We start from the raw sequence: 72,089 nt of genomic DNA on the forward strand, positions 1-72,089 counted from the left end.
CTGACCCTTATATGCATGGAAAGGTATTTCTATGTACTACAACTTTCATTAAGGAACATTTTCCAAATTCCCAATGAATCAACGTGTTATGGTTGCCCGAAGTAGGCCCCTCAGCCACTTTTGCAAAACGTTCAAACCTTCAAATTTCCTCTGAAACTCTAACGATATGAGTCTAACCTTTATTTTAAGATACGGGGTGTTACAAAACATTTGTATTCGTTCGGACTCAATGAAACAAGACTGTTGGGCCTTTGGCCCAACACTGGTTTATGTAGCACGGCCCAAGGGGCTCGGCTGTGTTGTGTCATGCAAAGGGGGAGGGGAAAAGAAAAAATACGGTTAGAGAGTACCTAGACTTAATAATTCTCCTAATATGAACTAAAGGATATGCATACAATATAATCACTCATACATGCATATATATATATTTATTATTGTACATTTCAGTCCACACACATGCACATACAATCAGTTAAGGCAAAAAGGGCAAAGGCCCAGCTGTGTAAGAAAATGAAAACTGGAACAAACAAGCCCAATCCAAAACAAAAACAAAAATAAAAAAACCAACGCAGACAATAGGCCCAAAAACAAATAAATACCAATCATAAGGGTAAGCCAAAACTATCCACTAAAACAGCTTTGGGAACTAGGCCCAATTTTAACACATAATCGCTTCAAAATGTGATATATAGGAATACACCTGATATACAATCTAATATATACCAAGGTATATAAAAACTGTGTATATCTGGTATACCCATGTATATATTCTATTTACAGTAGTTCCACAAGACAAGAATATCAAAGGCAGAATCAACTTTGAAGCAATATATAAGGTACAGATAGACATGACAACTATCCAACTCTAAACTCAACATGCTCATTTTGTACTCAAAATACTTAAACAACATCTCCAGATTCAATTAACACAAGTGGTTCAAGTTCATTCACTACTGGTGTTGACAAGAGAGGGAGAAACAAGCAAGACTCAATATGCTTGGATCAGGAACAAACCATAAGATGAGGCAGAAGGAAAAGGAATCCACTACCCAATTGTTTCATGCTATACATATAAAGTAAGATGAGTGGGTTCAAGAATTAACCATACATAGAAATTTAGATGAACAAACAAGTTTCAGTCCAGGCAAAGATCCATATTCAATTTATTAAGCCATTTCAATGATCTTATCTACCACTTAATAGTGCTATGGATATGACCGGGGGGGGGGCAAAGGGAAAGGGAATCATGCAGAGATAACCAGATAATCCCAGACAAAACTTCAAGTTCACAAAGACATATAGGTTGTTTACTCAAACAAATGAGAAGGGAGAGAATTGTGCAAAAGACTCAAGCTAGACATAAAGTACCCTATACTAAACAAGTAGCATGCTTCAGATTACCATGATTTAAACCTCAGAGATAGGACTGAACTTCTACTCACACAGATATACATCATTGACACATTCCATGGCAATATTAACATGAAGACTCCAGCCTTATTCATTTTTTTAACCATATTAGCTATTTTCAATCAGAGGAAAGTTTTACATGTTATTCTTTCTCATACAACAAATGAGACTGCAGGATCTCAAACATACCAATACAGGTAAAGGGATTATACAAAAGTAAAAAGGTTTATAGTATGAGAAGACTGATTTCACACCTATCATTAACAAAGTCAAGCCATACCAAAAAACAAGTATACGGCACATGGGGGAAGGTTAAAACAATTTAGAAGGAAAGCTTTTGACATACAGTGAGGCCAAACCAAACTTAAGAAATGCACATCAGACCTCAAAGAGTTCAACAAGATCAAACAAGGTCACCGTTAACTTCAAGACATGCACACAAAATCTCTTCATGTAAGAACAGGGTCAAAACATGTCACTTTCAAACCACAGATTTAATTTTTTCATACAAATAGGATAACTTGAGCACATATGGATACAGGGTGGCACACACAAGCTAATATTAGGCAGGACATAGACACAAAAGGGGAATAAAGGCATAACTAGTCATTTTTACATACAAAGACATCTCTTATACTCAAAACAACTTAGGGAATATCCCAACAAGATGCAAAATAGTTTAAGCAAAAACACACATGAACAATTCAAATATCAAAAGCCATTACTGATGTCTTATAATCACAAGATCTCAAGTTAAACATGAGAAGATGGAATGTTCATTAAAAGGTCAAGGCTTATCAACTTAACATGAAGCAACTCAAGGCAGCTTTTTTGCTAAACTAAGTGAAACAAATGACGATAAGCATATTAAGGTTCTACTACTCTCAGTTTCCCTTTACACACAAATACCTTGTCCCATCCAGTTTACAATTCATTTAGACACCCCTTCAGTCTAAAGTTTTTATGAAAAAACATCAAAAAGGAATGAAAGTTAAGCACTTAGGAAAATCATGACAAATATGCTCTTCACACATGTTAAGGATAGTGTTCAAGCAAACAAGAGGATATGAACACTCCTAAACTGTAACACTAGCATTTTAGACGTCAAATAAGCTTCTTTTTTTTATTAAATCCCCTATATGCATATCTAAACCCCAATTTGAATCTTAAATGTAGCCAGACAAGATAATCTTAAGCTAAGAAGGTCCTATAGGCACATTACCAAAATTACACTAATCTAGATAATCAACACAGAACTAATCTAAACCAAAACATGTATTAACATGATTAAGGAAATACTAAACTAAACACACACACATAGCTAACTAATAAAGACTAAAAACTAACAAACACATATCATATAAACACATATAAAATATAAAGAACTGCTAAGAATAACAAAAGGAGAGAAAATTACATTTGTTGTGTACAGCAAAATATCGAGAATGGACTTGGAGATCTTCTTTCTCCTCACCACACAAACTCAGCCACAAAAATAAAGAAAATTTTAGACTTTTAACTCGAAAAACAAAGATTTAGGTTAAAGTGTCCAATTCTAGTCGGTTACTTTACTTAAAACCCTAGTATCGAGTTTTGTTGTGAATATGTGATATATTTGGTGTATGTGTATTGTGAATTGGGGATCCTTTATATAGAACCCCAAAATTGAAAGAAACCCTAGAATCAATCGATGTGGGACTTTACAAAATTTGGGAATTTTCCCCTTCAAACCGATATCAACGGCTACGATTTCGTCACATCAACGCATGAAAGGTCAGAATAAAAGGTGTTCTTGGTTGATCCAACTAGTTTCGGATGAACCAATGAAAATTCATGATTCAAATAGGTTAAGAAAAATGGGAATTGTCCTAGTTTGACCGTGATTTTGCCGAAAAGTATGAGAGGGTGAGATTTTATCTTTTCCTTAGTTGTTATGCGGTGGTGACGGTGAAAGAGGGCAAGAGCATTAATTGCTCTGGCCCAAAATGGATGAGCAAGACTGCAATTCACAAGCTTGACCCACGCCTTTACCATTTCCAACAACGATAGTGAAGAGAGAGGAAAAAAATCCTCTTGGCTGCTAGGGTTTTTACCTCTTTCAACGAGAAAGAGAAAAAATAAGGGTGTGTTTAGCCATTTTGGCTGAAATAAAGGGCGATGGGTTGGGTCCGGTCAAAATTTGGACTGGGCCTGGTCCTTTAGACGGAGGAGGGAAATGGCCCATATATACATGTGTTATACGCGATATACACACACACATATACATATATATAGATATATATATATATATACACACACACACACACACACACACATATATATATATATATATATATATATATACACACACATATATATATATATATATATATACACAAATATATATATACACACACACACACATATATATATATATACACACACACACACACACACACACACACACACACACACACACACATATATATATATATATATATACACACATATGTATATATATATGTATACATATGTATATATGTATATATTTTGATTAGGGGCTATTATGAAAGATGATTTGGAATGGATTTGATTATATTTTGATATGTAAACATTGATATTGTTGTTGATGTTTGGGTTGAATTGGAATTTGAGGGATTGTTAAGTTTACAGAGGAAATGCTATCCGAAATTCGTTAAGTTCCTTTCGTACTTGGATTGGTTAGTAAGTAATGTAAATGGTCTAATTGTGGCCGATGTTATCTTGATTGTAGACTCACGAGTTCGAGAAGTATATGTTGGACGATTAGATACGCTTCAAGGTATGTTAAGGCTATCCTTTCTTTCATTTTGGCATAATCCTTATGATATGAGCGAACAAACGAATGAACGAGCTTCCATATTACTCTACTCTTAGAAGCATTAGGAGCACCTTAGTCTTTGATGTTCCTATACCTTTTTTTTTATGATTGTTCCCTTATGTTCTTGGGTCTTGAGATCTCGTATATTGACGATGTTAGTTCAAAAGATGTCTATAGGAGGTAGTATGACCTTATGTCACTCCGAGAGCTCTACTTACTCATTTTACTTATGCATTCATTTATACGTATGCACATTGACCCATGACCAAAAGGCGTTACATACGCGTATATTATATGTATATAGGGTATGAAGGAAAGGGATAGGCGTTATATACGCATTACCACCTAATCAGTTGGTGCACAGTGATGATGATATTGATGATGGCCGCAGAGAGGCCGATGGGATATGAGCTATGGATCGGGTTGTACGTTCCTCAGCACTATGACCTATACATACATGATTTTCATAAAGAGTGCATATCATACACCCTCAGAGGAACTTTTAGTTATACAGAGTTATACAGATACTTTTAAATATTCAGACATACAGATGTATTCAGATAGTTGGTTTGGCCTTTGAGTTTCAGATTTCTTTCATGATTCTTATGTATATGTTACTCTTATGCCTTACATACTCGGTACATTATTCGTACTGACTCCCCTATTTCTCGGGGGGCTGCGTTCATGACCGCTAGTTCAGGTAGACAGACAGGCGGTCCAGCTCAGTAGGACTTCCACCTAGCGGTAGTCGGTGCGCTCCACTTGGTTCGGAGCTGCAGTCTATTTTTGGTATGCTACTTTTGATGTGTATATATATATGGGTATGGCGGGGCCCTGTCCCGTCCTTTCTACAGCTTTGTATACGACTAGAGGTTTGTAGACAGTTGTATATAGTTGGGATGTTGTGTAGCCTTGTCGGCTCTTATTCTTTTGATGTACAGTATATGTGGCAGCCTAGCTGGCTTGCATTGTTATTTTCAGCATATATATATATATATATATATATATATATATATATATATATATATATATATATATATATATACAAGTGGATGTGATTTCTTGATGCGGAGTCTATGGTGTTATTTTTACATAAGTCAGTGCAGTTCAGTTCTAAGTCATATAGGGGCCACCCTCTTATTCGGTGATATACAGGTACAAGTATAAGGGTGTCTGGTCAGTAGAGGTCAGGCACTCGTCATGACTCATCAGTTTGGGTCGTGACAATAATATTAATTTTTTTCTATTTTAATATACTTAGTTACAGATATACCTCAATAGGGGTGTAAGACCTCATTTGTTTGCACTTATTGGAGGTCTGAATCTAAATGGTTTAGACCTTAAGTCATTAAGTGCATTTATTTGTCTTAAGATATAAGCACTTATTGGGTCTGAATAGGTCTTAATCATTAAGATCTTGAACCAAGTCTTAATATCATTAAGAGGTATTTTTGTATGGAACCTTTTTATCACCAGCTCCAACCCCAACCCCAACCCTCCACCTCAATGCCACCCCCACCAGTCTCCACTCCAACCCCCCACTCCCCATCATTACCAACCCCAATACCACCCCACACCACCCACCCCCACTCCCCACCACCAACCCCTACCCCATACCACCCACCCTCACTCCTCACTCCCCACTCCCCACTACCCCCACCTCCCACTACCAACCCCACCCCCACTCCCCACTAACCCTACCCCCACTGCCTCCCACCCCTCACCCCTCACCCCTCACCCCAACCACCCACCACCCATTCACCCCTCCACCCCCACTCACCACCTACCATGACTACAAAACATCTCCACCATTACTAGTGAACATAAATATTTCATTTTTTATAATATTTTATTTTATTAAATTTGTATTTATTTTCTACTATTTAGGTACTTTTTAATTTGAATTGTATATTTATTATGTTTAAATAAATACATTATGCACATTCAGATATTGAAAAACAAACAGTTTTAATCATTCAGTGTTCAGACCTAGAGACAACATCTTAATCATTCAGATTCAGACGTCTTAATCTTAATGAAAACAAATGAGGCCAAATGTATGATTACCGTAGCATATAAGTGTCATTATAGAGGCATTTGGTGTAATTAGCGCAAAAAGGTGAGAAATACATCTTTTAATCTAGTACATGGTAGAGAATCCGGTGTAAGTCAATTGGTATCCTTCTGAACCATGGAGAAAACAAATTAAAAATAAAAGACCTAAACTGATTAATAGTATTTTCCACAAAATTGTGCCAAGAAGTACCATACATATCTAACTGGATTTTACATGCGGACTTATTTACAGAAAATCCAAAATAAAAAAAATTTCTTTCACGAATTTTTACCAAAAACATTTTTGCAAATTTTTAGAATTTTTTGCAAGTAATTGCTTACATGCAAAATCAAAATCCGCAAGTAAATATATGAAGATTTTGAAATCCGCATGTTATAATTACCTATAAAGGTTTTTTCATCGGATTTCTTTAATAGGAAAATTCGCAGAAAATTAAATTACCTGCAAATTTCTATGTAGAATCTGTCACACCCTAACTTTCCATAGGGCATGATGGGCACCCGACTCTTACTTAGGGCCAGGCGAACCCGCTGATCCTCATGACACTCATAATCATACTGGGCCCTTAATCATGACATGAATGCATAATGAAAGTTTTTCGAAGAACAACATACTTTTCGTCTTTCTCAAATCAAGTAAAATCTGTAAACATATGAAATCTGTAATATAATGCATAATGATACATCGGCTTACAGAGCCGCTTACAAGACTGACATGTTACACACGTGACTCTGTCTGCAAAGTCTCTAACATAACTCAGATACCATAACATAACTACTCTGACTCGGCAGCATTCCGGAAGGAAATGGAGCTCGCCAATCCAGCTGGAACATCTTCGCTAATGTCTCTCTACTCATCGTATATACACGTGGCATGAAACGCGACCCGAAGAAAGGGGTCGGTACGGAATATACTCGAGCATGTAAAGCATGAAATACGATGGCCCAGAATCATCGAAATAAGGAGTATAGGAAAGTAGAACGGTAACCAGAAACTCATAAGGCTTGCCTTTGAAACATAAATCATGCATGTCAATATCATGTAGTACATATGCATATACATAACGTGTCCCGGCCCTCTAGTGAGGGACTCGGTAGATAAAATCATCATATCATGTATATATAACGTGCCCCGGCCCTCTAGTGAGGGACGCGGTAAATAAAATTATCATATCGTCATGTCATCGTATCATCATGCCATCATATATATATATATATACCATACCTGGTCCTCTAGTGAGGGACTCGGTGAATAGCGTGTCCCGGCCCTCTAATGAGGGACTCGGTAAAGGAGATCCTGTCTCCATCATGTATATCATACTCGGCCCATCCTGTGGGCTGGCGCCATCATCATGTCATATAACGTGCCCCGGCCCTCTAGTGAGGGACACGGTGAATAACATGCCCCAGCCCTCTAGTGAGGGACGCGGTAAATAATGCAGTGGAGTTGCACGAATACATGCCCTGGCCCGGGACGCAGTGAAAGAAGTAATAACAGCTCGCACGAGCAGAGTAGTGAGAAACCATATGCATACAAATCATCAAATCCAGACTCCATAGATAAGTAGTCAAGTCAACGCTCGAGTATCAAACGATAGTCATATCAAATCCGTTCTAAATATCATTAGGGCTGTATTAAAAGGAACGTGAGGGATCGTAGACATGTATCAAGCCAATCCGGGCCCGCCCGTGCAAGTTACGGGAACTATACGTTATAGAATCATTTGCGAACATATCAAAGCAATCCGGTTCCGTCTATGAAAGTTACGGTCATTATTAGACATAGAATCTTTTGCGAACAAAAATTCTTTATGCAACACATAAGACTTAAGGACCAAAATTCGACCATATTAAGGGTGCCAACATCAAGAGGTGAATAAGAATCGTAGACATGCTCGGATCGTAAGAATAGAGTTACCCGAGGCTCGTATCATATCATAGCTTACTTACTTCTAAGACATGCCAAAAGAAAGAAGGGTAAGCTTTACATACCTCGTCCGCTTCCTAAGCTAATCCAACTTAAGTCTTGGCTTCTCAAAATCTACAATATCGTAGTTAGACACCAAGCATTAGTCATAAATACTTAGTAATCCAATTCCAAACTAGCACTTTATCTACAGAAATTTGGGCAGCATTTCCCTTGTAAATTCAACAACCTCGAGAATTCAACTCGGCCAAATCTTCAACAACAACACCAACAACTATATTAACAACATCAACAATCAATTTCAAACGCATTCTAACATTAATAACTCCTTTCTACATAATTCGACGACATTCCATTACATTCAATTCAACTACATACTTTCAAGCTAACATCAACGCTCACAAGTTCAAGTACTAATCCAAGATCATTCAATCAAGTTTCAAGAACATTTCAAACAATCCGCACAATGATCAAAACAACCCAATCAATATACTACTTCAACCGAAACCCTCCATTTCCAATAGAAACAACAACGACACATTTCTTTCTTTCAAATTCATGAACTACACCAACAATCCACACTTTAACAACATTATCCTCATAAATATAAGAAAATACATACAATTCACGTTGGCCTCTAAAACAGCCCACAACAATTATAACTTCAACTTGAATCATTAAACTTTCATTTTCATCATAGATTCCACAACAACAACAACCAACAATACTAAATAAAATTAGTTCTACACTTCTACACAACACACACATACACGGCCAAGTCCAACACACACGGCTCAACTTCCACTTGCAAGATTTCATGATTTCCATCCATCTCTACACCCTACAACATGCACAAACCATCCATAACATATACAAGAGAAGATTAAACCTTACCTTTATCACTTAGTTCTTCAACTTGGCTAGGGTTGGTGCTTGAATTAATACTTGTTCTTTCTACTCCAACGACTACTCCACGTTGTTATGCACCTTCTAAGGAGTTGAAATGCTTGAGAAAAATATTTTTGATCAATTTTTCTTGGCACCTTGTTCGGCTATGGCTTGGCCGAATGGCCTTCATTTTTTTTCTCCAAGTTTCTTGAATTTTCTAAGGGATGAAGATGACTAATTTGTCATCTTTTAGCTACTTATATAATTAATCCATGTGGCCTATGGCCCACACCATATTGGATGGCCACTTGGCCTTTATTTCATGAATTATTATTTCAACTTCTAGCCCCAAATTTTCATGAAATATTTAACTTTCCATAATTCACTTTTAACCCCAAATTCCTTAATATTCCATACCAATAGAATCATAAGCAACTTGTGCCTTAAATCAAAATCGGAAAAAAATAGCCTCGTCCATAACTTGTCGCAACCAACTTAAAATATTCCAACGTACAAAATACGGGATATAACAGAATCCCCATATAATTCACACTTTTCTCGTGTTGTTCACCCCTATTCTTGCGTTGGTTATTGTAGTTATGTGTGTCATTCTTTCTCTCTCTCTCTTTTTTTATTTTTTTTTATTTTGATTAACTCATTCTTTCTCCTTATTTGCTGATGGTATGAGCTTCAACAATTTTTTTATTTTTTTTTTATTTTTTATTTTTGTATTGACCTTACTATTATAGGTTCGAAAAGATTTAAGAACATCTGGTATTTACATTTATCAAATGAATATATATGATTTTTTTTGGTCTCCTAATCGGTGTCAAGTATCTGTATTGGGGCCCGGCTAATCAGGATTTCCGCGGGAAAGTTTCACGTTGGGGGTAAAGCACTCCTTAATAGAGGTGACTTTATACCAAGGCCAAACAGAGGGCCAAGCCACTAAAGCAGGGGCTTTAGACCCCAATATTTTGGGGCCCCATTTTTTTCGTCCGGTGTTCGATACTTATATTGAATTTCCAGTTAGTTCGATTTCGAGATATGCAAGGTTGATTAAAGAGGGAAGCGTACCCTAACAAGATTTTTTTAATTCTGAGGCTTAAACTCAAGACCTCTAGTTAAGGGAGGATGAGACCTAATTTTTACCTATAATAGATTTATAGGTTAATTTTCTTTTAAGAAATATTGGGCAGGAAAATAAAGGCATCCCGTTAAAGTTGACTTTGGGCCACCGATCTTATTGAGCCGCCCCTGCTTCATACCAAAGCTCAAACCCGAAACCTCTCATTAAGAATGAAGGAATACTTACCACTTCACAATTCTTGTTGGTTATGAAATATGTCTCTGCATTTATTATCATCACTTAATTATAATAAACAATGCATATCCTAACCGCATTTCCATTACTTAACTATAGTAAATGTACGTTGTTTGATGTAATCACCGCATGTGGATAATTCAGTCATTGGCGAAGCATAAGAATAGGGTCCTGACGAATCTGGAGCTATAAGTTGGCCCAATTACTCGTTAACATTGTTAGGCCTAAGCTTGGAGCTGAGCCTCATGATGCACAAACACATCCAATTACTTGACATATAGTATGAAATTAGACAAGAATCGTATAGTATGAAATTAAACAAGAATCATCTAGGTGAGTGCATTTGGTCTTCTTGGACCTGTTCCAAGTTTAAATCTGGGGGTTAGGATATCTGCTACCAGCTCAACAATATCGAGAGCCTAAAGTCAAACCTCACAGAGAGACCCTTAATTTTTTTAAAGAAAGGAAATATCGTCAATTATGTTTTTATTTAAAGTCAACTTTCTAGCTTTTTTAGATGTAAAGTCATTAACTACTGTTTATAATCCATTTGTTCTAACAATTCCTTTTCAATTGACAATATAGCTATCAAGGGCTCCTTTTTGGAATTTAATTAATTCTTTTAAAAAAAAAAATCTCTCTTTAGACCTAGAATGTTTACAACAACATATCCAATATAATCCCACAAGTGGGGTTTGGGAAAGATAGTGTGTATGCAGACCTTACCCCTACCTTGAGAGGTAGAAAAGTTGTTTTCCGTACACCCTCAGCGCAAGGGAAAAACATATTAAACGGTATTAAAATATTTAATAATAAAAATAGTAAACGTGGGGAATTAGAATTTAACAATACACATGTATGTGTGTGATATTTTTTTAGGAAGAATGGGGCCTCAAAAAGTTTGGGCACGAAGTCATTGCTTTACTGGCCTTATGGTCGAGCCGGCTCTACCTAAGACCTATGCTTCATTACTGCCTTTAGCCGCTTATTTTATTTGACGATTCATGTGCATATTTGTTATAGTGGTAAATAATTATGATTTATAAGTGAGATAATGACAAGTGTTTCAAGGAATGTGAATTGAAAAGAACATTTTCCCTTTTTCCTTTTTCACTCAGCTTCAATCTTAATCTCCAACTCATTTTGTTGATGAGTTTAACATTTATATACTGACAATGCACACATACTCACACTAATAGGTTAATTAAAAGATAAATGTGAATAACTATCCATTGTAAGTTAAATAATAAATTTTAAAAGCTAGGCCGGGAACCAATTATGATATGTTAAATAACATTAGAAATTATTTATATTGTCAATGCACAAAAGTTAAATCCTTTACTGATCTGAAAATTAAAGACATCGTAGACTCTTCCAGCACCAATAAACCGAAAAGAAGAAAAGAGTTTCTGATGAAAATTCTATATGTTCAGTAATCAATAGAATTAGGCTTATCATAATAGATTCTAAAATTTCACCTTTTGTTTAGTCTAAGCTATTTCCTATTTCCTATTTCCTAGCCTTAAAACTCTGGCACTAAGCATCGTAATTGCTAGGCGGAGGAGAAAACATACAAGAAATGAAACTTTTCTTGATAAGTTTTTATTTTGCCAAAGCAAAATAAACATATAAAGGAACTATATATATGATGTAACGGCAACTGTACATTGATTGATATATCATCCTTTAACAAGCTACTATTAATTCATTCATGCACACGACACACACAAGTAAATTAACGGAATTGAAGGTTCTTTTATTATTACCCCAAATCAAAAGCACCAGGAAAAGACCAGCACTAACATTAAGTAGAACTTGTTTGAATTAATAAGGTTATTAATGGTAATTGTATTAGATTCAATGAACGTATTAACTTTTCTTTAGTTGACTTATCAGTTACACAATGTGAATAAATTTCGAATATAAATAGGAAACGAGGAACAATTTTTTATTTCGTGAATCATAAAACGTAAGAAATTAACTCAAGTGACCAGAAAATGGTCACTTTTGGTTCAATATTATTTGCCCTATTTTTTCTTCCTTTCTTAGTCACCTCTATACACCATCGTCACCTTGAAGATGTCAATGCCAACTTCTATGGTTGCCTCTCCTATGAATCTGGCAATCAACCACACATTTACAACATTGTTCACACTATATGGTCAAAAAGCTACCAATCGATCCTCGAATCATCGATACACAATGCTAGGTTCAACAATTCAAATGTCCCGAAACCATACTACATAATTGTGCCAGAAAATAAAGAACAAGTGCGAGCAACCATGATTTGTTGCAAAAAATCTGGATTTGAAACTAGGATTAGAAGTGGCGGACATGACTATGAAGGCCTTTCTTACATTTCTTACAAACCCTATTGCCTAGTTGACCTGTCGAGCCTCCGAAAGATCGACATCAACGTTCAAGAAAAGACTGCATGGGTAGAAGGTGGAGCGACACTGGGGGAACTTTACTACACCATTGCAAATAGGAGCAAAACTCTAGCTTTCCCAGCTGGAACTTGTCCTTCTGTAGGTGTTGGAGGCCATATTAGTGGTGGCGGACAAGGACCCTTGATGAGAAAACACGGCCTTGCAGCAGATAACGTGCTTGATGCCACGATCCTCAACATTAATGGCACGATTCTCGATAGGAAAGGCATGGGAGAAGACCTATTTTGGGCCATCCGAGGTGGTGGAGCAGCTAGTTTCGGGGTGGTTCTATCTTGGAAGTTACAATTAGTCGAGGTTCCACCCGTGGTCGTTCTCTTCACTGTTGCTCGAACTCACGAGAAAGGTGCTACAAAGCTTGTTCGGAAATGGCAAAAGTTAATAAAGGAATTTCCTGAGGAGCTTTTCCTAAGAATTAATATAAACCCTAAAAAGGACTCTTTAGGGAAACCTTCGATACAAGCTTCATTTAACTCATTATATTTAGGGACGAGGCGCCATCTTCGGAGACTAATGAGAAGGAAATTCCCTGAATTGAACTTAAAGTCTAGAGATTGTCAAGAGATGAGTTGGATTAATTCAACAATAAGGATAGATAGTTATAGAAAAGATTCAACAATCCAAGATTTGTTGGAAAGGAAGGACAAGAGAATGACATTTTACAAAACCAAATCGGACTATGTGACAAAGGCTTTATCAGAAAAAGCATTAGAAGGGTTATGGAATGCGTTCAAAAATACAGGAGATGCACTTGTGATTTTGACCCCTCATGGTGGAAAAATGAGTGAAATAATAGAGGATGCAATTCCATTTCCACATAGAAAAGGAGCTTTATATAACGTACAATATTTTGCATTATGGCATCATCTGTATCAAATAGTAGAGAAGATAAAGTTTGATTGGATCAATGGTATTTATGATTACATGGGGAAGTTTGTTTCTAAGCCAAGAACAGCATATCTAAATACAAGAGATTTGGATTTGGGAAGAACACAAAATGGAAGTGAGAAATACTCAGAAGCAAAGAGTTGGGGTGAAATGTATTTCAAAGGTAATTTTGAGAAATTAGCTAGGGTGAAATATAGTGTTGATCCAGGAAATTACTTCAGGAATGAGCAAAGTATTCCACCTCTTGGTCCCTAATTTTAAATTTGGTGGATAATTAAGGGAGCTAGCTAGCTGAAAAAACTATACATCAAGTTTCTCCTTTGTTTTTCCCTCTAATTTTGTTAACTACATATTGAGATATGAATGAATTTTTATGAGAAAAAGTGTAAATAAATTCAAAAAATATAATTTATTATTAAATCAAGCTAGTTCCTAGCTGAATTAATTTTTAAACCTTGGTAAGGAAACGTCAAATGTCAGATGGATTTTAGCTAATTGATACATAGAGCAAAACTTCCTTTTGGTTTTGGATGAGAAGTTACGCATTTGATTTACATTAATAACTCTTTTACTTTTTTTTGTTTATGCATGTCTCAATCTATATTTTCTAGCCTTCATCACTTCGCCGTTTGAATTTGTAGTTAAGTCATCTGAACATTAGAAAATGCGTATTTTTTGCCATTCGGTTGATTTTTCGACCATATTAAGGTGCAAATGTTGATAATCTTATAAAAAGGAAACAATTTTTGTAAACAAAGAAGCATCAAAAGAGACATAAACATAATCCCTCGACAAAGGTGGTTTAATTGATCTATTATGAAATAAGCTGGTCTATAGATGGATTTGCAGTTTTCCTCTTCAAATTAATATTAAAATACGCTTGTGCGTAGACGAATGCAATATTTCCTATTTGAATTTGGGTTGTGTAACTTCTTGCTTTCAAGTGTTTTCTTTGATAAAATGTTCGTATTTAGGGGAGTTAAAATGGGTGGTTGATCTGAGATTGGGCAGGTTAAAATGAACTTTAATAAATGGCTTGGGCTAAGATTGGTGCAAAAAATATCTGGGTTGAAATGAGTTGGGTCGGAACAGGGTAAAATGGGCTGGGTCATGACCCGCCTAATTTGACCCAGCACTTTTGAAGGGTTTATATTCTGGAAAATATCACGCATGCCCCCTCAAATCAAAATAATTAAAGGCCCATACCCCCATTACTTTCGTACCCCGGCCTCAAAAAAAATTAAAAATATTTACCCAAAATGCCCACCGGTTATGATATCAACATGGTGTATAAATATCTTTGAGATGGTATCATGTAAGATGCTTCAGTACTTCTTAGTCCTCCATGATACCATATATACTCAGATGGTATCACGGAAGATGCTTCAGTCCTTCTCTTTGTCCTCTATGATACCATCATGGTATATAAATATACTGAGATGGTATTGTGGATGATCATGTTCATTTAATCAAAAAGACACACTTTTCTCGGGAAAAAAATCTCTATGATACCATCATCTTATATACATATACCGTGATGGCATCATGAAGGATTGCTTCAATCCTTCAATGAGACACTCCTCAGGATAATGGGTACCATCATGGTATATAGATATACTAAGATGGTATCATGGAGGACTGTTTCAATCCTTCTCTTAGTCCTCCATGTTACCATCGTGGTATATAAATATACTGCGATCGGAGGAAGGAGTTTGGCCGAGGGGTACATCGGGTAAATATTTTCAGCCAGTGGGGGTAGAAGCGAAAATAGTTTGGGAGGGGGCATGGGTGGGTAAATATTTTATATTTTAGGGGTATTCAGTGATGTTTTCCCTTTATTTTCTAGGAAATTTTTTTCCAAACAGACCCCAAAATATAAGATACATGATACAAAAAAAGTGAATACATAAAAGAAATAAAGTAAATCTCAAGCAATAACTTCGTATTAAATTACATCTTAAAAATGGATTAAAATCGGGCTAAATTGAAGATCTCTTTAAAATGAGTTATGTTGGGTTGAACTAAACTTAGTCCAATACAAAATTATTTTGAGTCCAACCATTTTTTTTGCACGGATTGCCCTTCAAAGGCGCTGGTCTATAATTTTTCCCTCAAATTTCTGGTCTTTAATTTTTGTTCTTCGCTTAAAAAGATGACCGAAAATACCCCGAGGTTCTGGGTTCGAACCCCGCTCAGCCAAAAAAAAAAAATCATAAGGCAAGGCTTCGCGAAAAGTCTGCCTTAAGGGCAAAAAAAAAAAAAAAAAAAAAAAAAAAAAAAAAACTTTTGCCTTATGGAAGAGGTTCCTTAAGACAAAAGGAAAAAAATATATATTTTTTTTTTTACTCTGCTGGAACTGTACAAAATTTAGGCCTCAAAGTATTACTTTTGCTCGAATAGGCCTAATTTTGTAGTAAAACTCTGCCTTGCATATTTTTTTAGACTGAGTCAGGGTTCGAACTTAGAACCTCAGGATATTTTAGGCGAAGGGAAAAAATTAAAGACCACCTCCGAGTAAGAACAATTGTGCAAATTGTCCCGTCCAACCCATAACATTTTGGGCGAATTGCACGGGCCATCAACTTTTGAGTTATATTTGTTACCCCTATTCGTATCGTATCGGGAATCCCTCGTTGAAAAACCAGTTTTAAAGAAAGCTAAAGCGACATGATAAGATTTAACCTTTCATTTTTAAACTCTTAAGAGGAATGACCGGACAACAAGTGCAATTCGCATGATTGTCCCTATTTTGAGGTGGTCTTTAATTTTTGTCCCTCAAATTGTTGGTCTTTAATTTTTGACTTTTTCACTTTAAGTAATAAAAAAGTAGCCGAAAATATCCTTGTTCTGGGTTCGAACCCTAGAAAAGTTTTAAAAAAAAAAATTGCAAGACAAGGTTTTATAACAAACTATGTCTATTCCGGTAAAGTTACAAAGAAGCATTGTCGGGCATAGGTCTGTAGAAATTAAGCTATCCTAGATAATTTTGCCTCAACGCATAGGTTTTATATAAAGTAGACAAGACATAGTTCTGTAAAAATTAAGTTATCTTACAGAACCATTCCTTATCCGGGATAGTTATGTAGAAATTAAGCTATCGTACAGAGGCATAGTTTTTAGTTAACTACATAGAAACTGTGACTTAAGGCATAACTTTACCCTAAATAGGCATGTTTTTTATGAAAATATTTCCTTGCGAAAATTTATTTTCTTACTCTGCTGGGGCTCGACCCCAGAATCTCTGGTTTCATAGACCAGCGAGTAAGGGTACTTTGGCCCACAAATTTTCATTAGATGAGAAGTAGAAATTAAAGACTAGCAATTTGAGGGGAAATTAAAGACCAATCCATATGAAGGGTACTCCGCGCAAAAAAATGAGACTGTTAAGTGCAACAACCTTGCTGCAATTTAAGCGTAAAATGTCAATGGGTCATTTGCACGATTTCCCTTCAAAGGTATTGGTCTTTAATTTTTGCCCGTCAAATTGTTGGTTTTTACTTTTGCCCTTTGCCTAATACTCCGAAGGTCTGGGTTCGAACCCCGACTCTGTTAAAAAAATAAAAAAAAAATTCACAAGGCAGAGGTTTGTAGCAAAAATAGGCCTATTCGGGCAAAAATTACCTTAAGGAGGCCTAACTTTTTCTCAAAATTAAGCCTATTTGGGCAAAAGTTAGGCCTTAAGACAAATTTTTAACTTTTGCCCAAACTCTACGTAGAGTTTGAACCCAAAACTCTGCCTTACTAATTTTTTATTTTTTTTTATTTTTGACTGAGTGATGGTTGGAACCTAGAACCCATAAGTTTTAAGGCGAAGGACAAAAATTAAAGACCAACAATTTGATGACAAAAATTAAAGACCAGTGCCTTTGAAGGACATTCCGCGCAAAAAAAAAAAAATAAAGTGAATCATATACGTTCAGGCGTCTCCATAACGGCATCCTCATATGACAGCACATCTCTCTAACAACCATTTTTTTTAAAACTGATTTTTATGCTATATTTTACATCCACAATAGTTTTTACCTATAGCAGCAACAACCATATTTAAAATCATACTCTTTATAAAATTACTTCTCTATAAAAACTATCCTCTTGTTTTGGTAACATATTGATTAATCCTCTTTATAAAAATAGAATTTAAGATTCTCATAATTGATCTAGAAATTTTGACTAAATATTTTGATACTCTAATACGCTATTTGTGACAAAGAATATTATATGGATTTTGCTGACCTACTACATGATGATAGTACGTTAGCATAGTACTCATTTTTTATTTTCCCAAAATAGCCTTAAAGTAGTCCTTCCAGCTCAAAAAGTAGGGACAATTTGGTCTTTTAACTAAATTCCTAATTTCTTTCTCAAACTCTAAGTAGGCGTTTGGCCATGAATTTTGAAATCATGGTTTCAAACCGTGGTTTTGACATACGTTTTTACGCATGGTTTCAAACCCCAAATCATCAAGGTATGATTTGGGGTTTGAAACCATGGTTTCAATTTTTTAAAATATAAAATTTAACCCATAAGTTTATATTTTGTAGAAAAAAACTCATAAGTTGGTAGATATTTTTAACAATTACCCCATCAATCATTTACTAATCTCATTAACTTCCACCAAATTTTATTTATGTCTACCAACCTTTTAATTTTGTAAAAAAAGACCCATAGTTTAATTTTATTTATTGAACTAAAATTTGATCAATTGATGTTGTATTGTCAGAAAGGTCTTCTAGTATTAATTTTGAGCCGGTTGTTATGAATTAGCATATTAATTTTGTTATGAACTATGACTTGATCATTTGGTAAGATTGTTTAAGAATTGAGAATGTTTTGATAGTTTTCACTGTTTAAGAATTGAGAATGTTTTGATAGTTTTAGCTTGCCAAGTTTTATGTCTATAAGAGAAAATCTTTCCTTAAAATATCTGAATTGCGTATCGGAAAACTTGTGGTTTAATAGTAATAAAATAGAACCTAAAACTTCCCCTGTACAGAGATAACAACACTCCACTCATTGTTTTCAACGTCTGCCACCACAATTGCCGCCGCCATAGTCGCTACAAAAATCCCACTGTTTACCATTATAGAATTTATCTTCTTAGCTATCAAAATGGGTTGTTATTTTAGCAGTAACAACTGATTTTACCCTATCAGTTCATTAATTAATATTTAGAGGATGGCAGAAGCAATGAATGATGGTTTGCTTACGGATGGAAATGTGACCTCCCAAGAGAAAGCAACATGACTTGTTCATATTAGACACAAAGAAGACTCTCTCTGTTAATAACATTTGATGACTTAATACTAGAAATGATGGGGAAATTGAAGTTAGTCCATACTTTCCGGTGATTCTATGAGAGATAGCCAACTAATTAGTGGCTTGGATAGTTCAATATAAATTTTAAGGCTTGCAACTAGTTGGTGGCTTTCAGTAAATTTTAAATTGAGAGCATAGCAAAATCATTTAAGAATTGGATAAATTGACAAGACGGGAGTGCTTGCAGGAAGGCAAGGTTTCTTAGTTGCAGACAAAAGCGAGAAATTTCCGCCAAGGGTATGCGCGGACCAGAAATTCTTTGTTAGTTTAAAATGACAACAAAATAGTCCATAAATTATTAATAGGCTAGTTAAGTGATAGGGATATTTTGGGAAAATAAAAAGTGGGTACAATGTTAACCTACTACCTTCACGTAGTAGGTTAATATATTTCTGTTTACCCCAAATTTAGGTAATCAATTGAATTTGTAAGTGAGTATATGATATGTGGATAAATTTTAATCTATTTTTGGTTTATGTGGAATTTATATATGGATTCGTGTGCAATGGTATGTATATATGAGTATATGTGTTAATAACTTGAATAAATACGTAAATATTGATGATTAAGCTAAGAATATATTGAATGAATAAACCCAACTCCACTAGTTCGGACCAGAAAATGAGAAAGAGAGAAAGCTTCAATGTATATATTTTCTATTACAATGTTATAGCCCAGAGGGATGATGAGTTACTACGAGAGTTCGTGAACCATTTCCAAAAGGAACGGATGGAGCTCCCTCCGGTTCCGGAGGAATGGGCTGCACGCGAGCTTTTACCAAAGGGCTTAATCCTCGAAACTCGACGGCCTCATTCAAGCTGAAAGAAAACTTGTTGGAATATGAAGCTGTGACTTGGGCTGATGTTCATAACAGGTATGAATCAAAGATTCGGGTAGAGGATGACCAGCTCGAGCTCCCCTCGGGACCTATAAATATGAGCAAAAGCTCTGAAAGATCGAGAAAAAATTACGAGCCGGAGTCAAGACTCTCGAGGGAAAGGTATTGGCCGTACTCTCATTCAGAAAAGCCAAGCCGAGGTCGGAAAAATCGAGGTTTGGTCCCAATCAATTCTCCGGTCGGGGTGATAAACGGACCGAGCGCCCGTCGAACAGTCGAGGTATGTCATTTAGAAGTGATGCCGGGAGCTCGGCTGCCACAAGACCTCACGGGGATATCGGAGTACAACCACATCAATACCTTAGATCTCATCTCGGCCATAGGTCGTATCGCAAAAGCAAGATGGCCGAGACCATTGAGATCAGATCCCAGTCAACGGGACCCGAACGTGATATGTGAGTACCACGGAACTCATGGGCATAGAACTGAAGACTGTCGCCAATTGAGGGAGGAAGTGGCTCGGTTACTGGAAAATGGCCACCTTCGAGGGTTCCTGAGTGAATGAGCTAAAAGCCATTACAAGGAAAAGGAGTCCCACAAACGGGCTGAACCAGTGGAACCTCAGCATGTAATCAACATGATAATTGGTGGTACGAACGCCCCTGCGGCCGGTGATGAAACGGACAAAGATCTACGGTACGCGAGAAGCGGAGCGAGATTATGTGCCGAAGGTACCCGTCTCTTTTCGGCGGTGAAGATGCGAAGGCATCATTGTTTAATGATGCTTTGGTAATTTACTTTCTTATTTTTAAATCACAAGTCAGCGTATTTTGATTGACCCGGGTAGCCTCGGCCGCATCATCCGGTGGAGAGTGGTCGAGCAGTGAACTACTCGATCGGTTATCCGGTGGCTCGAGTGCTCGGTAGGTTTTTTAATATGGCGAGTGAAACCACGAAGGGGAGATTTCTTTATTGCCGGTCAATATTGAAGGCACCATTCGGCGAGACGGTGTTCTATGTCATTGAAGGAGACATGAAGTATAATGCTTTGCTCGGTAGGCCGTGGATACGTAGCATGAAACATCCCGTTGACGTTACATCGGTACAACGAAATTTCTGTTTCTCGGAGGGTAAAAACCATCGAGGAGAACGACCCGGCCCGCTGCAAGGGAGATGTTCGCGGTTGAGGAAGTGCCACTCATTCCCAAAAAACCGGATCCAAAAGAGGGTGAGTCAACCAGTGGCAAGGACTCTAAATAGCAACTAAAGTATACAAGTTCGACAGCGGAGCAGCAGGGGTCAGACCCGGGGTATGAAGAAGATGATTTCGGTGTACCGGATCATTCGTCTTCTTGGGATGACTCGGATGCGACCAAGTCTGATGGGAGCTGGAGCAAGTCATCTTGTTCGAATATCTACCGGATAGAAAGGTATACTCGGGCACGGGGTTAACCTCGGAGCTCGGAATAAGTTAATTAAATTTCTTGACTAATGTCGATTGTTTCGCATGGTCCCGTATAGATATGACAGGTGTGCCACGGGAAGTAACAACTCACAAGCTCGGCCTCAACGGGAGATTTCCCCCGGTGAGCGAGAAGAGAGGCATGGCGAGAACCAAAGCACGCCCGTAAAAGATGAGGGAACAAAGCTTTTGAAAATAGACTACAGTCGGGAGGTAAAATACCCGGATTGGCTATTTAACGTAAGTGGTAGTGCCGAAAAAAGGTAATAAATTTAGAATGTGCGTTGATTATAAGGATTTAAACAAAGCATGCCGAATGATTCATTTCCAATGCCTCACATCGATAGAATGATCGATGCGCGACGGGCATGAAGATGTTGAGTTTTCTCGATGGTTACTCGGGTATAACCAAATCCGGATGCCGGAGGATCAGAGAAAACATCCTTTATTACAGTGCGGGACTTACTGTTACAATGTCATGCCCTTCGGATTAAAAAATGCCGGTGCAACTTACCAACGCCTAGTTAGTGGGATGTTTGAAGAACAGATAGGAAAAACAATGGAAGTTTATATTGATGACATGGTTGTTAAGTCCCTGGAAACAGAGGACCATTTAAAACATTTGCAGAAAACCTTCGATGTACTCCGTAAATACAACATGAAGCTTAAGCCGAATGTGCCTTCGGTGTCCGGTCGGACAAGTTCTTGGGTTTCGTGGTGTCCAACCGGGAATTGAGATTAACGGACAAGATCAAAGACATCGAGGATATTGAGGTGGTAAATAACGTCAAAGGAGTGCAAAGACTCACCGGAAGAATAGCAGCGCTGAGTCGGTTCATAGCGAGGTCTTCGGATAAAAGTAACCGTTTCTTCTCCTTATTAAGGAAGAAGAATGACTTTGTTTGGACACCGGAATGCCAAAGAGCATTGCAAGAGTTGAAAGGTACTTGTCTAGCCCGTCTACTACGTATATCAGCGGATGACAGTTGTTTTTTCTACCTTGCCGTATCCGAAGTAGCGGTAAGTGGTGCTTTGGTCCGAGAAGAATCAGGTACGCAATTCCCTATATATTATGTGAGTAGAACTTTAGGGGATGCGGAGATCCGTTATCCCCACCTTGAAAAGTTGGCATTGGCATTAGTAAGTGCTTCTAGAAAACTCAAACCCTACTTTCAATGTCATCCGATATGTGTAGTGACTACTTACACTCTAAAGAACATCATGCATAAACCGGAATTGTCGTGTAGACTAACCAAATAGGCCGTAGAGATTAGCGGATATGATATCGAATATAAACCCCGAACGGCCATTAAGTCCCAAGTCTTGGTCGATTTTATAGCGAGATTTTTACCCATTTATGGTCCCGAGGTTGAAAAAACACTAACCTCGGGAAAGGCCAGGTGTTGTTCGTTACACACGGACGGGGCCTCGAACCTCAAGGTTCCGGGCTAGGAATCGTCCTTAAAACTCCCAGGGATGCCATTCAACGGTCGATTAGAACTATTAAGTCGACTAACAATGAAGCCGAGTATGAGGCTATGATTGCAGGTTTGGACTTAGCCCGGAGTATGGGGGGCCGAAATAATTGAAGCAAAATGCGACTCTCTCTTGGTCGTTAATCAAGTGAATAGTGACTTCGAGGTCAAGGATGAGCGAATGCAAAAGTATCTGGAAAAAATCCAAGTGATACTACACCGGTTTAGAGAGTGGACCGTGCAGCATGTACCCCGGGAGCAGAACAGCGAGGCCGACGCATTGGCCAATTTGGGCTCTTCAGTCGAAGGGGAAGAAATCAACCCATGCACTATGGTGCACTTGATGATCTCGGCGATAGAAAACAGGTATGCTGAAATAAACACGATGGGGCTAACTTGGGATTGGCGCAACAAATACATCGACTACTTGCAAGATGGAAAGCTTCCAAGTGACCCAAAAGAATCACGGTCACTAAGGACAAAAGCAGCACGGTTCTGCCTAGTGGACGGCCAATTGTATCGACGGTCTTTCTTCGGGCCCTTGGCCAAGTGTTTGGGTCTTGGAGAAACCGAGTATGTGATGAGAGAAGTCCACGAGGGGACCTACGAAAATCACTCCGGTGCAGAGGCCTTAGTCCGAAAAATTATCAGAGCCGATTATTATTGGAATCGGATGGAGGAGGATTCAAAGAATTTTGTCCAGAAATGTGATGGGTGTCAGAGACATGCCCCAATGATTCACCAACCCGAGGAAATTTGCTACACTCGGTGGTATCGCAGCCGCCATGAAGTGGGGAATGGACATTGTTGGTCAGCTACCGTGGGCACCGAGGTAAGGCCCGTTTTATTTTGTTAATGACTGACTATTTCTCCAAGTGAGTTGAAGCGCAGGCTTTCGAAAAGATTAGAGAAAAGGAGGTTATTGACTTCATATGGGACTACATTATTTGCCGTTTCAGTATCCCAACCGAGATAACTTGTGATAACGGTCCTCAGTTCATTGGCGGCAAAGTCAATGATTTCCTCGAGGGGTTGAAGATCAAGAAAATTGTATCAACTCCGTATCACCCAAGTGCAAACGGACAGGCAGAATCCACGAATAAAACAATAATTCAAAATCTAAGGAAAAGACTTGACCGTGAAGCATCACCGGAGAGAGGTCTTTTGGGAGGTATTGTGGGCTTACAGAACCATATCAAAATCAAGCACGGGAGAAACACCTTTCTCGCTGGTCTACGGGGCCGAAGCCCTCATCCCCGTAGAAGTTGGTGAACCGAGTCTCCGATTCGGATACGCCACCGGTGGGTCAAACGAGGAGGCCATGGCCATAAGACTCGACCTCATGGATGAACTTCGCGAAAACGCGTTAGTCCGACCGCAACCCGAGCGAGAGAATGGAAAGGTACTACAACCGGAGGGCCAATTTTCGACATTTCCAAGTTGGGGACTTGGTGCTTCGGAAAGTTACTTTGAACACTAAAAATCCCAACGACGGAAAGTTGGGGCCAAAATGGAAAGGGTCGTATAAGATAAAGAATAACGGGTAAAAAGTGGTCGGTGGAGGCCATGGACGGACAACGGTTGCGTAACAACTGGAATGTGGCTCATTTGAAGAAATACTACTGCTAAGGTACGGACGACTACCCTCGTTTTTATTTTTATTTTTTTATTAACCTTTTTTTTTTGCAGGAAGTCGAGTACCGGATGAAGTTAGGTGCTAGGTCTAGAAACACGTGTTGCACTCTTTTCCTTAGTACAGTTTTGTCCCGAAACGGGTTTTCCGATAAGGTTTTTAATGAGGCAACAAGTACAGCATGTTACTTGATAGAAACGAGGACAAATGTTCAGAAACTCGGGGGTATACCCTACGAGTGGGGACTTGATAATGCCTACCCGACCATGCAGCTCGGATAAACACTAGGGGACTACTATACCCACATCGAGGCTTATCCTGGTGAATAAAAAATGAAGCAGCTTAACAAAGAAGGAGAACGCCGTTGGGCATTACCCCGAGGAAGTTCTCGTCCAGAATCGGACCTTCTGTATTAGGTTTTGATGTAAGGACCAAACGATCAGAATGAATCGTGTCCATTTAGTATTTGCTACGGCAAAAACAGAAGGAAACGGACAAAGTCCTCATATCATGTACGTGCAAATACTTGCAATAGAAAGATTACTGAAAATTCAGATTATTACATTTCGGATACGTCTTCTTGTTAAACACCCTAGCCTCGGTGATTACCGCCTAAATTTGGCATCATTTTATCCAAATACCGTACACCGGGGACTATAGTCGAAATTCGACAAAGGAAACAAGGCCGCACTGAACCAAGCCAAAATCTTTAAACACCCTCAAATGGCGACTGCTATATCAAAATTCGCTAAGACTGGGATTCAGGTGTCCGAACCTAATCCACGATAAGTGAACTGTCGAAAAATATCGGCCCTAAAATGCCTAATGTGATTCGGAAACGTCTGAATTCACAGAGCATAAATAAGTCCCACGGGCAAACCACTCGATCAAATTCCCGAACAAATTATACCGGATGAAGTGGAAAGCCAATATCGAGGCATAATCTGAAAAAATGGCTCCGACCAAAAGTCATAATAAACACAGATTAAGGAATAAAGAAAATCAGCAAGGAAAATGCACATTCCATATATGTAAGGTTTTTACACCTGAAATTCCTACGAAGTTAAAAAACCAAAAACAAGCCAAAAAGGCAAAGGCAAAATAAAGGCTAAGTACAGGCCCTGATCTATCCGGTGCAGCTAGAATCGGAATGCTCAGATACTGTCCACTCGGAATCCTCGGAATCGATATCGAGGGCTCTCTTGGCTTCTTCCTCGGTCTTTTTGGCTTCAAGTATCAGGGCCGAGATGTCACGACCCAACCCCGTAGGCCGTGACTAGTGCCCGAGCTGGGCACCCGTACGCACCTGCTTACTACATTCGGCATATAAATAATTTGAACATGTACGAAAGTCAGACGTTGTCTCAATCTGTCACATACAAACGTAGATACAGCACAGAAGCCGGCAAGGCTGTCATAATATACATAACATATCAAACATATGCACATGCAGCCGACAAGGCTGCCACGGCGGACAGGACCGCCCAAAACATAATCCACACAGACATAGCCGTACAGTAACCAATCATGACCCACATGTATGTCTACAGACCTCTAAGAGTAACAACGGAAACATATGACGGGACAGGGCCCCACCGTACCCCTGAATAAACATATACATATACAACAAAAGATTCGTACCCACAATATAGGCTCCGAACAAGCTTAGCACTCCAAGACAAGAGAATGAATGTCCTAAAGGCGGCGGACCACCGAAACGATCGTCCGTACCGCGGGTACGAAACGCGCCCACTTCGAAGAAAGGGTCGGCACGGAATATGTACTGAGCATGTAAAGCATGGAATACGGTAAACAGGATCATACTGAAATAAGGAGCATAGAAAATCATGAGACTTGCCTTTGAAACATAAATCATGCGTATTAATATCATATCCGGCTCATTATGGGACTGAGTGACATAAGTAAATAATCATCATGTACATATGCATATAACGTGCCCCGGCCCTCTAGTGAGGGGCGCGGTAAGTAAAACCATCATATCATGTACATATAACGTGCCTCGGCCCTCTAGTGAGAGACGCGGTAAGTAAAATCATCATATCCATATACATGTAACGTGCCCCGGCCCTCTAGTGAGGGACGCGGTGAATGAAGTCATCATGTGCCATCCTGGCCGCCTCCCCCATATCATCATATCATCATCATATCATATAACGTGCCCCGGCCCTCTAGCGAGGGACGCGGTGAATATCCTCATATACATATAACATACCTACAGTGAGGGACGCGGTGAATAATACCGTAGAGTCGTGCACGAATACATGCCCTGGCCGGGACGTAGTGAAGAAGTAATAACGGCCGCACAAGCGGCGAGTAGTGAGAAACCATACGCACATAAAACATTTTCAAAGACTCAATAGGATAAACCAAAACGAATCATCTTTTAAAAGCCAAGACTGTAGTCAAACCAAGTTTCCTCCGAACGTTACTTGGGAACATATCAATAGAACTTTAGAATCCATAGACACGTATCAAACCATATGCATATACATCATCAGTCCAGACTCGACAGATAAATAAGTAATCAACACTCGGGGGTTAAGACAATAGTCATGCAAGTTCTTTTCAAAAAGTCGTTAGAACCAAACACGGAAGAGTCTCGGGGGCCCACGGAGATACCAATCCGAGCCCGCCTATGAAAGTTAAAGACATTATTCGTTATCAAATCTTCCACGAACGTTTCGAAGCGATCCGGTTCCGTCTATGAAAGTTAGGGACATTTTTCAACATAAGATCAAACTCTTTGTACAACTTTTGAAATCCAATCATACAAAAGACATAAAGACCATAGTTCTACTACATTAAGAAAACCAACCTTAAGAGACAATTAAGAATAGTAAACATGCTCGGATCGTAAGAATAGAGTTACCCCGAGGCTCGTTTCATAGCCTACTTACGACTAAGACATGCCAAAAGAAAGAAGGGTTAGGCTTTACATACCTCGTCCGCTTCCTAAGCTAATCCAAACTTAAATCTCGGGTCTTCCAAGATCTACAACAACGTCATTAGGTACTAACATTAGTTATAAGTACTTAGGAATTCATTCCCAAGCCATTACTTTATCTACAGAAATTTGGGCAGCATTTTCCCTATAAATTCAACAACCCCGAGAATTCAACTCGGCCAAAATCATCAACAACAATACCAACAACCACACTAACAACATTAATAATCAATTCAAAACGCATTATAACGCTAATAACTCTTCTCCACATATTTTGACACATTCCAATTATGTTCAATTCAACTACATACATTCAAACCAATATCAACACTTACATGTTCAAGTACTAATCCGAGAGCATTCAAACAAGATTCAAGAACACTTTAAGCAACCCACACAATATTCAAACCAAACCACCATTTCACCCAAACCACCATTTCACCCAAACCACCATTTCACCCGAAATCTCCCAAACCCAAGAGCAACAACAACAACACCTTTCCTTCTTTCAAATTCATGAATTACACCAACAATCCACACGTTAACAACATCATTTTCATAAATATAAAAACTACATTCAAATCACATTAGCTTCTAAAAACAACCCCCAACGATTACCCTTCAACTTGCATCATTAAATCTTCATTTTACATTATAGAATCCACAACAACAACCAAAACACTAAGTAAAATTTGTTCATCTACCAAGAACAGCCCTTACATGGCCACTCCTCAACATACATAAATTTCATGATTTTCATCCATTTCTACACACTACAACAACATCCAAACATGCTAAATACAATTAATTCATCACTCCTACACCATACCACCTACACACGGCCCAACATCCACAAACATAATTTCAAGCGAGTTTCATTCATTTCTATATACTACATCACACACAAACCATCCATAACATATAAAAAGGAAGATTAAACCTTACCTTTTCCACCCAACTTCTCTACTCGGCTAGAGTTGTGTTTCGCAAGAATGAACGTTTTGGTTGCTCCAACAACTACCCCACGTTAAAGAGGACCTTCTAATTGATTGATTTGCTAGAAGAAACTATTTTTGTGATGAAGATTTTTGGTCTTCAATTTTTTGATACCATGGCCGAATGGCCTTCTTCTTTTGTTCTCCAAGTTTCTTGAATTTTCTAAGGGGTGAGGATGAAGAATATGACTAATTAGTCATCTTGCATATGCTTATATTAATCATCCATGTGTACCATGCGGCCCACACACGTGGCTTAGATGAATTAAAATTAGCCAAGCAGCGGGCGGGAGCCCACCATGCCACACGCTCAACATGGCCTTTAATTTCATGAATTCTCAACTTTTCATAATTCACTTTTAGCCCCAAATTTTTCTTAATATTTCATGCCAATAAAATCACAAGCAACTTATGTCTTTAAATAAAATCAAAGGTCGAAAGTCTCAACCTCGTAACCCGGAATAGTCTTGTCCTTACCTTATCATGGTTAACCCGGATTATCCCAATGTACAAAATACAGGATATAACACGAGAGGTCCCCAAAACCTTGTTGAGCTTGCTCGAGGGTGGCCCTTCGGGACTTCCACTGCTCATACTCCACCGCAATCGTGGTATGAGCCTCGGCAGCCTCCACATTCTTAAGGGCTTCTGCCAAGTCGGCCTCAGCCTGGGCCAATTTGTCCACCAATTCGGATCTCTCGACATCGAGGATTCTTTGAACTTGAGTAGCCGACTCGAGCTCGGCCTTCAGGAGGTCATTAGCCTCAGCTGTCTCTTCGAATTTGGTTTTGAGCTCGTCGCATATCCGGGCCCTATCCTCGGCTTTCTGCATGAATACCCTCAACTTGTCCTTGTACTCAGCATTCTCGGATTCAAGCAGCCGATGCCTCTCGGCCATGTTCACGGCATCAGTCTTGACCGAGTCAAGCTCTCTCACGGTTGAGAGATAGTGGCCTCGAGGTTCACCAAGCCTCGAAAAAAACGAGCATTATCTTGGCTAAGCCGACCTCGTCCGTCGGTGAGCCGCTCTTTTCGACCATTTCGGCCAACTCATCCTTTAACCGAAGATTTTCGCCTTCGCTACTTCGAGCTCGGGTTGAAGGTTGGACGGGCGGTACTCGGTTCAATTGATCCTCCTTCACTCGCAAAAGTGCGGAACTTCTCCGCTTCCCGACCTCGGGCATCCGGTCTTGCCCGGTCGTCAACCTCTTGCTGAGCACGGATGAAGGCCTCATTGACGAGCACCACACTCTGTGAAAGAAACGAGAAGTTAAACTTGGATAAACAAGAAGGTAAAATTCACATTGAATTATGGAAGGATAGGCTGATAAGCTTACTCGGTTGCCCGCGTGCATGCCCTCGTTAATGAGACTCTGCCAGTAGACTCCGGTCATCTTCCGCTTATCTGGGTCCGAGATGAGAGGCCTCAGATAGCTTGCAACTCCCACAGGACATGACAAAGAACTGCAGTCCTCGGGGACGGTAACCACGGCCGATCTTATCCTTCTAGTTTCCACACTCGGGGCCGGAAAGATACGCACCAGGCTATCTATTGAACCGCATATCGGTGGCCCAGCTAGCTGCCCTCGTGACTCGATGGATAGGGAGATGGCCGAAACCGGCAGCTTCCCCGGTTACAGGAGGAGTATCCGAGAACATATCATCAAAGTTATCCGACCTCGAAGCTGGAGTTGGGGAAACCGGAACAGCACCAGCAGCCTCGGTAGGAGCAGGTGCCTCGGATGTTGTAGCTGGGTCCCCAGTGGGTAGTGAGTCGAGATTCAAAGAGAGCCTCGGTCTCGGGGGACCGCTCGGCTCTTTGTTCGGCCTCGCGCCGAGTCAAGCCCGATCTTCTAGTCCTTGCGTAGGAGTCTCCTCCGACGAAGCAACGTCCGAAATGTCAACATATTCAATTAACCGAGTGAGTCAAAGAACTTCTTCCCCCACTCGTGTATGCGTAGCGGGAGCCGAAGCGTCCTTCCCCGGCTGAAGGAAATGGTGGAACGGAGGCTTCTTCCTCCGGAACAGACTCGACGGACGGAGCCACACCGACCTTTCGAATAATTAAATCGGGATTTGTTTCATCTCTTGGAGTCCGAACGACGCTCCTTGCCCTTTTTTTTGGTTTCTGCCCTTTGTCCGAGGGCTTTCTCCGCCTTTATTGGCAGCAGCAATGATGCGGGATGTCCCCACTGAATCAAATTCAGGTGCCGGCACAGCTGGCTGGCTGCTGGCTCCGGTCTTGGCTCCACCGAGCCCCTGGGTAAACCTGAGCATCGAAGAGGTTGTTAAAAAAAAAAAAAAAAGGGTAGAAGAGACGATATATTCCAGCTCAAGCGGAGCATTACCGTGGTTTTGAGCAACCCATCGGCCACGTGACAGGTTCCCCCACGTCCGTGCTTCATGGGTGTGTTGGCTGAGGAGTGCCCCGACCCATTCATTCATATTCCGGACGGCTGGAGGTATCCATGCTATGGCTGATATAAAGAAAGCGGAGAAGAAATCGTATTAATTCAAGGGAGCAAGTGTTTGACAAAGCATCAAAGGATAGTTAAAGGAAGAACTGAGGAACTTACGATTATCGTTCCACCTCTCCAGGAAGGGCATATAGTCGGCCGGAATAATGTTCGCGGTCCTCACCCGGACGTAGCGTCTAACCAACCTCGGTCTCTGTATTCGTCCATCTTCGAAAAGACCGGGTGTCGGCCTCGCTTGGCGAGCTTTATCACACCCTCTCGAAACAACCTCGGGGAGTACAAATGGATGAAGTGTGTCATCGAAAATTCCCTATTTATGTTGTTGGCCAACATCCGGAGCGGAGCCACGGTCCTCCGGATTATCGGACCAATTTGGGCCAAGGTCACGTTATATGGCCGCACATATCCAAAATAACGAGGTCAATCGGGGGGGTCGAGCTTCGAGTGTGAAGGCATAGGTGTAAACATACAAGAAGCCTTCCATGATCGGTGATGGACTCGTCAGGACCGGGGGCGAACACTTGCACCGGACGGTTATCCCATCCGCAATCAGCCCGGACCTGGTCGAGTTTATCCTCGGTAATGGACGAAGGATATCGCCTTACATCGAACCCCCTATCCGCAACCAGAGAAGGCTTCTCGACTTCAAATTCTTTGTTGTAGTTGGGTTTGGACGGTACTATGTCCAAGGTAGTAGGCTCAACAACGGTTTTTCCCTTGGGTTGTGAAGTTGGCTCGGCTCCTTTAGAAGAAACCGAGGGAACATCCTCGGAGGTGGTTTCAGTGTTGGCAGACATTTTGAAGATGTGGAAAAAGAGATTTGGTGAATTCGATGGGGGGAAGAAACAAGTTAAAAAATAAGAGAGGGAGAAGAAGCAGTTGAAAAAATTCAAAATGGCAAAGTGAGAAGAAACAAAGCAGCACTTTCAATCGAAAAACAGCAGAGGAAAGGTTGACAAAGTTAGTTTTCTTACAATCAATATAAGCAACAAGTTGAGGATGAAAACGGTTGAAATCGTTTTAAAATATGAGATGAAGATGATCAGAAGTGAAGAAGTGAGGAAGTGAAGAAGTAAAATGGTGAAATGAAGGGGTGCATGGCCTTATATAGGCGTGGTAACTGTAGCGGTTGCAGAGGTTGGCCGACCGGGGGATGCCACGTGTCTAACAATTAATAAGACGTGATTTGAAATGACGTGCGTTATGGCGGTTATCGAAGTTGGCCGTTCGGGATGAGACACGTGGCTGATGGTAGAGGGACGTGACATAACTGTTCCCGCCAAAATGAAAAGATAAGAACGAGCTTATGAAACCGCCGGGTTTGGTACTAAATCCCTTTCCGTTACTCACAGAAACTACGGTTCGGGAAGTGTGGGGTATACGTATACGGGGGGGGGATGTGTCAAGACCCGGTGAGACCGGGGAGGGGATAAGAAGAGACGGGCATAGTACGAGAGTATTTCCTTTGGATCGGTGGAATTGCACCGGTCGGCGGGCCGATCCGAGAAAAGTGAAGCAAATACTTTAGTCCGATATCTCGGGACCAAACTCCGCATCACGACTTGATCGTGTTCTCTCGTGACAAGGTTGATCGTGGCCGTTAGTCCGATTAATCGATTTAAGCATCACGCGTCAAGGCTGATGCATCACGTTGTCGGAAACAACGTGCGGGTGTCGAGCCGGATTTTACCAACCTTATCCTTTTAGGGTTTTTTATTCTAAAAAGGGTTTGTGAGGTTATATCTGTGCGCTCATAAAGCGAAAACTATAAATAGGCATCTCCTCACTTTTTGAAAGGCTGGTTTTTCACGGGCCTTGCATAAAACATAAAGCCCCTTTAGAATAAAAAACCCCTAAAAGGATAAGGAGTTTACGGCTTCGACACCGTCATACTGCTTGCATACAATGTGACGAACGGTCTTCGACGCGCTAGTAATTTTGTAATCGATTAACCTCGGACAAACGCCACGATCAACTCATCATGGAGAACCGACTAACTAGCGCCACGATCAACCTGGTCATGGAGAAACCTGGACCGTGATGCGGAGCTTGGTCCGGAGATACCCTGCAGGGGACTAAACTGCATTTGCTTCACTTTTCTCGGATAAATTGCGGTACCGGCGCAATTCCACAGTCCGAAGGAAATACTCGGCACTCATGCCTGTCTCTTCTTATCCCTTCTTATCCCCGGTCCCCGGTCTCACCGATCTTGCATACATCCGGTTTTTACCGTATACAATTTCTATCATTAAAAACAATTCTTCTTTATACAAAATATGATTAATCTTAGGATTTGACAATTAAAAATGAAAAAATAGATTCTATCCTATTTTCTTGCTTATAACACAATATTATTTAAATGTCAATTATGTTATTATTGTATAACATTCATTCGCTATATCAGCCAAAAAATTTCGGATTCAAAGATGCTGTCATGGAGAGATTTGTATATATGAAAAAATTTTGATGGATAATATTGTTGACATTGCAAAAAATGTTCCGTCAGTTCAATTCAACCATTGTCCGAAATGCTAACACAATTGGGCAATTTGCAAAATTGGCCTTCGCTTGAGGTGATCTTTAATTTTTGTCCTTCGCTAAAAGCCCCTTAATTCTGGATTCAAACTCCCGCTCAGTCAAAAATTTAAAAAAAAAAAAATCGCAAGTCACAAATTGAATTTGCAGGGCATAAATTGGACCCCCACTTATGCCTTAAGGCATAAGTTGAGTTGAATTTCAAACTCTACCTTAAGGCGGAAAAAAAAAAATGCTGGAATTTTGCCACGGTCTTAAAGCCTAATTTTGGATAAAAATTTACCTTTTAAGGCATAAGTTGAAGTCCCCAACTTATGCCTTGAAATCTCAGCCTCTACCCTGCGAATCCCAACTTATGCCTTGCGATTTTTATTTTTTTTTACTTAGCTTGAATTCGAACCTAAGACCTCTGGGTATTAAGCGAAGGGCAAATATTACAGAGCACGGACAAAATTAAAGACCACCCCAAAAGGCGGCCAGAACGCGCAAAAAAAAAAAAAGGAACACAATTGGCACAAGGCCCAACAATCGCCAGTAAAATCCAAAAGCAGAATTGGCAAAGGTCGACCAAAAATAGGAAAAGGACCGCCTTTTCTTTACAACTCCTCGAGTACTGAAAATTATCTACATCAACAAAGACACAAACCGGCAATTTTTCATCTATTGCTCTCCCCCAAAATTTTGTTTGTCAACCCTGCAATTAGTCAAACTGGCAGGATTTACAAGCTTTGAATAATAACCGCTGCTCGCTGCTCAATAAAGCAAACCACTTTCTTAGGCAATCAGTTGGATCACATGGATCTGCAGCTGGTGTAACTTCAGTGTTACTTCCAACAAGTTGCTCAAACCTAAGAGGAATTAGGCCAATTAAAGCAATACCAATGGAGAACTGGAGGTGGAGACCCATTCTTTTGGAGTCGCATTGGCAAAGTAATGCACATAAAGAGCTTCTTAATCTCTGAATCCTAACATCTTCATATCCAAAAGCTTTAACTCCAGACCTGGAAGAGATCATTTATATACAATGCCGGTTAGCATGAAATGAATAAAACAAAAACAAAATTCCAAGTAGAAACGCCACTTTAAAACATAATTACAAACAGAATTAAGAGATACCTATCAAAAAATAAATACAACTAAGAGATAAAACGTTTGAGGTCCATACTATAACTAGCCATCCATCCAAAGGTTCAAATTTATTTCATGGAAGGTCAAGGAAGTTGGTGACGACCAGCATCTACTCATTCACATACCTTACAAAGATGGTACCTAGATCTAAAATAATCATCAGCCAAATAATCAAGCGCCCTTAGAGAAAGTGACTTGTGCTATTCCAATTCTGTTGCCCATCAACTTCAATCCAAAAGCTGGTTGCGGAATCATGCATACACCAGGAAATTCAGATACCCAACTACTACATGAAATTTGATGGTTTCTATTGCTGATAAGAAATTGATAGTCTGTACCAGCTGCAAACGGAATTTGCTTATTTATCTCTATAGGCCTAGAAAACTTTTCCAAACTCCCCCTCAGAATTCCGACTCATTTTAAGCGGCGGCTAAAGCAATAAAAACCTTATTTTCTTGATACATCATATATAACAACATATTCTAAGCAAACTATCAACAGACATATCTTTTTAACTTTATAGTTTCATGTTAATGTCCATATTCATGCTTTAAAGCGTTCTCCATTGGCAACACCTAGACATAGAATAGCCCTAGTTTATGCAGATTCTGTCTACCAAATCAATGAAATAGTGAGTTCAGTGTCGGTCCAAAGGAGATCAGGCCAATAGATATGGCCATTAAAGCTCTTATCTGCAAAGTGTTATAGCATACAGACCACCAATGAGGAAACAGCTGGGAAACAATTTTGAGGCCGTTCGGTTCCCTGAGCAGAAGTACTTCGATCAATCAGAATACATAACTGCCAACATATATGTGCATGGATGGATGAACTGGTCAAAAGCTTTCGGGATGGCCAAACAAAAACTTATAACACAATGCCACTTATATTCTTGAACTAGTGACATTTGGCCAGTGCTAAGCCCGGGCCCAAGCCAATATTAAAAATTATATTTGTAGTTATTTTTTAATTTTCTTCTACTCTTACTCTTTTGTTTGTGTAACATCAATTCAGCATTTCTTAAAGACTTCTAAAATATTAAAATATAAAAAATTATTTGAAAGTTACAGAGGAACATTTTTATTATATTTTAGACTTTTTAAATAAAATTCAAATAACTGCATGCATGAGAGCCCTTTCATTTTCTATTTTACTGAAACTTTTAAAGATTATAATCTCTAATTATACAAATTGAGCTTTATCATATGTAACATTAGTTTCATTTGTTTTTTTAGTTGAACTCATATTAGCTAATCTATTTTTTTTGCAAAAAATAATAATAAATATTATGATATTCAAGTGGTGTCAAAAAAATTTATGCTACAAATATTATTGAAATATGATGAAATCAATTAAGTTAAATATGAAATTTTAAGTTAGATAATTACAAGTTTTGATACTAAAAAAAATTACTTTTTAGCATTCCTTCAAATTAAACAACACAATATATTTTATTTTGAAACTGACAACACAATATTTTTTGAAAAGTTCATGAAAATGATTTTTTTCTTACATTATAAACTTTCTTTTTCCTTCCAACAGAAAGTTAACCATTTTCCCTTAAATTATGTAGAACAATGATTATCCCAACAACAACAACAATAACATTCCCAATATATTCTCACGGGTGAAGTTTGGGAAGGGAGGAGTGTACGCAGACTTTATCCTTGCCTTGCAAGGATAGGGAGATTGTTTTCAAAAGACATTCAGCTCAACGGAAAACATTGATTATCCCATTCCGCAAAAGCATTTCAATATTAAAAAATGTCAAAAGTTTACTTTCTTTTAGACTTTTTTGTATTATTTTCATTTGGAGAGTTAAATGTAATTTTTCTATAACTATAATTTTTTCAAATATTTTCAAAATATATATATGAAACAAATACTTTATAGTTCGTCTTTCAATGTAGTCATTTACTATGTAAAATCTATGTTAAAAGAGTGCACACATAAAATTAGATTAATTAATTTTCGTACTTTGAAATCTTTTCTCAATTGAGACGGAAGGACTAAGATTTACATTTTTGATAACTTTTAAATTTAATAATATTATAAGTTATTTGTGTTTTTTTCAATTGAGAACTTATCCAAGTGAAATCTTTGTTGGTTACATGTGTTTGTGAGCATATGCACATTGCAACATTATTACTAAACACAAAATTCAATCAATTCTAAAAGTATGACATAAAATTATAATTAAAAATATAAAAGTATCTAACTGTACCCCCAGTTCCAAAGTACTTATCACGTTTTGCTTCTCGAGAGAATTTAACTAATCTTCGGAGCCAAATATTTAATTAGATTATATCAATATTTTAAAATTAAATTTAGATACTTTAAAATACGAAAAACACTATAAGTTGTAATTCTTCTCATATAAAAGTGGATTTCTCTTATTTAATAGTAGAGTAAAATTGCTCATAGTTTACATAAACTCCATTTGAGGTAATAAAGCACCAAATCTCCGTTAAAAAAATAAAAAGAATCAATTCATGTGCACAAAAAAAAAAAAAAGTTTGAAAAGTCTTACCACCAAGTATCACATGAATGGCTTAGTGATTTGTCCAATAGTCAAAGGAAAAAATTGTTTGCAACATCAAATAGAACAAAACCTTAAAGTACAAAAACTAAAATACCTAAAACGTCCACGTGACGACTACAAAAATTTGATGTTCTCCCTTATATATAGAGTAGTAATATGGAACTATTGAAGAACATCAGGATAGAGAGAAATATAATAATGGATTAGGATACCCCATAAAAAAGGCAATGACTTAGTTCACAACAATCTTACCTCACAATATGCTGCTTCAAAGATTCCAAAACAAAAATAAACATCTAAATGATCAGAAAATGGCAAAAACACAAGCATGCAGCTCAGGCCATCAAACAACAATCAAAACTGCAAATGGAGCTCCCTTTCAAATTTCCCCATTTATAACTTAAGCACTGTACGCAAGATAAATGCTGAAAATAATTTAACCATGTTTGGATAATTACCTTCCGAGTTGGCCAAGAAGAGTAGTAATAGCAGCAGCATTGTGCTCTGTTGAACAATATTCCAATAGATCCAATAGTGGGCAGGCAATGTTGTCAAACATCCAATCCCAGCTCTGCTTGAGAGTCAAAAGAGAAACAGCAGAATTAGGCAAAAACTTTGGCGGAATGAATTGAAAAGAAAGTAATCGGCTACCCCCCCACCCTCCCTTCCCGCCCACACCTTATTGCCCAATAGGATCCGAGCAATAGAATTATCCCAGATATTAAAAGGGAAAAGATTCTCCAAGAATATCCTCCGTTGAGAAAAGATCCAACAAAAGATGGAGTGAGCACTAAAGAAGATTCAAATAAACAATTTAGGAGTTAAAAAAATTAAGAATTTGGGTGGAGAAGTAGTAGGCATTAAAACTTCAATTTCTCCCATGTCTGCTTGACGAATCACTTAAGAGAATTTCACAACCACCATGCGACCTAGCCATTCATTGCAATATAGAAGTACACCTTGTTAGCCCAAATAAACCGCGACGAACTAAGTACAGAGAATAATTGTGTGAGAACTAACTGAAAGACATTAAAAGGGGAACAAATACTACTCCTATCCAATTAAATGGTGTAATTCCCAATAAGATTGACCTTAATTATTCCTAAATGAAATCCATTTGTATTTTCTTTCGCATTTTCCATCCTTCTGCAAATACAAAGTCCAGGATGTAAATGCACCATGCTAAGTTAATGTATTTGTACTATTTGTATCTCATTTTAGGTTAATAGGAATTAGAGTGGATTAAAACGTTCATGCCAAAAAGTTTTGACCTAAATGAATCAAATAACCTATAACTAATCTATGTAAATTAAATCATAAAAGAGTTAATCATCACCCATTACATGACAAGGCTTCTTTTTTGTTTTGTTGAGACTGTTACCATCCATTACATGACAAGACTAATTCCAAACAATTCTAAAAAAAAATTATAAGGTCTTCCAAACAATTCTAATAAAATCAGCAAAAACTAAAAGCAACAAATATATTGACCAAAGGGAATTATCCGTTCAACAAGTTAGGGGAACACAAGGGAATGGGATTTTTTGGGATTTGAGGTTCAGGAGGAATTACCAAGATTGGGAGGTGACTGAGCTTCAGAGATTGCTAGCTTTACTTCACAAGCAATGCGAGCCAGTCGACAGACACGATGCTTTGAGTTGGGAGTTGGGGAATAATAAAGTGTTCTCTGTCAAGTCCTTCTATGAGAAGCGTCTGGCTAGGGTGGAGGTTAGCTTTCCGTATGATTCGGTATGGATACCTAAGGTACCGAGGAAGGTGTGTTTCTTCTCGTGGCTAGCTACTAGAGGGGTGATTTTGACAGCGGAGAATCTTAGGAAACGCAAGGTTCTTTGCATAAGCTGGTGTTTTCTTTGTAAGGAGGCAGGTGAGGATGTGGATCATATTTTGCAACATTGTAAGGTAGCCATGAGGTTATGGTGGGATATCTTTAGAAGGTTTGACGTTTCCTGGGCTATGCCAAGATCTGTGGAGGAGTTGATGTTGAGCTGGAAGAGTGGAGCTAAGAGAAGAAGGCACAAGGCTCGGAATGTTACTCCTCTTGCTTTAATGTGGGTCATTTGGAAAGACAGAAATAGGAGAGCTTTTAAAGGGTGGAGATGAGCTTAGCTCAATTAAGGAGTAGTCTCCGATCCCTTATTTTCTTTTGGTGCACTCCATGCAGTTCCTGTTAGTTTAGAGGACTGGGTGTCTTTTGGAGAGAACCGTATTTTGTAGGTTCCCCTGTTTTGGTATACTTCTTGTATATGGCCAAGTTGGACTTCTTTTTTTTTTTTTTGATGAAGTAAGTGGTTGTATTGAAAAGCATCAAGTAGATGCAAGAAAGTTACAGAGAAAAACGTAGGTGATAACTCCAGAACACAAAAAAATAAGTAAGATCTGGGAGTTAAAACCTATAGCAAAAATCAAGGCTGTTAAGCCATTGAGAGGGAACTAATGAAATCTAAAAGGGAAATTGCATCATTTACAGGGGAAAGGTTGCTCCAGCTAAAAAGATACAGTAAGCTTTTAGATCTCAGGGAGCAGTTAGGAGTTGAAATCCCTTCATGACACCTGCTGTTTCTTTCCATCCAAATACACCAAAATATACAGGCTGGTACCATTTGCCAGATTTTCTCGATGGATCTATCCACTTTCCATAGGCTCCAACTAGCAACTGCTTCTTTAGGGTGAGTGGTGTTGACCAGCTAATACCAAAAACTGCACAATACATGGACCAAATGTTTGTTGCCACAGGGCAATGTAAGAACAAGTGATTCACTGTCTCATCTGTAAGGTGGCACATGAAGCATCTACTAGCTATCTGAATACCCCTCTTCTTGAGATTATCTTGAGTGAGAGTACCATTTAGAAGAGTTGTCCAAATGAAACATTTGACTTTTGGAGGGAGATTAGTCTTCCAGACCAGTTTCCAAGGCCAATGGTCAGTTAAAGCATTTGTCATGTTAAGTCTGCTGTAGCCTTCCTTGACTGTGTAGGATCCTTTGCTTGAACCATTCCATTTGAGACTGTCTGGGATGTGAGGATTTACTGAGCAACCTTCTAGCAGACTGTACAAATTAGTGAGCTCACCTAACTCCCAATCTTGCAAATTCCTTCTGAAGTTTAAGTCCCAAATGTTGCCTTCTCTATTGTTTGCGACTGTTGCATCCGGATCAGTAGCTATTAAGAAAAGCCTAGGATGAGACTCTTTCAATGGAAGATTGAGCAACCACCTGTCTTTCCAGAATTTAACCTTGTTACCATTCCCAATCCTGAAAGACACATCTAGGAAGAATTCATCCTTCAAATTGTTAATGTGTTTCCAAGGCCCCACTCCATGTGGAGCTCTGGTTTTCTTGGTGCACCAATTATCTTGTCTCCCATATTTGGCACTGACCACCTCTTTCCATAAAGTTGATGTTCCTTGGTTGAATCTCCACCACCATTTCAAAAGTAGACTCTTGCTGTGTTTGCTTAAATCTCTTATGCCCAATCCTCCTTGATCCTTAGGCAGTATCACTTTTTCCCATTTAACTAAATGAAATTTATGCTCCTCACTGTTCCCTTCCCAAAGAAAGTTTCTCCTCAGTTTATCCAGTTTACTCAACACCTCAGAAGGCATTGGTATAAGGGACATCATATATGTAGGGATCTTTGTCTAAAACGCTATTAATGAGTGTTAATCTTCCTCCCATGGATAAGTACTGCATTTTCCAGTTCCCTAGCCTTTTCTCCATCTTTTCTATAACTCCATTCCATACTTCTTCTGCTTTGAATTTTGCTCTAGAGGCAGACCTAGATAAGTTGTTGGAAAGGAGCCTATTTCACACGCCATTATATCTGCCAATTCATCCAGATTAGGCACTGCATTCACCGGATAAATCTTACTCTTCAACATATTGATATGGAGACCCGAGACGATTTCAAATAGCATGATAGTTAAGTTTAGATATTGCACTTGGATCTTTTCTGCCCCACAAAATATTAAAGTGTCATCTGCATAGAGCAGATGAGAGACACTGATAGACTGATTTGGCCTGCTTTCCACCTTGAACCCTTCAATCCAGTGATTGAGAATTGCTTTATCCAACATCTTACTCAGACCTTCCATTGCTAGTAAGAATAAGAAAGGGGAAAGAGGGTCCCCTTGTCTTATTCCTTTCGAGGGAAAAAAAAACCAACTGGTGCCCTGTTAACCAATATAGAGTACTTGACAGTGGTGAGGCTAAATTTAATCCATTTGATCCACCTGCTCCCAAATCCCATTTGACTCAATAAGGACAACAAATAGGACCAGTTAACTTTATCAAATGCCTTCTCCACATCCAGCTTGCACATCACCCCAGGGAGTCCACTTTTGAGCCTTCCATCAAGCAATTCATTGGCCATTAAGGAAGCATCCGTAATCTGTCTATTTTCAAGAAAGCATTTTGTTCCCCTGACACAAGCTTCCAGATCACTGTTTTAAGTCTTTCAGCTAATACTTTAGCCAGTATCTTGTAGACACCGCCGATCAGACTAATGGGCCTGAAGTCTTTGAGATTCGAGCTCCTTTCTTCTTAGGGATTAGAGTGATGAATGAGGCATTGCTGGATTTGACCATGTGACACTGCTGATGAAAATGATTGAGAGCTCCCATAATATCTGCTTTAATGAAATCCCATGTACTATGGTAAAAAGCCATTGTGTAACCATCTGGTCCTGGGCTTTTATCCGGGGCACAAGAAAAGATAGCAGCTTTAACCTCTTCTTCTTCAAAATTCCTCTCTAGCCAAATTTTCTCTGCTTGTGTTAAGAAGTTAAGGCTATCAAATCTTACTTCAGGTCTCCATTGCTCTTCTTCTGTGTACAGATCTTGATAAAACCTTAGAATTTCAGCTTTGATATCATCTTTATTATCACATACTTCATCCCCAATCAGCAGCTTGTCAATATGGTTAATCCTTCTCTGAGAGTTTGCTACTCTTTGAAAGAATTTGGTATTCCTATCCCCTTCTTTAAGCCATAAACATCTGGACTTTTGCCTCCAAGAGATCTCCTCAATTTTAGCTATTTCCTGCAACCTAAGTTTGAGATGAAGTGATCTCTCTTTTTCAACTTGTGTCATGTATCTGCCTTCTACTGATTGCTCTAGGATTGCTAAATCGTCTAGAAGTCTGCCCTTTTGAACTTCAGCATCCCAAAATTTTCTTTGTTCCAGCTAGTAATATCTTTCTTCAGGTTTCTGAGCTTCTGCATAAGAATGAAGTCCGGGCTGCCTCTAATAGAGTAACCTTGCCACCATTCTTTGATCTTCTCCAGAAAGCCTTCAACTTTTAGCCACATGTTCTCAAATTTGAAGTAAGATGGATTTGAGTCCCAATCTCCACACTCCAGAATAATTGGTCTATGATCTGAAAGAACCCTTGGAAGGGCTAACTGCTTTATAGCTCGAAAGTTGTCATTCCATTCAGGGGAAATTAGAAATCTATCTATTCTGGAAGCTTGAAGAGAATCTTCACCTCTGAACCAAGTGTATTTCGCACCTTGTAGAGGTAAGTCTATGATGCCCAAATCTTGTAGAGTGAAATTGAAGGTGTCCATTGCTCTTGATCTCCTTGTGCAATTGAATCTTTCACTTTCAAATCTACATACATTAAGATCACCTCCTATAACCCACTGTTCGTCCCACAAACCTCTTATTGCAGCTAATTCATCCCATAATAATTCCCTTTCAATATTGGAATGGGGACCATACACACCTGTAAAGCACCACCTAAATTCCTCTTGAGTGCTTTCTAGCATGCAAGAAATAGTATAACATCCTCTCTGAACCTCCCTAATTGACCATTGCCTTTTGTCCCACATAACTATAATTCCCCCACTTCTGCCCGAAGATTGTAGTTCAACCCATTCCACCCAATTGTTACCCCAATTTGCCTAATCCAGCTTATCGACCAATCTTCAATTTTTGTTTCTTGAAGACAAACAATATCGGCTTTCCATTTTTGGATTAGAGATTTCACAGTGGTTCTCCTACTTGTCTCGTTGAGACCCCGTACATTCCAACTTAGAACTTTGATCTTCATCTGGAGTTGGACTTGTAGTACCTGTCCCCCTCCTCTGTTCTTTTCCCATCTGAGTTCATGTCCCACTTGAGTCTACCCAATTCCAAGGATTGCCTTGTCTTCCCGGCTTCTTTTTCCCTTTTTCCTGAATCTGTTCTTGCCGTTTCTGATCCATTCGAAGAACCATGCCCAGTAATTCATGTTCAAAACCCACTGCGTTAACCCCAAAGACCTTGCATGCCCTCATTAAAACTCCTTTAGCCCATCTTGAGGTATCAATCACTGCTGGACTGTTGATCTGGAAAGAACCTCCTAATTGTTCGTTGTGCCATGGAAGAGAAAGAGTATCACATGAGGAGAGGTCAATATCTGTGCTACTTACTTGCTCTACTTCAAACTCAGGCAGGTATCTCGGGATTAACATGTGTGGAATTTCTGCTTCATCATCAGCTTCTGAGAAATCGCATGTAGAATCCAAGTGATGGATAATTGTTGCTTCTGAGGCTTCAATTTCCACTGACAGAGGGTCAAAATAGTTCGTATGTTTGAAAAGGCTAATCTTTTGTTGACAAGGATCGATAAGTGGTCCCCTGGCCTCCAATTAGTTTGAGGCTTTTCTTTTCTTTTGTGGCTTGGGCTTAGGGTTTGGGCCTCTTTTGTAATAAGATTGCCCAAGATGTTGGCCCAAATTAGCTGTTGCATTTTTATTCTGAATCTGAGGCCCAACTTTAGGTGGCACGTGCCCTTGCCAGATTTTTGAATTAAAGCTGCCATTGTGACTGGGTTTCTGGTTATTGACCAGCGGATAAACCAGAGTATTCACCGCTTGGCTTGTAGAGGCTTCCTCGATCCCTTTTCCGGCGTTTCCTTCCTTTCTTCTTTCTTCATTCCGGTGGTCGGAGATAATCTGAATGAGATGGTCCTCCAAGATTGAGATTTTGAACCTCAATTTCCCAATCTCCAAACTGACCTCTTTCGGTGTTTCTTGCAGATTATTTTCCACACAAATTCGAGCCCAAAAAAAGTGAGATCTGTCCTTTGTATCCTCATCTATCCCTATGAATCCGCCGCAAGCGTCACCAATAGACTTAAAGGATCTCATAGTCCAGCCGTTTAGAGGAGCCCAAAGGCTTTGATCCATTTTTTACCCGAATCCATCTTCACCGGCTCTAACCCAGATTCCGGAGTCCACCAGTCAAGCTTCAGATGTCTCCCATTCCAGAACCAGTCCCCTGCTTTGATTCTTGCTGCTTCTTGCCTAGATGGAAGCTCAAAGAGGAAGGTGTTGTGTGATATCGGGGAAACTCGAAGACCAGCGGTTACTTGCCATCTCTTGATGAACCAAGTTTGGATTGTGTCAGCTTTGGGACTTCGATTAAAGGGATCGTTGAAACATCCCACCAGGCATTTTGAGAGGAAGAGGCTGCTTTCATCCACTTCTCCAGAGTAGCAAGTTTGCTCTTTTTGTTGCAAAGGCCATGAAGAGATTCGGGCTGAGTTGAGGAAAGATTTTTTATGCATATCAGTGATCACTTTGAATTTCTTATTAGAGGCTTCTCCCAACCAATGTAAAATCTTCCCTGAAATATCTCCCCAGCCCCCATTGTAATAATTCTCTGGAATAATAATGCCTTTTCTTCTTTCCCCTGTGATTGTTTCGACTCTGAGATATCTACCATAGATGTTGAAATTTTGGTAGACCCTGTATACAAAAGTTTGAATCTTTCTTCCCCACCTTCTATAAAGGTTCCCCTGCCCTTTTGAGGCTTGCTGCAGTTGAGTGCATACCCATCTAAGATTTTCCTCATCTATCTTGATCTGACTAGTAAATCTGCGGCCTCGTTCTACCCATACGAACCATCTGTCCGAGCTCCCATAATCTTCATAAATTTCAAAAGATTTATCACCTGAGATGAAGAAGATCTTCTCTCCCATGACTGGAGACAAGATTTAGTTAGAAGAGAAGAGAAAAGTTAATTAAACAGTGGTCACAAAAGGTGAGAGACTGAGTGTTAGAAAGAAAGAGGGTCAAATTCCGACACAGGCACCGGAAAGAGGGCATTCTGCAAACCTAGAAAGTAGGAGAGAGAGTGTTTTGGGTTCCGTGCCTGAGAGCATTATTATCAATGAAACTTTTTACTTGATCAATTAAAAAAAATATTGACCAGAGGCAAACGGCAGGTATGAGACAACAGGTGGCAAAGCATGGAAGATCTTGTAGTGAATGGGCAAGAGGACGGGAAGGGAAGTTAGCGTGTTTGGTTGCGTGAGAGGAGGAAAGAGAGAAGCATGCAAGTAAAAGCAGCCTGTTATCCCCTGAGGGAATGGATAAATTTGAACCAAGAGAAGTTCATAATTCTGATGCCCTTCACTATCCAGTCATATCCTCTCAAAAAGAAAAACAAATATTGGATAAATGCCCGTTTTAATACTCTTGAAAACAAAGCCTCTAAGTTCCTCTCTGACACTCCATTCCTTATCTATATCTTGAGGTCTACCATTTTTATATCCAATTTATCATCTATATTCCTGGATTAAATGCAATAATTTACTGAACCTCAGAGCAGCTCTGGCAAACTACGTATTGAAGGAAAAATAAACACCGTCACAGAACCCTATATACCAATGTCAAACAAGATACAAACTCAAAATTCAATCTAAGGAGACCCCTTCAGCAGAAGATTCAACCGCATTTCGGACCTCATAAGGTTTTGTGGACAAAAAATGCTCGTCAAGGTTTGATCGTGATCTATGAAGCTAAGTCGCAAGTTGTTTGCTAAATACTTCCATATGAAAAAAGTGTAAGAGTAGCTTTAGCTTTTCTACAAATAAAATTTTAAAAACACTCTAAAGCAATTATAAAGAATTTTAAGACACCGTTTGTACAAGAGCTCTCTGCAAAAATTTAAATAACTAGGCTGCAGATTTGAACAAACTTGTACAGAAGATTCATCAAGCACTCATCATTTGAGCTACATACTGTTCATATTGTATATCCAGCAATAACAAATTAAGGCTTCAATGATTAATTTAATTGTTAAGCTACAGCGTTACTCCTTTACCATCTGCAACAATAAGTAACGGTGCGGTAATTACTTTTAAGAAATCAGCATCCACTACTGAATGAACAACGAACAGATTTTGGATCTCCCCTTACAAGTGGGGTTCCTAAATATGGATACTACAAAGAATGCATAAAAAAACATCCTAGTCATTTGAATAACATTTCTGCACACTTCTCCAAGCAATAAAAAGGACAGCACAAAGCAATACTATGTTTTTTCAACTAGATAAGGTAAAATAATTATATTAAAGAATTAACAACACAAAGAAGCCAGTAGTATGCGAGAGTACTTATCACTGCCTTGTGATAAGTTTTTTTTTTTTTCACTAATTATTGATAATGTATTGAGCCGGAACTTTTAAACTTATAAAAGAATGACACTGTGTCCTGCAACAGAGCAGTGTCATTCATTTAAAGAAAAAGAATGATCCGGAAAGAAATAACAGAGAAACAACAAAGAGGATAGAAGTACACAAGATTATAGAGTAAGGAAACAAAAAAAGAAATAATCATACCATGAAAATGATCCGGAAAGAAATAACAGAGAAACAACAAAGAGGATAGAAGTTCACAAGATTATAGAGTAAGGAAACAAAAAAAGAAATAATCATACCATGAAACCTGCAACAAGCTCCACCAGTGCAAGGGTATCAATCAACTGGCATGAATCCCCAGAAGTAACATAGGCCGACTGGACTAAATCTACACCATCTGAGGATTCCTCAGTTATCCTTCCATCAGATCTGATTCCACGTCTTGATGAGTTCAATGATTCCATCAAATCTGACCCCACAGCAGAGCAAGCATAATTCTTAAGACTATCCAAGAGTGAGGATGCAACAACATCCATGGTAGTTGCACCCTCTGAAAATGGGCACTTACAACCTGAACAAATCCTAGACAGAGACTCAAACGAAGATGGAACACAGGAAAGAGGACTAGGAGATGATCTATTCTTGTGAATAAGCATCACCAATGACTTCACGACAGTCATAGCTAAACCATACTCTTTGAAGGTAAAGTATTTAGAACCACATAGATAAGCAAATACATGAAGAATATTTAGAGCATCAGATCTCAGCATCCTTAAAATGTTGCAGGAAGCCTCACAAACAAAACCAACATGGTCAACTGCGGCACATACTGATGCTAGCAAAATGCCTCCAATTAGCAACAACTGAGTAGGAGCTCGTTGCTTGCACAAGCTTATACTACGACCATCCAAAATAAGATTGATTCCTGAATCGGATGCAAGCTTTGAATCAGAACTTACAGCATGCACCAGCAATTTACCATGCAAAAGAAAATCCTCCATAAGAGAAAGTACATCATACAAGTTGCAAGATTCCACAAATATCCTTCTCGTATCTTCAAGTGAGAGTTCTGCAAATATGGAAGATTAGGAATAGCTTAGAATATACAATGTAAAAGTTTCTGGGAAACATCTTACTAATGCAAATAAACAATAAGGCCAGGAACCTTTATATATATGCTGAGAAACAGTATTTATGAAAAGGACCAGGTCTCTCTCCCAATCGTCTCCAAAGGCTCTCGTTACAGTATCAGAAATGTGGAGTAGTAAGAGCGAAAGGAGGACACATGTCTTCTCCCTGAAAAGAGTGGCAAGAAAGAAGGTAAAATGTTAGCTCATGTTTCATTATCAACATGTATTCAAATTTGAAAACATTTGCTATGCTAATGAAGCATAGGAATAACACTTGAGGTAAACAAGGACAAGGACAAGACTAATGCACATAAACTAAGAACGTCATACACGCCTGAGAATGACAATTTGGCTCAAAGCATCTTAACTCATGCATACAGCTTAAAATATGTAAATACTCCAGATTGCAATAAGAAATAAGGCATCTAGAAGAGAAGCCAAACAGAATAGATTAAACGGACCAATCCAGGATAATTTATCAAAAAAATTATATAAACCTCCGTACATCATCATCACAACCTTGAACCTCCTAATTTCATTATTAACGAGTGATTCCCTTTCTATGTTGTAAATCATGTTGTAAGTCATCCTTTCTGATCACAATCAACATGTGCCAAAAGACCAAGTGCTTTTCAATTGTTACAAACAGGCACAGTGAAGGGGATAGCAGCTTGAGATTCACAGTGAGAGGGGCATACATATGGTTAGCTAATGCAGGGGATCAACATGTGTGTTGGCCTTGGAAAGAGACCTGGAAGGTAACTCCTTTCAAAGTGTCATGTCGTGTCTGGCTAGTAGCAAATAAGGCATGTCTCACCCATGAGAATTTACAAAGAAGAGGCTGGCAATTGAGCTCCAGGTGCTTTCTTTGTAAGGAAGCCCAGAAGACAATAGCCATCTGTTTTGCATTGTAGAGTAACTGATCAATTGTGGCAGTTGTTTTTGACCCTGGGGAATGTGAAATGGACAGTGACACAGAATACCTATGACCTGTTGAGATGCTTGAACATCGAAGAAAAGAATGTAAGGAACAAGATATGCTGAAAGGCCATCCCAGCTTGTATCTGGAAAGTTTGGAGAGAAAGGAATGCTAGGTGTTTTGATGGCAAACAAAACTATTTACAGAAGACTAAGCTTGAACATATTGTTTTTTCCATATCTGGTGTAAAGAAACTTTTTTGTAGTAGAATCAGCTATGTTGCTCGGACTCTTCAAAAATATCGATGGTTGTGTGTTGGACACTCCAAAGTTAGTGCATTGTTGGAGAATCCGACATGCGGCAACAGACGTGAAGAGTCCACACAAGTTAGAGAATCAGAGTCAATATTACAGATTTTGGATCCGCTCTAATTAGGATAGGATAGTAGGACTTACTGTTTTCTTTTGTAAATTTGGCTTCCAGCAGCACCAGCACAGATTTTTGTGCTGATGAATATACTGTTACCACTTTCAAGAAAAAGATTGCAGGCCGTCAAGTGGCATATATTTGAATATCTCACTCATGACCATTTGACCTTAGGCTAGATCTTTTTTCTCTTCTTTAATACGCGCAGGCCCTGGGCTAAATCGAACCTTCTAACACTTAGGATGTGTTTGGAAATTACTGTCCAATTACTAGGTTAGTAACAACACAGCTAGTAATTACAAATATTTGTTTGCATAGCGTAATTACAGAGCAATTCCCTGAGTCATGTTTGGTTGCACAAGTGTAATTACATAGTTAGATATTATTTAATTTAGAATAAATCTTTAAATAAAATAAAACTTTTCTAAATTAACAAGTAAATAAATTTTAATGTATGACAATTATGTGTGTACGAAATTACGAAATATTAAATATTATTTATTACTAGGTATTTAAAATACATATTTTTGACAAATATATTTAATAATTATAAACGGGTAACTAATACTATAGTAAGGAGTAACTGATTTCTTCCAGCTCATGTGAATATAATATAAATTGCATTTTTGAAAAAAAAAAGGATAGATATCAATTTAGAATGCGTTTCTCTATAATAAATATTTATATTAATGAATAGAAAACAAAGCTAGTAGAACACGAAATTGTTGTTAATAATTGTTCCTCGTATATTTAATTTGGAAGAGATAGAGGTAAATCCGAAATTGTTCGAATTGTGTAATCATCAAATACTGACATTGGTAAGCGACCCAAGAGTATAAAACGAATAATATATTTGATATGTCACCTTGTAATTACACCATATAATTACCAGCAATTCTGACATCCCTTGAGAATGGAGGAGCGTAATTACTCCCCCAATAAAACCTAATTCCATGCGGAGCAAGTAATTACTTGGCCAGATATATGACCAGCCCAATAATGTGTAACACCCAAACCAATTACAAGGTGGCTTCCCAAACAGGCTCTTATAAACATATGAAAGTAAAAAAGCATTGAGATGATTATGTCATATTGATATATCAAGAACAAAGTATAGATAAACATCCCTGATAAAAAAACATAGTATAGATGGACATGATTTTGCTATGTCCAATGCAAAGTAAGCATGAAACCTAACTAACAAGCATGAAACCTGACTAACAATTGAATAGATAGCTTACTTGTTTGAAATTTCTTCAAGATTCAAAAGAGTCACCAAAATACTCCCAAGAGAAGTATCTGCTGATGCAGAGCATTGAGCAAGACACCTGCTGGTAGCACGGTAAACACTTGAAATGCTATTCTCTTCATTGTCATTTGAAAAGATGACACAATACTTGACAAAACCATCCCATAATGACACCACTCTCCTTTCCAGTGAAATCTGCAAACCCTCACTTGCAGGAGCAGCCAAACCTGATTTGCACAATGCTCCCGATGCATCTGCATAGGAACTGCAAGATAACTTGGAAGCGGCACCAAGGCTTAATCTCTTAGCTGAATCAACATGATCTTTTTTCTCGGGTAATGATGAATTTTTTGGAGGATCAAAGGTACGGTGTTTTAACTGGTTAGAATTAATTTCCACATTGATAACATCAAAATTTCCTGATGAAGCCAGAGTCCCCATTGCATTTGAGAATCCCTCATATAAAGGTGTGTTAATCGATTCAAGTGCCACACTGCTACGGTACTGAATCTCAGGAAGTGTAGGCGATAAAGGCATTTCAATTGCTAGACGATAAGACTCTTCATCATTATCGTTATCCAAATTGAGAAGTTTTATATAATCACCACCGACAAGTTCATCAATATCTCCCAGATCATCATCTTTCCCATCCTTCCAATCCTGGGCAGTTTGTGGAAGGTTATAGAACATTGGAGATGCATGTGCGCAAACATCAGGTATGACACCAGAACTGTTTAAAGGCTGCATGCCTAGTTCACGGGATTTTCTTCTCTTCTTGTGAGATCTTAAATGCTCGCTGCACATATCATGCTGCATGCCGGCTACCAAATGCTTTTCCTCATCATGATGTCCATCTGTTCTACTATTCAACATACCATCATGCAGAGAGGTTTTCTGTGCCAGCTGTCTTTGCCTTTTGTTACCCTCGGAATTTAAGTTTCCATTATATTCAACGTCATCAATAGATCTCCTCATCCTCTTATGATGTGAGGCTCTCCTCTCAGTAGAAATACAACTGATAGGACTCTTGATATTACTTTCAGCAATTGCTACAACATTCTCATTGTACTTTTTTCTTGCATCTCCAGACAAACTGGATATGGTCGGTTCTAAGTCCAATTTTCCTTCAGCTGATAAAGCTGATGTTGTGATGGAAGCACATCTTTCCTGTGAGCCCACCAATAGCCTATCAGAAAAAGATGTCGAACTGGAATTCATGGCAGAACTCTGTAACGCTTTCTTATTGGAACCTCTAAGCAAAGGCTCCAATTTAGAGTTAATACCTGATATTGATCCAGGGTTGTTCCCTCCACATACAGGAAGCGAAGGTACACTACAATTTATCTTTTGCTTGGATGGATCAGACACAACAGCACCTAACTGCACAGGATCATTTCCAAGATGACAGTGCATATCACAAGCTTCAAAACCAGAATAATTGCTTTTCAGGTTGAAGCTGCAAACCTGCACAAGCAGGAACATCACATTATCAACAAGAAACCATTGAACCACAGATTGCATCAATTTAATTAAAGGAATTAAAGGGAAAAGGGAATAAACAAACCAACATAAATTAAATGGATATTTATGTGAAAATGGAGCAGGTATAAACAACTGAGCTCTTTCTGAATATATCATATACTATTTTCAAAATTCTGCGGAACATTCCCCAAGAGTGTGCATGATGCCAAAAATAGTCAAAAGAACAATGTTAATGAAGTTCAACAAATTCTTGAAAATGTTAAGCTTATTGTTTAAACAGTCACAATTTCTGTTCCTACCAACTCCGGTTCTGGTAGAAAATTTCCAAATAAAAGACATACTTCCCCAAGGTTTCTTGAGAAAAACTTGATCAAAAACACCTTCTTACTACGTAAGAGCTTTAACTATACCAAGCACGAGAGAAACAAACCTTTTCCAGGTCATGCCCATCACCTTGAGAGAAGCAACCATCCAATATATTTAGACGTCTTGAGAAGTGAACAAACTCCTGCTTTAAGCTAAGTAGATTTTGCTGTAGTATATAATTACGGGTATTTTCAAACTTGGCTACTTCTTTGGCATGCTTTACCAGCTTCTTTTCAAACTTCAATTGCTTCTTCAACAGCTTACCTTTAGCAGTTTCAACATGTAAATTACTATCATATGCACGAAGAGGACAAGCAACAAAAGACCTTGCAGAAACTAGCTTTTCAATTTCCTTCTGCAGTTCATCAGCCTTTTTTCTGTAATTTTCAACCTCTTCAGAAAGCTGATCAGCACGATCTTTTTCTTCTGATGCCTTCTTTTTATATGCTTCTGCAGCCTTTCTTTGCTTCTTCTTTTTTTTCATCGCTGATTTAACACGCTTTTTCTCAACCAGCACCTCTTGTTCCATTTCCTGGATCCTTTTTTGGGCTGCACCAGAATTCAGAGTTACATCTACCATGGTAACATCTCTCTCCACTGCACCTGGACCAAGCTCAGATGATAATTGAGCAGTTCCAAGAGTTGTCCCTTCACGAGGTACGGTGTTAACCATTTTACCAGATGACATGAGTTCACTTATCTCTTTCTTTAAATTATCAATCTCTCGTCTATCCTGTTCCAGCTGCCGATATAGATCAGTAGCACGACTTTTTTCATCCATGGCAATCTTGTGGTTGGTTTCTGCAATCTTTTTTTGGTCAGCAGCCTTCATCACTGCTGCATCTGCACGTTTTCTCTCTTTAGATGTGTTTTCTCTTTCTGCCTCAAGCTTCTTCTTAGCATCTTCAAACTCCAAAGTCACCGAAGCTAACTTTGATTTCAGTTGATCAGCTTCTTTCTTCAGATTTTCCAAATTAAGTCTATTTCCTTCGGCTCTTTTCCTTTCAACATCAGCAAGTCTCCTCTCTTCAACAGCCCTTGTTTTCTCAGCCTTCCATTTTGTCCTCAAGTCATCCGCCTTTTTCCTCTCCAAGTCAGCCTTCTTTTTCTCCGAATCTGCTCTCAATCGTTCTTTCTCAAGAAGCTCGTTGAGCTCATTTACCTTTGTTTCCCTCTGAGAGAGATGCTCCTTAAGCTCTGTAATTTCTCTACCTCCATCATTTTTCTTCAAGGAAAGAATCTCATTCTTCAACCGAGCAACTTCACTCTCTAAAGAAACCCTTAAAGCAGATTCCTTTACCTTTTCCTCCTTTTCATTATTTGCCCTAAGTTTCTCATCATCAACAGCTGGACAAAAGACAGCAGCAAAGCAATGTGTGTCAGTGACAAGAAACAAAACAGACGATCAAAGAATGTAAGTGTCTAACAATACAATATTCTCACTACACACCAAGTTGCTATGACACCAATAAATACACCAAGTGTTTAAATTTCTAGGCACTTTCTTAATCATCAAGCAGACTGGTATAGTCAAAGTATTACTAGCATTTTCTTAGCCTGGTATGGTCTTAATTTGCAGTGCTTTACTTGTTTTTCCTCTTAATTTACGAATTTGTCAATCCTTCTAGTTGTAAGTTAATACACAAAAATGCCATTTCAGTAAGTATACCTTTGGTGAGAGACAAATTTTCGGATTGCATTTTTTTGACTTGTTGTTCATAAATGGAGAGACCTTTACGAAGAGCATTTCTTCGCTCTTCAAGCTTGGTGTAGCCCTCTTTCAATTTAATGTACTTGTCTTCCCACTGCAATGCAAAGCCAAATCCAAAAATCAGCCAACAGAAGAAGAAGAAGCAATCAATTATAGAAACAAGTGAATAAACTTACAGTAATACAGCAGGGATTATTAGTAAGTTGATCGTGTTTAATCATTACATCATCCGCCATTGATGTTTCTTCATACATATGGAACTACTAGCACTAGGGCTCACATTCGCTAAACCCCCGGCTAAACCCTATTTTCGAATTCTTAAACAGTTAAAGTTAAGCACCGGATGGATACGGGCAAATCAAGTGGAGACTAAACCAGGTTTTGTGAAGTCGGTTCGGGTTTCATCATTCACGCAGACGCAGTGGATGTTAAACCGGGTCCGCCGCCTATCACTCAGGGTTGCTCAACTCAAATATGACTATGAAAATATTACTGCTACTCACTCCGGTGTCTCCTTAGCCAAAGAAAACTTATGTCATAATACCTTACGAAATTTAAAGACATAAATGAGTTCGCCTTTTTTTTTTTTTTCTCTTTTTACCCTTAGATAAAAATTAATAAGTTAAAGTAACAATTAAATGATATTAGAAGAGTTACATAATAACTTGATATTATTAGATTTTTAATATTAAAAGATCTACTACTTATATATGCTTTAATCAAGAAGATAAAATAATATAGGAGTAATTTGATAAATTTCACATTACATTATTAATTTTTTAATATGCATATTTTAGTTAAGGTGACACTTATTAAAGGGACAGGGGGTATGAACTATGCAGAGATTTTTTCTTTTTTTTTTTTGAAATATTAGTTACCTGCCGTGTGATTTAAAATATTAGGTACATATCTCTTCTTTTTATGTATTTGCAAAAAAAAATGAAGCTTATAAATGATTGATATTTTAATAATTAATTTTATTTATTATTACTATATTTTGAAAAAGAAAAAGAAAGAGAAATCACTTCTTTTATTGTAGCAAAAATATGACATCTGATCCATATATATGTTTTGCTTTGTTTAGAGACGCAAAGGCCATATTTATTTTTGTCACGCCACAAATCAGGGTCGTGCGGGCACCTACCCAATCCCACCTAATAGGCAAACTCTTTTCCCAAAAACAACACAAATTAAGATGAAGAATAAACAACACAACACGAACCCATTTTCCATTATCAATAAATCGAAGTGATACAAGAATACTTATACAACCATTTTCCAAAATCGAATCTAGACTAGTACAAGAGCTTCTAAGGTACAACTGGAATAAATAAAATACAATGGAGCACAACCTCTGTTATGGAATAGAATTAACAGAAGTCTCCAAGAAAGCCTCGAAGAATCCTCGGAAGCTACTAATCCACGAACTCAACTTGTAACAACTCTACACCCTGAAAAAGGTGTAGCAAGAGTAGTATCAACACAACACTCGTACTGGTAAGTATCATAGGCCGACAATGATTAGAAGATCACAATAACAATAGCAAACAACAGATAGGTATGGTAGGCAATAACTCAGTCAATCTACAAAATCCATACAGGGAAGGGGTTCTCCACAAAGATACAATACAACATTCAAGCCTAGATATGAACTTCTACTGCACAATCCACTAACCATACAGTACAAGTCAAGATTCACCCGAAAACTACCTAAGCCTTCAATAGAAATAACCATACCAAGACCAATTAAAGAACAAGTTCACACCTACTACTCAAGATATGACTACCCTCAAAAGTATTCTTTTCCACCTCAATTAACATGATAAATAGTCCAACTTGCACTACAAGAATATATAACATTTAACTCAGGGTTCAATTCTCAAGTACGGGGTCGAACAATACCACCAAACACAATCCAGGAATAGCATCACAAGTACAGAAATACCAAGTCCAAATCCAACAAGTATGAATACGTGAATATGAATGCAAATGCAATGCAATGATACACACACGCTCCAGGCGGAAAAACCTCCACGTCTCGATAGTCATGACCTATGGGGACCCACGAAGTCCATGTACCTGCTGCGGCGTATAGCTGTTACGACCCAATTTGGCTAAGTCGTGCGGGCACTTACCTTTCCCACCTCGGTAAGCGAACCCTCAACCCAACGATAATAAAAACGTAATAAATAACTAAATAAGCGGAAGAGAATAAATCACGTAAGTCTGACAATAATAAAATAGAAAAAGTGCGAAAATACACCCAGGGTCTGGTCTAATCCATACAAGAGCATCTAGCTAGAAATATACAAGTCTGGAAATATAATAATACATCAAATCTGCATATGTCTTAGAATGGAAAGTAAGACATAAATAAGAGGAGTCTTCAAGGCAGCGAACGTCTCGTGCTCACCCTGTAAACTCTAAGCTGTACTGATAGCGACTATCAGCCACGGGAGACGGAAGCAGATCCAACCTGGAACTCTGCATTCATAAAAGAATGCAGCAAGTGCAGGTCAGTACAAAACCACAGTACTGGTAGGTATCATAGGCCGACTAAGTATAGCTAACATAATTCAGACAATCAAGTAAGATAAGAAGATAAATCAATAAGTATAAGTCAACCACAAACAGATCTAAGTACACGTCATCACCTAGGTGAAAGCATTTAAACACAAGTGTGTCAAGTCTCAATATATCCAATCCGAACCTAACAACACAATAAATCACCAGATCATCACAATATAAGCCATAATGCAATGCATTGCAATAATGTATGAACGTAAATGCAATGCAATGCCATGTACACATATACTCTGGATGGAAGTATCGACGTCTCAGTAGCATAACCCATGGAGGACCCGCGAAGTCCATGTACCTCACTCAATCCACGATTCCGGGATAACCATCAGATATCGGACTCTCACATCACTTCACTCAATCCACGATTCCGGGACAACCATCGGATATCAGACTTCTCACATCACTCTCATGTAAACTGAGCCTAGCTCATCATAGTGTTTCCTCAAGTATCAACAATGTATCAACGGTATATCATGAGAGATGAGAATGCATGCAATGTATGAATCAACATCCATAATCAGATCAATATCAGAAGTACCAAGCATGAGTACACCAACCATATCATGAAAGACTATACAAGTCATATAGAATACTATCCTCGTATCAACGTCAACAATTGAGATACCACAATATCATTAATAAGATATATCAATAGTCTCCAATATCTACCATTACCACACCACATCAAGCCAATAACAATAGAGAAATCAAGTCACAATACAATGGGGTGGCTAGCCCCAATCACACAACAGGGCCCAACCTATGACAATATCCAACCCAACTTCATACCCCAAGGTTAACGTGCTTTCTCCATCAATATCATCTAAATATATGCTTCGATACATGAAGTCTCTCCAAAGTTAAGCCGTAACCTACCTGGATGGCCGAACAGCAATACACCAACAATCACTTCTTAGCCTTGCCCTTCCGATGAGCCTCAAAATTAAGAAAGTCTAGGCATACTTGAAATCAAGATTAGAAATCATGAAGATCGATACCTATATTGCTATCATTCGAATTAGGTCAAAACCAACCCCAGAATATTGGAAAACGGTGCCCACAAGGGCAAAACGGGAAATTCGGGGGTAAATTATCCAATTAAATACGAGGTGATCAAAACCCAACAACTAACTGCTAAATTAACTCAAGGATTCATCCAATTTCGAAACCCAAGCAAAACCCCCAATTTTGGGTATAAACCCTAACACTTAGATTGAAGAATTCAACACTAATAATGGAAGGTATATGATTAACAACCTTAGATACATCATAATCTAGCATAAACCCAATCAATTTCATCATTTAAAAGCCTAGATAGAAAATCCATCAAACCCACTTTTAATCTTCTATTACTAATGAACTAACAAGGAAAAGGGATTCTAAGATGATTAGGAATAATGAATTAGCAAGGAGATTAGAAGGACTTGCCTCGAAGAATCTTCTCCAAGAATCCTCTAGAATAGTTCTTAAGAGCTCAATTTTCGGAATGGAAATAAATGAGGGACTTAAGGCATTTAACACTTCATTTAATGAACTAAATTCACGTCACCCGCTTTCGCGACACTATTACAGCTCTAGCAGTGCCGCCCTAGCGGTCCTATGACCACTACAGCTGTCATGCCAAAAGGCACAGACCGCTTCAGCAGTACCGCTACCGCGGTGTTTGTGCCGCCAAAGTGGGCACCTGACACCAGAAACTTTCCCAAGTTTCACACTTCAACTCAAATTTCCGACTAATTTCCGAGGCCATCTGCTCACAAATCACATACACACATACACAAAAACACAATACGAACGTGCTCGTGGCCTCATAATTTCTTACGGAGGTCTCGTTGACCAAGTCAACCACCGATACCATAATTCTAACTTCCCAACCTAACTCCCAAAATGCATCCGAGTGCATTGGGAATCGAACCACGTATACACACAATTTTTAAAAGACCATCCAGACCTCTTGGAATGGACGGATTTTCGAAAAAGGTCCGTTTACATAAAAGTCAACTTTGAGTCAACTCTATTTCGCTTTAAGCCCAAATTTCACAAAAAGTCGCCCAAATCAAATCTAGACGCCTCGAGAAGTATGTCAACGGTCCCTTCAGGTCAAAAGTTAGCTACCCCAGCTCAAGAAAGGCGCGGAAGTGCCGGAAAGACTATAACGACCAAACGGGTCGTTACATCAGCCCGATCCAATATATGTTGCGAAATATGCAACCCGGTGCAATATATGTTACGGCGCACAACCATATATATGTTGCGGCGTGCAACCTAATCGAAATGTATGAATGAATGCATGAATGATATCAATGCCAATAAGAATATATCAATACTAATCGTGCCACACATAGACACATATCACAACATCACGAACAAGTCAATTCTTCCTCTTTACAAGACATACCTAATAAATGAGCGAAACGGGCTGATAAGGCAACTAAGCATCAAGCCTAGTATCACGCACGTGGCGACAAGCCAATAGATCACAGCAAGGCAACAAGCTACAATCAACAACAATACCAACCTAGGTAATCCATCCCAACTCCATACCCAAAGGTGTACATGCTTTCTCCAACAATCACTAACTCTACATATGCTTCGCTAATCGAAGTCTAACCATAAGGTAGACTAGAATCATCAGTAGGACTCAACAATACAGTATGGACTCTGTCATGCTATACAGACGCTAAAACTCACAACCAGTGAGACATCCAACAAGAACAACGAGGCAACAACCACACATAACAGTACCAACCTAGGACTATCCAACCCGACATCACATCCAAAGTCCTAGGCATGCTTTCTCCGTCAATCTCTATTGTAAAAATATGAAATCCTAATCGAAGTTTAAGTCAAGAAGTCGTAACCTACCTCGAAGCCGAGCAGGTGCCGCGAACATCCACTTAATCTTCATCTTCTATTTTTGAACCGGAAGCTGAGACGGGAGGGTCTAGAAATAGCAAGGAATCCGAGTACGAAAGAATCAAGGGTTAGGGTATTCATACCCATGAAGAATTTTGAGAATCTAAATACAACTCCGGGCCCACAAGGGTAAAACCAGAACTTTTCCTCAAATAAGGTTTTTTGGCTTTCATGGACTAAATCTAGATTTCATGGTTATATATGTCAACACAAGCAATAAATAGCATACTTCCTTCTAAATCCCCAATTTCAAGAAAATCTAGTCTTAACCCATTGCAAAAATAGTGGAAGAAATAGCATTTGGGGTTGGTTAATTAGCCTAGAGTTGGAATCTAAGTATTTCTTCGAAAATGCCATGATTCTATATAGAGCAATCAAGTTTTATCTTTCTAGGGCTTTGTAATATAGGAAATCACCATTTTTGTTAAGCCCTAATTACCAACACTTAGTAAATGGACGAAGGGATTCAATAGAGATGGAATAAATGAGGTCGAGATGTTACCGTTCCTAAAATTCCACGAGATCAGCTCTGAAAATGCCCCAAATGGTGGCTTGGATAGAGAGTTGTGAGAAAGATGAGGTCAAATCTCGAAATGAACTTTAAATACTAGATCTGGCCAGCGTCATCCGTTATGGCAGACACGGGGCCACTGTGGCGGGCCACCACTATGGTGGAAAGACTATCGCGGGGGCGGGCTCAAGGAGGTCCGACTCTTTCGCTATGGTGGAAGTGGGCTCCGCTGTAGCGGAAGCCCTTAATCGTGAGCAGCCTGCTATAGCGAGCAACGATCTGCTGGTGCGGACCCGATTCAGCGGTCCAACCCTCGCTGAGGTAAAGTCCAGGGGCCCTACTCGATTTTTAATTTCCTTCTATATCGATTACTGGTCAACTTAAACAGAAAAATCCCCCGCGTAAAGCTAAGGGGCATAACTGATCAAAAAGGTTAGGATGCGAATTAAGGAAAATTCGGTAACGGACAAACGAGTCGTTACAATTTTATTAAGATCAAGATTTATGTATTTAGTAACACGGTATTAAAATTTAGATTTTTGAATTTGAATACACATATGCATATTAACTATGGTATTAAGACTGTTTTCAACATCTGAATATAATTTTGTATTTATTTAAATTTAAATAAATATGAAATTCAATTATGTGCTAAATTAATCTAATATTATATCAATAAAATATTTTTTTAAATCTTATATGATGGTTGGTGGTAGTTTCACGCCCCAAAACTCGCCCTGACGCAACAGGCATTCGCTGCTAAGAGACCCCATCAGAAGCCTCTTATAAAATTAATAATTAGAAACGATACCCATACTTATAGTTAATCCAATTATGCAGATTTAAATTAAGACAAATAATTAATATGAATAAGTAAATGATATAAGATAATAATCTACAATATTCGTCATGCGTGGCAAAATGCCCACAAGCCAAATAACGACTTGCATAATACTGGCCACAATACGGCACTTGTCTATGGAGCTTCTAAGAAAATAATCTAACTCAGGACACAACCCGAAACTAACAAGAAATAATAAATGACTCGACGGAACACCATCTAGAATCACATCATTGGCTCTCCCTATAATATCTTATTTCGGATCTTACATAATTTCCCGTCATCAAACTGTTGGGCCCCAATTTGTTCTAATAGGGACGACCTCGCCTCCATGTAAGCTAGAACTCTACCAAGCTCCGAAATATCAAGTGTAATGAAACAATTGGCCAAATATTTAACATCCAGAGCCAAGGGACGTTCCCCCACCCATAACAATGCTACACTACCCATACTAACTACTTTCCAACTTAAAGCATCTGCTAGTACATTAGCCTTGAGCAACTCCAACCATCACCGTTGTCTCATATTGAGATCCCTCTAGTTGAATATGCATTGAAGACTGCGATGATCCGCGAACACCTCACACTGGACACCATACTCCATAGAGATAATGCCTTCAAATCTTCAAAGCGAACACTACCGCCGCTAACTCCAAATTATGAGTTGGGCACTTCTTCTCATGAACCTTCAACTATCTCAAATCATAAGCTATCATCTTACCTTTCTACATCAACACACGGCCAAGACCAATTCAAGAAGCATCACAATACACTGTAAAGCCCTCTCTCTCCATAGGTAAAGTCAAAATAGTTGCGGTAGTTAACAAAGTCTTAAGCATTTAAAAGCTCGCCTCACACTTAACGAACCACTGAAAGGCCACTTTTTTCGAGTAAACTTAGTCAATGGAGATGCAATAGATGAGAATCCCTCCATAACCCGATAATAATATCCCACCAAACCAATGAAACTCCGAATCTCGGTGACCGAGGCTGGTCTAACTCAATCCCAAACCGCCTCAATCTTTTTAAGATCTATCATTTTATCATGATACCTTCCTTAGACACTAAGTGCCCCAAGAAAGCCACTGAATCAAGCTAGAACTCATATTTCAAAAATTTAGCATCAAGTTGCTTCTCCTTCAGAATGCCAAGCACGATCCTCAAATGTTGTGCACACTCCTCTATACAATGAGAGTAAATCAAGACGTCGTCGATGAATACAATGGTGAAAAAATCCAACTACAGTCTGAATACCCCATTCATCAAGTCCGTAAAGGCTGCTGAGCATTAGTCAGTCCAAAAGACATCATTAGAAACTCATAATGGCCATAACGCATCGGTAAAGTTATCTTAGGGATATCCTCGGTCCTAATCTTCAACTGATGATAACCAGACCTCAAATCGATCTTAGAGAATATTGAAGCACCCTGAAGCTGATCAATAAGTCATCAATGTGAGGTATCATATACTTGTTCCTGATGGTGACCTTGTTCAATTGGCAATAGTCGATACACATACACATGGATCCATCCTTCTTCTTCACAAAAAGCACAGGAGCACTCCAAGGGGAAACACTGGGTGTTTGATAAACCTCTTACTCAATAAATCCTATTATTGCTCATTCAACTCTATACACTCGACCGGTGCCATCTGATATGGCGTAATAGAAATGGACTGAGTTCCCGACTCTAAGTCAATACTGAAATCAATATTGCGATCAAGTGGAATACCAGTAGGTCTGTCGAGAAGATCTCAGAATACTCACTCACCATAGGAATGGACTTGTAACAACCCATTTAGCTGTTACTGGGTTTCCGACCCTTTTGATCCTTTTCCAAGCTTTAGCTCATATTTGACCTGCGAGGATCGTTGGCATGCTTTTCGAGGTCATCGGAGTTGATTTGGATAAGTTTTGGGAAATTTAGCTTAAAAGCAAAAAATGATTGATTCAAAGTTGACTTTTGGGTAAACGAATCTTTTTTGGAATTCCGTCAATTTTGAGAGATCCGGATGGTCTGTTAGAACTTGTGTGCATATTCAGTTCAGCTCTCAATGCACTCGAGTGCGTTTTGGGACTTGGTTTGGATTACTAGTTTGGAGGTTTCGGGGGTTGACTCGGTCCACGGGGCCCCCGATGGAGATTTTGAGACCATGAGCGTGTTTGTAGCTCATCTTTATGGGGGGCAGTGTATATGGCATGTGAGACGGTCTTACCGAGTGATAATCGAATTTCGGGTGCAAGTTATGAAATTTGAGTATGTAACATGGTGTCTGGTGCCCGCTTTGGCGACACCAAAACCGCTATAGCGGTACGCTGTAGCGACAATGTGATTTATTGAGGGACCGCTATAATGGTCTGAGTTGCCGTCATAGCAGGACCGCTATGGCGCATCGTGACGCCGCAGAAGCGAAAATTCTTTGAGTCAGAGGCCTTCTAATGTGTTAAACCCTTAGACACTAAGTCATTTTCCCATATTTCGTTCTTGAGGATTCAGGAGGCGATTTTGGAGGGTTACCACTGAGTTCATCTCTAAGGTATCACTCTTTTCTCTAAATCATTCATTAGCTTTTCCTAATCAATAATCCATGCCTGAATTTCTCTTAAATGGTAAGACCAAAGGGGATTTTGTGGGTTTTCTTCTCTAATGATCTTATGATGATAAAACCTTATTTATTTGGTTGATTTAGCATGGGTTGGCCTGACATTGATGGGTATTAGCTATTATAACTTGAGTCTTCCATTTCCAAGGCTTAATTTTTGAATTTAAGGTTAGGCTTTATACCCAAATTTGGGGGTTTTTCCTAGAATCCGAACTCGAGTAAATTTTTAGTTCTTCTAGCTCTACATTGATGGGAATTGATCGCCTAGAGCTTTAATTTCTTGTTGAGGTCTTTAGATTCCTAATTTTACCTTTCTATTTCATAAACCCTATTCCATAGATTGGAAATTTGGGTCATGAATAGAAGTAGGGTTTGGTTGATGTTCTCCTTAATTCTAATTGCGTGATTCGGATATGTTTAGAATTTTATTATCTCGAGGGTCAAAGAAAAGGGAAGACCAAGGTTTGATTATTGGAGACTTTGCTATTCGGCCTTCCAGGTAGATTATCATTTACCCTATGGTGAGACATCGTTTAGTGAAGCATAAATTTAGACGATATTATCGGAGAAAGTATGTAAACCTTCGGGTACGAAGTTGGGTTAGATATTGTCTTAGGTTGGGCCCTGTTGTGTGATTGGGGTTGGCCACCCCGTTGTGTTGTGACTTATCTTGTAATATTGTTGATGGCTTGATGCCACGTGGAGATAGTAGACATTGGAGACTATTGATATATCTTGACCATGACATTGTAGTATCTTACTTGTTGATGTTTGATACGAGGATAGTATTTTATTATGGCTTATTATGTTGCTTTTTGGTAATATTGTTGGTGTGCCATGCGTGGTACTTGTGATATTAACTTAATTATTGACATTGAACTCATACATTGCTTGCATTCTCATCTTTCATAATATACTGTTGATACATTGAGGATACTTGAGGAAACACTGTTATGAGCTGGGCTCAGTTGGATGAGCGTGACGTGAGGACCGATGTCCGATGGTTGTCCTGAAATCAAGGATGTGCGTAGCGATTACCGAGGTTATTGCCGGAATTATGAGGTAGCGGTTGCCGAGGTTGTTGCCAGAACCGTGAGGTACATAGACTTCGTGGGTCCCTCATGGGTTGTGCTACCGAGATGTGATCTTTCCATCATCGGAGTACATGTGTATCGGTGCGTATGCACGGTAGCGATTGCAAAGGTCTTTGTCGGAATCGTGAGGTTTCGGTGCATGGGCTTTGCGAGTCCCCCTGGATTGTGCTATCGAGATATGATGTTCCATCATCGGAGTACATATGTACACAACATATGCATTGCATTCACATTTCATGCATTATATCATTGCATTGCACTATGGCTTCTATTGTGATATTCTTGTGATGTACTTGTGACATACGAATTCTGACTGAGTATTTTGAGACTTGACACATTTGGGTTTTGATGCTAAACATAGGTGATGATGTGTACTTGGATTTTGGCTCGTGTTTGGCTTATAGCTTGTTGATTTACCTGTTTATCTTACTTTATTGCCTTGATATATGTTAGCTAAACTTAGTTGACCAATGATACCTATCAGTACTTATTGTTTGTATTAACTTGCACTTGCCGCATTCTTTTATAAATGCAGAGTACCTGGATAGATCTACTTCTTCGCCTCGTGGCTGATATTCAGGGATTGCTGATTCGAGTCTCTTCAGGGTGAGCATGAGGACGTTCGCTGCCTGAGGACTTTTTCTATTATTATGTCTTGCTTTCTATCCTAATACATGATTTTGAGACTATTGATATATACTTATTATTCAAACTTGTAGTATTTAGTTAGATGTTCTTGTATGACCATACCAAATACTAGGGTATATTTCCATTGTTTCCACTTTTTTATATTATATTTGTGAGGCTTTCGCTATTTTACATCTTCCGCTATTTTCTATTAACTGTGAATGTGGAGTTAAGGGTTCCCCTACCGAGGTGAGAAAGGTAGATGCCCGCACGACTTAATGAAATTGAGTCGTGACAGGACTCAAGCGTAGGGGTCTCCGCACTAGTATCTCGGATATGCGTACATCCCTTCTTTACCATTCGTCAAATCCTAAGGAGCGATATTACCTTCTTGGGAGCGTGACTACAAGCACCTCTCCACTCTACCCTAAGGAAACCCGACATAGATAACGTGACTATCTTGACATGCAATACAAAATCATGTGATAAGAATATAACCAATCCATACCTAGAATAGCATCGAAATCTACCATATCCAGAACTTTCAAATCTACTTGGGCATCATAACCCACTAAGGTAACTACACAGCACTGATGAACTCGATCTACCACTATAGAATCTCCAACCGGAGTCGGCACACGTAAAGGCAAAGCAAGTGATTCACATAGCATGTCCAGACTTGAAGCAAAGTATGTACACACATAAGAATAAGTAGAGCCTGGGTCAAATAACATTGTACCTGACCTATGATAAACTAGAATACTACCTGTGATGACGACATGTAACGACTCGCCTGGTCATTATTTAATACTTCTCAAAACCCGTACCCAATCTAGGCCTACGATCTTAAATGGTACGCCCTATAGAGTGTTTAAATAAATACTAGTGGGAAAAATCAATTTCGAAAAGAGTTAAAAATCATAGGGCTGGGCAAAATTTGGTCCGCCGTAGCGGACAGGGCACCGCCACAGTGGTCTCGCTGTAGCGAGCCTAATGTCCATCACAGTGGACATCACGGCCCAGTGAGCATATTTTTCCATACTTAGTTTTATATTTCACCCTCCCTTTTAATAAAATACCCTTCAAGGCTGCTATTAGGTTTTACATGAAGAAAAACCCTTGACACCAAGAAAAAGAGGCTCCTCCAACATTCTTTACATCTTCCCTTTCAACTATCATCCCTCACGGATTTCAGACAAAGGCTAGTGATACGCTCAAATTACACCCTTAAATAGCGTAAAGCGGACGATGTCAAATATAGTAACCCAACAAGGTTGGGGTCAAATCCCACAAGGAATATGGTGTGAAAAGGTTACTAAACTTGTAGAATGCTTAATTTAGGTCTAATGTCTTAATCCGAGGATTTTGTAAAAGTTGGTTGTTTATGACTAACAGCTAGCTAATTGCTTTGGATTTTTATTTATGGTAAAAGAAACCAAGGTTGTGTCCCCTTTTGATAAGGTGTATGATCATGGGTATTGATGTTGATATACTTTTAATGGATCATTACATGAATGCACTTAGCCTCTACATGAATCTTTACTATTTCCCAATAAATAAAGATTATCTCTTTCTATGATTTTCCCAAATATAAGAAAGTAAATATGAAGAACGGTTAATTGTGCCAAGTAAATTCTTCTTATTCCTAAGTGAATTTATTAAACAAAGTTTAAAGCTTTGAGTTCTTGTTATTTATACTTACCAAACCCTAATTTGTTTTCCCAAACAAGTCAAGATTTATGGCATTAATCAATGTTTGCAACCATTAATTATGAATGAAGAATAAATAAACCCTAATAATTCATTATGTATATATCAACCACAAACCCAATCACAAAACACCCATCATTGGGTTCACAACCCTAGTAAGGGAATTTAGCTACTCATGACAAAGAATAAGAAACAAGAAATTGAAGAATTCATAATTTCTTACTTTGGATGGAAAAAGGAATTGATAATACTTGAATTGATGTTTTGAATCTCCAAAGTAAAGAGAGTATTTAATGCTCTAAGCCAAAAGTCAAGAAACTAATAACTGATTCGAAATAAAACCCTATATTGGACTATTTATAGGTTTTGAAACGTAAAAGTTACCGAATTACACTTTGGTCCCCGATGACACAAAAAACGGTCCGTATTTCACATTACGGACCGTAAACTGGTTTATGCCTTGGTTTTCTTCAAGATCTGGGAAACTTTAGCATCATGGATTACAAACCGTATTTTGATTTACGGTCCGTCTTCTGCCTGATCATCTTTCAACATGTAAAACTCCAACTTTCGGCCAAGCGTCTAACTGCTAAATACGCTTTGAAATGCTGATCATAAAGTGGAATACGGTTCGTAAAAGTTGTTCGTATTTCACCATCTTCTCAGCATGACTTTCTGGTTTTGCTTATCTTTAAATACGCCCAAGGAATACGGCCCGTATTTGAAAATATGGCCAATATTTTTTCATCAAGGCCAAATTCTACACTTCAACAGTTTTCATCCCAAAATTGCTTCATTACCTGAAAAATACTAAAAACACATTAAATTGCCACTAACTTGCTTAAAAAGAAGTAAAACTTCTCATAAAAAGGCCTTGGATGTGCCATAACTTAACATTCGAGGACGAATGTTCTTATGGGGGGGAGAGTGTTACACCTCGAAAATTTCATGTCGTTATGCGGTAAATAGTCTAACGCAAGCTAAGGTGAACATGAGGCTCTTATGATCATAAGAAGGGTATTTGGTGGCTTAAAAGTGCATACGATAAGATTTTGAAGTGTTATGAATTAGTGAGACTAAGTTCGTCAAAGGAAGGTGAGGTATAAGATGTGTTTGGGGAAGATTTTGCAACTATCGAGTTAAGGAGCGATTGGTAATGCCTTGGAGAAGAGTTATGAGGATATTTAGATTGTTAATAAAGGGTTAAACAGGTGTTAAGAAGGTTCCATAAGGATTGGAGATCAAACGAAACGACGAGATTAACTTCGAAAAAATGGAGTTATACGACCACTTATACGGTCCGTATAATTTTATACGGTCCGTATAAGGGTCCGTATAACCTTTACAGGAAGGGAAAATCCCTGATGGTGAAATACGGTCACTTATACGGACCATATAAAGTTATACGGACCGTATAAGTGTCCGTATAACATGATCGGGACAACTTTTTCCCTAAGTATAAATATGTGACCCAAGTTCATATTTTTCATTTTACATCTCCTCCACTTCTCTCAAAACCTATAGAATATTCCACACACTTCTTTAACATAAATTCAAGGGAAATCAAGGACGAAATACCAAAAACTAGTAGAATCAAGTGCTAGAATGCTAACTAGGGTTGATGGAAGCTAGAAATTTCCTTGGAATTGAAGTTAGGGTTTTCTCCAAGTGAAGTATTTTCATGAAAATCCCATTCCTACATAATCAAAGGTGAGTTTTATGATCATTTCATGTTATTAAGAATAGTGAATGGTTGAAAGACTTGGATTGAGGAAGAAAGTACAATATGGAGCTCAAATGTGAAAATAATGGTATTCTTGGATAATAACTTGACTTGAATTATAGTTCTTGACATGTTATGAGTATAATCTTGCTATGAATGATATAGATGATGTTAAAGAAGTATTATATGAGGATGAATGTGGTGTTATATTATAGCTATGGTTATGGATGACTTTGAGAGGGAATTTTGAGAATTGAATAATGTCTAGTTTAACAAAGCTTATTGATTATGATATTGTGGGTGTTGTTGATGTTTGGGAGTTGTTATATTATATGGAGAAGGTTGTAGAAACAAAGGAGATCTTTTGCCTAATTTTCATTAGCTTTAGCTTAAGCTTAAGTATGTTTCCAGTTATCTAAACTTAGAACGAATTCTCTTGAATGTAGAATCGTGAACATTGGAGGGAAGCGTTTAATCGATAAAGTTAGAGAGGCATAAAGGTATGTGAGGCTAGTCCCCTTCTTTCAAAGGCATGACTCTTATTGTTGTGATTTTCTTTTATATTCCTATGATCTTCTTACACTCTAAAAGAGGAAGGTTGAAGGTTCTCAAGGGCATCTTATGAGATAGAGATGAGCTATGTTCCATGATAATGATGATGATATTGATGCTACGATAAGCTCGATATTCTTATTTTTATGATTTCATTGATGTGGCTTTTTGTTAATAGTCTCACATCATGTTACTATTTCCTTCAAGGTGAAACACGACGATCATGATTATTCCATAACATCATCGGAGGTTACCGACCTTACGTTACTCCGACAGAGTTGTAGCTTTCACTTGGACTCCCATGCATGCTTATGTTATTTTTATGTATGATTACACCGTGCCTATATGGCCGGGCAAACACACCACTACAGTGTGCAGCTTACCCCGGACGCGGGAGGCTTGGACGCGGGCTAATGATGATCACACCATACCTATATGGTCGGGCAGCTTATATATATGTATGATATGATATTACTTTTATTATAAAAGTTAGCGTGCATGACTCCGCCTTAAGAGGCATTCAGTTGCAGGTTTGCTCCCAACTTTATGTTTCTTTATATCTTCATTATGCTATTGTACATGCCTTACATACTCAGTACATTGTTTGTACTGACGTCTTTTCCTTATGGACATTATGTTCATGCCCACAGGTAGACAGGGAGACGGTGCGAACACTTAGGAGCTTGTACAGCAAGTTTGCAGGAGCACTCCACTACTCTGGAGTCGCCATTTCTTGGTATATTCTTTTGTGTACATATTGGGGCATGGCGGGGTCCTGTCCCGACCTTATGATTCCAGTATTCCAGTTAGAGGCTCGTAGATACCTGTATATGGGTTGTAGATGTTATGTGATCTCTTCATTGTATTATGTACATCATTTTTGTTGCCTATGCTTATATATATGTTTTGGGAGGCATTTAGAGGTTGGTTCATAATAAGTTCTTGTTAAGAATGATATATGCCAGGTTGAGTATGATAGCCAACATGATAAGTGTTGCTCGGTAGTCAGCTCCGGGTACCCGTCATGGCCCATGAGTCGGCTCGTGACATTTTCAATGCCAAAAATTAGCATACCGCAAGTTACTAAAGTACTACCATATAAGTCAAAACCATTCTATTCTACCTAAACAACCTAAAGATGCCAATTTTGACAACAAAGCCCCTTCAGGAAAAGAACTCTGGCAAAGAAAAGCCGAGGGGATTCCTAAACACATATTTACAATACCACCCCCAACAGAAAAATCAAGCACTGTCCTCAGTGCGTTAATAATAAGATCAAGAGAAAAGGGAGTCGTACCTTGGTGCCCTAGGCGTTGTGCATATCTCAAGACAGGCCTCCCTCCTCAGGCGGCTTACTACTGGACTCGCCTGATCGACGCTGTGGCTCAACTAAGGACTCAAAAATGGCCTGCTGCATCTCCTTTTCCTCCGTCTTCTTCAATCTCTTGGCCAGCTCCTCGGGATCCTCAGATGTCTCACGGACCCTCTTGCCTTTGTCCCGCACAAGGGACGCATCATCCTTCTCCTTCTCAGACTCCATCAGATCCATCACCGGAATGATACTCTGTAAAGTGGCACGTGGTTCTGGAACTGGTGCGGCTACTGTACCTGGCGCTCTAATCGCCTCAAGCTCCTTCTTCAGATTCTCCAACTCACTCCTCAAAGAAACAGGCTCCTCACCGGGTGCGGTATGCTCTTGAGTCACCAATCTAGACTCAAAGCTATCTAGTCTTAGCCTGATATACATGATTCTTCTGGAGCTCTGCACGGATCTCTATAGTAGCCTCTGTAATCAATGTCTCCACGATCTTCACCATCTTTGGTTTGAATTGTTGCAGGATCCTCCCTACCTGTCTTTCAGCCTTCACTGCCCTAAATGCGATCTGACTATAGTTATCATAGCTGAAATTTAGCAGTTTCAAATCTGGATCTTCAGGCTCAGTGGATGCAGCAGCTGTGGCAGACCCCGAGGGAGGACCATGTGTGGAAGCTGAACCACGGGCTATGGAAGTCGGTGGATCTACTGTCTCAGCCGCAGCCTCAGTACTTGTGGCAACACTCTTTAGGACACCTGTAGTGGTAGCAACAGGCTCAGTAACAGTAGCATCAAAGTCGGGCTCTATTGGATCAGTCCCAAAAGCATGGCTCGGACTCAACTCTAACTGAGTGTTTTCGTCATCACCAGACTGATCTTCCTCCTTGTCATTCTTGCCCGGAACCTTATTTTTCCTCCAATCTCCCACATGGACAGCTTTGATGATGTTGTTCCATTCCAAAAGCTGAAATATTCTCACCCTTCTACACAACTCCGTGATAAGACACAGGAATACATGGTTTGTTTGGGCTTGTGTGCCCTCACATGCAGCTCATCAGCAATTAACTCTCCAATATCTATCGGATACTTTGACATAAACGAGGCAATAGTGACTGCCTGACTGGTTGTAAGGGTGTTATCAGCCTGGGTTGGAGTGATCCGATACCTAAGCAACGTCCACCAAAACTTGGCTTCCGCCGACAAGCAACTTTTAGTAATCCTCACTCTCCCATCATATGTCTATTTATGCTTGTGTGGCTGAGATGTGATAGTGGTACGTAGTCCATTCCCTCACAGACTTGTTGTCTTTCCTTGCCCTCTTGTCTAAGAAAAGGCTCAAATTGGTAGGTGCCACACAGTCATTGCCAATAGAACTCTATTGATGGCCTTGGAGGAAATATCAATATGGGAGTTCCGGACTATCACATTCTCTAACATAGGTATTTGATTCCAAGCACGACTCAGCTTTTTTAGAGCCATCAACACATCCCCATATGCCGCATAAAATTCCCTCATAATGTGCGGACAATACTCTCGTTGCTCGTGAGTGAAGACATCTAATTGATACATCCTGACAGTCTCGTCAAGCTGTGGATATGCCGAAACACCCTAAAAAATCAACCGCCGCTCCTCAAATATGCTCCTCTGCGGCTTGACCCCATTTTCTCTCCCGGCCATCCATTGGTCATATAACTCTTTTCAACCTTTGATTGAGAACCTGAGTTTTTCTTCCTCCAGATGTTTG

The 72,089-nt window shown here is 38.9% G+C and overlaps 2 protein-coding genes across 6 annotated transcripts; one reads left to right on the forward strand and one right to left on the reverse strand.

Moving 5' to 3' along the window:
* Positions 1-12,464: 12,464 nt before the first annotated feature.
* LOC132029620 (tetrahydroberberine oxidase-like) lies at positions 12,465-14,145 on the forward strand. The gene has a single exon (XM_059418907.1). The coding sequence runs from the start codon at positions 12,747-12,749 to the stop codon at positions 14,052-14,054; it is 1,308 nt and encodes a 435-aa protein (XP_059274890.1). The 5' UTR covers positions 12,465-12,746; the 3' UTR covers positions 14,055-14,145.
* Positions 14,146-33,997: 19,852 nt separating this feature from the next.
* LOC132053160 (uncharacterized) lies at positions 33,998-54,401 on the reverse strand. 5 transcript variants are annotated; one of them, XM_059445085.1, is made up of 9 exons: positions 54,050-54,401; positions 53,832-53,967; positions 52,227-53,509; positions 51,598-51,778; positions 48,640-48,721; positions 47,756-47,886; positions 46,890-47,659; positions 37,624-37,736; positions 33,998-34,496 (listed from the first exon to the last, which is right to left on the reverse strand). In XM_059445085.1, exons 1-9 carry the CDS (start codon positions 54,125-54,127, stop codon positions 34,196-34,198), a joined length of 3,075 nt encoding a protein of 1,024 aa, XP_059301068.1. In that variant the 5' UTR covers positions 54,128-54,401; the 3' UTR covers positions 33,998-34,195. The 5 variants fall into 5 exon arrangements, with proteins under 5 accessions (XP_059301068.1, XP_059301061.1, XP_059301033.1 ...); XM_059445078.1 differs by having other exon boundaries at positions 48,538-48,721; XM_059445050.1 differs by lacking the exon at positions 48,640-48,721 and having other exon boundaries at positions 50,307-51,778.
* Between the last annotated feature and the right edge of the window lie 17,688 nt (positions 54,402-72,089).

Source organism: Lycium ferocissimum, chromosome 1 (genome assembly GCF_029784015.1).
Source record: "Lycium ferocissimum isolate CSIRO_LF1 chromosome 1, AGI_CSIRO_Lferr_CH_V1, whole genome shotgun sequence".
NCBI lineage: Eukaryota > Viridiplantae > Streptophyta > Magnoliopsida > Solanales > Solanaceae > Lycium > Lycium ferocissimum.

Bases quoted from the DNA above. Each gene is read 5' to 3' on its own strand.
- LOC132053160 (XM_059445050.1), bottom strand. From the start codon at position 54,127: ATGTATGAAGAAACATCAATGGCGGATGATGTAATGATTAAACACGAT. The intron at 47,887-50,306 runs GTAAGCTATCTA...CACTCTTTTCAG, and splicing joins CTTGAAGAAATTTCAAACAA to GGAGAAGACATGTGTCCTCC. The intron at 37,737-46,889 runs GTATGATTATTT...ACTCTCAAGCAG, and splicing joins AGCTTGTTGCAGGTTTCATG to AGCTGGGATTGGATGTTTGA.
- LOC132029620 (XM_059418907.1), top strand. From the start codon at position 12,747: ATGATTTGTTGCAAAAAATCTGGATTTGAAACTAGGATTAGAAGTGGC.